Source organism: Trachypithecus francoisi, unplaced genomic scaffold (assembly GCF_009764315.1).
Source record: "Trachypithecus francoisi isolate TF-2019V2 unplaced genomic scaffold, Tfra_2.0 Contig00526, whole genome shotgun sequence".
NCBI lineage: Eukaryota > Metazoa > Chordata > Mammalia > Primates > Cercopithecidae > Trachypithecus > Trachypithecus francoisi.
Window position 1 is genome coordinate 53,266 of NW_022680701.1, and position 71,457 is coordinate 124,722.

Here is a 71,457-nt window from a genome sequence, read left to right on the forward strand (position 1 = left end):
ACAGCTCTTTGCAGACGCATCATACCATATCATATTATATCATATCATATCATATCTGCTATACCATAAATGCCATACCATATCATAACTGGATCTGCTGTTCAATTTCTCCTGGACAGTAAGCTACCTGAGGGCAGGAACCATCCTTTATTTTTCATTGCTCCCTAGTGCCCAGTACAGCAGCTGACATTCACTGACTAGGCAAATATGGTAAGTGAAAAAGCAGAAGGCACAATCGTCATTACGCTGTGATGTCTCTATGGGAACTGCCCAAGACATACACATAAGAAGGCAGAATAAATAGGAAGAAATCAACATGCTAACAGTCATTCAATTGAGATTTCCTATTATTCAAATATGTGTAGTGGAGTTAAGCTATTTTTATAGGGAGGGAATAGTAATTTACACATTTAACTGGCCAAGGAGGAGAAAGGAAGGGGGAGGCTGGGAGGATTCTTCAGGCAGGCCCTTCTGCTACCTCTGCTTCCTCTCTCTGGGCCCAGCCCCTAGACAGACACGGAGGCCTGGACAAGGGCCCCTGTCCCACTCCCTTCATGCCTCACAGGGGACCCCCAGCTAGAAGAAGGCGAGGAGGCAGGGTGGGCACCCATAGGAGCCTCAGCTGGGTCCTGTGGGCCTCACCTGGCCCAGGCAACAGCTCTGGAAGTTCCCTCAACACCAGAATCCTTCTGCAATCTGGAAACAGAGCTTCCCAAATTTTAGCAAGAGCACCTGTGCCCTTGTGCCCCTGTGCCCCAGAGCCCTAGTCCTGGCAGCCCTGTTTCCCCCTCAATATGAACCGACAGCCACTGACCTCTCACTCCCCAGCACAGATCCGGCTCCGAATCTCCCTAACATTCAGGCATGGAGCCCCGACCACATTCCTGGTCATCAGCTACCCCCTGGTCATGATCATGGACCTTCCCATTCCCCAGGGCCTGGCACCGACCACCCATCCAGGCTGGCATTCAGTATGATGCCCACCCCTCCCTGTACTGGACACAGTCAGCTCTAAGAAGGGCAGAGAAAATAGGTCTATGGAGCAAGGCTATGAGGAGGCAAAGGCCTAAGAATGATATAATGGACTTCGGGGACTTGGGGGTGGGGGAAGGATGGGAGGGGGTGAGGGAGAAAAGATTACATATTGGGGATGGTGCACACCACTCGGTGCACCAAAATCTCAGAAGTCGCCGCTAAAGAACGTATTCATGTAACCAAACACCACCTGCTCCCCACAACTATTAAAATAAACATTAAAAAAATAGGTCTAGAGTGAGGTCAACTGCTGAGGCCTGGGAAGGAAGTGAGGGGGCAGGTGGGCTTGTCCTGAAGCCCATCTCAGGCCTCTGGGGCTAAAGGGAGCCAGGGACTAAGTAAGGTGAGAACCAGGCACAGGCTCCAGGCAGATCCTCAGAGACCATGCGGCCTGCAGGGGAGCAAAGGGTGTGGGGGGCGGGCAGGGAGATCTCTGGGGGGACAGCAATGTGGGGTGAGGGTGGGAGGGGGACCCAAGAAGCTGCTGTCTCCTATGTCAGGTCCTAGGCAGGCAGAGGGGCTCTGGGACAGCCCGGGGCTGCAGGTGAGCCACTGGGAGGGAACTGGGGCAGGTGCAAATAAACCGGCAGAGCCACCCCAGGGTGGCTGCCCCAGCTGGGGGGTGTGGGTGGGGGTTGTTGGAGGAGGGAGTACAGGCAAGGGGCTAGCTGGAGTCCCCTCAACTTGGCCTCAGCTTCCAACTGTTACCAACATCCCTTGCCAAAGGCCCCCTAGCCGGCCCCGAGTGGGCCAGTTGCTTTCTCTCAATCACAGCGGCCTCGGGCTGCCCTCGGAGTTTGTTCTAGGAAGTGGGTGCTCAGCCTGGATCCAGAGAGGAGGGGCCCCCACGTGGGTTTTAGGATTCGGGAAAGGGAGGTGAGAGAGTGGGGAAACTGCTATGGCCGCCCTCTAGTCCCCCAGGGGCGAGGGCTTACTCACAGTTCCCAGCAGAGAAGGAGGAATGAGGGCCCCGGGCTCCTTCAAGGCGGGGCTGCCTGCTCAGGTGCTGCTTGTATTAGAAGGTGCAATGGCCCAGCTGGAACTTCCCTCCCAGCGGCCAATGCTCTAGCAGCAGTGGCAAGCTCCAGGCCAGTCCCACCTGCCTGAGCCTTCTCACCTCTGGACCAGGATGGTGACCGCATCCTAAAATCCCAGAGCCAGGACCGCAGCCCCGGGGAAGATTCTCAGAGGCCCCTTTATTGCATCGCCTTTGGCCTGGCTTCCCAGGGCTCCCTGAGTGGCCTCTTTGGGGGAGGGGAGGAGTCATCCCTGCTTACCTCCCCTTCTCCCCTTCTCCCCTCTCAGAAGGGTTTGCTTCTGCCCTCTTCTGGGCAGCAAGAGAACAAGAGACGTCCCTCTCCTGGGACATCATCAACTCTTCCACCACAGGGCTGGGCACACAGGATGCTCAGAAGAAGGAGCGCTTGCTTGCCTTCGGCTTGTACTGTTCTTGCCGAGGGGAACAGGGTGGCCAACCCTAAAGGCCAGCTGGTGGCCAGGGACTTGGGGTCAGGGGGCCTGGAACTGTCCTGGACACAGCCACTTCCTGGCTGTGTGACCTTCATCCTGTCGCTAAACCTCTCTGAACCTGTTTGTACTCAGGGCAAATGGAGGTGTCCAGGCCTGCCTTCCAAGTTGCTGGGAGCTTAACCCTGGGTACAAGCCTTTGAGCAAGAACCCACAGGATTCTTAGCCCCTTTGGGACTGCATCTTACCATACTCTGTCCCCAGTGTCTAGCACGGTGACCAGCCTACACCAAGTGCTCAATATGTGCGACTAGAGTGCGTGGGGAGTGACAAGACTGTAAAACACCATCCATGGCAGGAGCTCCTCTGTTCTGGGGGTCCCTGGCCCTGCCCGGTAGCCTGCCCTAAGCCCTGAGCTGCTGCCTAATAGAGGGGGGTCCCCACATGCTCCCCAGTGCCCCATGCCATGCCATCCCCACATCCTGCCCCCTCTGTTCTGCACCCACTTTCTTCTGAGATTCCTTCTCAGCAATGACCTCCTCCCCATCTTCAGCCTCCCCATCTCCTGCCCACCCACCTGAACCTGGGGACCATGTTTCTATCCATGACCTACACCCCCCTGGCCACACTGTCTCTCTCCTCCTGCCCATTGTCCACACGCTCAATTCGCACCCTCACTTCACTCCTGACCACTGCCCTCTGCCTTCAGCACCCCCCTGACCAGCTGAGCTTCTAGTGGCCACTTCAGGTAAGTGTTATATGGCCTTTCTCTCACGTGACCTTCCTGTGCTCGCAGAGAATCCGCAGTTCCGTAGCACCGCCTCCCTCCGCGAGCCTGCGCCCCGGCCCCTGGGTCGGGGTTGGGATGCGGGCTCTGCAGACGCCCCGGCGAACAGCCCTACCTGGGGGCTGTCCCTGCCCGACTTCCAAGGGCCTTGGTGTGGGGGCCTCCGCTGTCAAGGCGGGGGAACCGGTTCTCTCGGTTTCTCTCTCCTTCCCCAGCGGCTTCAACGCAGACGTGAGCCCGAGCCGGGCCCGCCCCGCCCTCTGCTCTCCGGCTCTCACGCCGCCGCCCCCCGAGAAAGGCTGCCCACTTGCCCTGGGACTCTTACAGTGCCCCCACGAGAGTGGCCCCTGGAGAATGCGCTCTGAGATAGTGACTATCCGTGCGGAGTCCCAGAGCAGGGGCCCCCAGAGCTCTCCAGAGTGGTCACAAGCCCCTCTCCCGCCCCGGCTCCCGTGTGTCAGGGATGGGGGAGAGCCTAACTAAATCTGCCTGCGCCCCTCCACCAAAGCCACGAGTCGGTGGTCTTCTCCGGAAGTGCATGGCCCCTCCAGACTCCCACACTGACCACACCTCCTCCTGCCTCCTAAGGTGACCCGGACCAGGGGCCAGGAGACCGCCGCTTGCCGAGGCTGAGGAACCGAAGGAGCAGTCCAACCCGGCCCCCTGTAGGGCTCCTTCGCCACTTTCTCAAGCGTTCCTCGACGAGGAAAAAGTGTAAACTGAGTCACTAAGCACACGGGGCCCCGGAGGCGGGGTAATCAAGCTGCCCAGACTGGACCAAGAAACCCCAAGGAGGACACTGTCCCGGCGCCCCTTCCCCCTGCACCCCGCAGCGCACTCACTTCGGCTGGGCGGGCCTCAGGGAGCCCAAGGGTTGGGTGGGCGGAGCCCGCAGGTTAGGCCCCTACCAACACCCTGGGCGGGGCTTCCAGGGGCGAGGCCAGAGAGGCTGCGCGGAACCGGAGCTGGCAACGCGAGCGAAGAGAGACAGAGACACTCAAGAGTATTGTCACCGATACCCAAAGCAGCTGTGTCTGGGCGGGGCGAGGAGGAGCCTGAATGCCTCTGCTGGGGACCTTGCGGGGCATTGGGAAGACGAGGCCCGGAGCCGGCAAGGCTGCGTCTGGTCGCTAGCTGAGCTCAAGGAGGGTGGGGCCGCCTCTGCCCCGCCTCTGCCCCGCCTTCCCCCTGCCCCCTACCCCGCTACCCTGGAGATTTGCTGTCCCGGAGTCCCTGCGTCCCTCCCGCGCGCGGCTCTGGGAATGCTGGGCTGAGGCTGGTTGTCTCGTCCGGGAGAGGTCATTTGCACCGTGAATCATCCACTGCTACCGGACTGCAGACCCGCCCGCTCCGGGCCCACCTCCCACACCAGGGCCTTTCCCCGCAGTGCTCGGCCGGGCCTGGAAAAACTCCGAGGGGGATTCCCAGCGCAGGAACGCCCACCGGGCGCAGTGTCTCGGGCTGGATAAGAAGGGGACCCGGCCACGGCTCCTTCTCCGACATGGGGGAACACAGAGAAGGGAAGGGATTGGGGACGGGGGTGCCAGGAGGATCCCTGGAGCGCGAGAGCGCACCCGTAGCCAGCAGGTCTCCTGCGTCCACCGCCCACGTGACGCAAGATACGGCGGCGTCAACGCCTGAGTCGGCGCTGGGGGCCTCGGCCTGCTCCCCTCCCACCCCCTAGTGGAGGGTAGCCCTTCGCCTACCTTCTCCTTCCCGTGGGATACAGCCAGTGCAGCTCCCGCCCCAGTGTGGAGTCCAGGGGAGCAGGCGCGCAGAGCTCCCAGGTGCGGACCAGTCACCTGCCGCACCCTTTCCTCCTCCACCCTGCCCCTTTCCCCACCCCCACCCTACTTCCCACCTCAACCCCGGCTCGGCGCCCCACTCCCGACCCTGCCTGCCCGGGCACCTCGGGGCGACCGCTCGCCGGCCTCGCCTCCACTTGCTCCGGCAGGCGCGCATGGGCTCGGCATCCCGCGCTCCCTCCTCGACCGCGCGGCTCCCGCGCTGCCAGGTTTCCTGTATAACAGTATAACCAGGGAGGCACCGGCGGAGAGCGCCCGGCAGAACTTCCTCCCGAACTGGGGCTGGGCTGCCGTTGCGAGAGACAATCCCCGGCGTCCTGGCTTTCTGTCCCCTCTGGGCCAGGCCAGTGCATGAAGAGCGAAGACGCCACCCCCTCCTCTGCACTTCCCGGGACCCTGGGCCACACCTGGCTGTCTCCAGGGAGGAAGAGGCCGCGGGGCTCAGATGGTGGGACTGGGGATGGAGGGAGCCTCCCCCTAGCAGCTTCTCCTGGCCAGGTTACCTTCCCGTCAATCCCCACTCCCTCTTGATCCTTGCGGGGAAGGAGGGCCACCTTCCAATCCGTCCACAGGGTAAGCTCCGAACAACCTCCTGGAGGCCAGGAGGCCAGCCCCAGGGCCCTCTGCCTTGCGGATCTTCTGTTTGGGAATTATCTGCCTCTCTGGACAAGCCGCCTCGCCCTGATCTGACCCTGTGCTCACACCAGACATCACAAGCCAGAGCCCCAGCAGACCCCCTGCCCTCAGGGACCCCAAGGAACAGTTGTGCCTGTGGACCTGGCTGTGTGTGCCGGGAGCTGGCTGATTCAGGCCAGTGTTCTGGGAGGAAGAGGGGCCCGCACCCCAGGCCATGGCCCCTCTTGACACCACCCCCGGGGGGTCAGGTTGGGTGGGAAGCTGAATCTGGCCACGCTAGTTCTGGAACTAGCCCCTGCTAGGCGACATCATGGATTTGCAATAATGAAAATCCAGACCATGGGTAATATCTGCAGGATGCATGATGTGGCTTATTCAAGAATAAAGAGAGGCCAGGTGCAGTGGCTCATGCCTGTAATTCTAGCACTTTGGGAGGTTGAGGCGGGCGGATCACCTGAGGTCAGGAATTTGAGACTAGCCTGGCCAACATGGTAAAACCCCATCTCTGCTAAAAATACAAAACATTAGCCAGGCGTGGTGGTGTGTGCCTGTAATCCCAACTACTTAGGAGGCTGAGGCAGGAGAATCGCTTGAACCCAGAAGGCAGAGGTGGCGGCGAGCCGAGATTGCCCCATTGCACTCCAGCCTGGGCAACAAGAGTGAAACTCCGTCTGAAAACATAAAAATAAAAAATAAAGGGAAAAAGAGAAAGAGAAATCAATGGATTAAAAGAGATTTAAGAGACATAAAGTAATCATATTGTATGCATCTTGTTTGGATCTTGATTTAATAAAAATGTTAGAAATGCTTAACACTTACTGAATATATAAAGATATTAAAGAACAATTGTTTTAAGAAAGACAGAGAGAGATAACGTGCAACCAGCACTTGATAAAGAAGAACCCAGCAGCCTATCTATTATTAGAGAAGGCTACAGGGTATGCTGGGAGTCCTAACCCCGGCTCGGCCATCAGTGTGCTGTGTATGCAGCCTTGGCTGAGTCCCTTTCCCTGCCCAGACCTTGATTTTCCCACCTGCCCTTCCGATACTGTCATCATGAAAGTATCATCCTTAGCATGGAAACTCACACACTATAAATGCTCCATGTAAAGTGGTGAAGGGGTGGAGAGGGGAACCTCCCTCATGGCCCATCACAGATGCTTAACATTCTCTTGAAACCTGACAAGCTTTCTCCAGAAAGCTGAAATACAATGCTGATCATCTGCTACCAACACCAACGAGTTCAACACATGAACTAAATAATGGAGAAGGACACTTCCGTTTAAGTGGGTACTATAGAGCCGTAGTGTGGCCCACATGTTAGTGGCAAAGCTGGATGCAAATCCTTGCACTGCCTCCTACCAGCTCTGTGACTTTGGTCATTTCTTAACCTCTCTGTAGCTTATTTAGTAAGAATGCCGTGACGATGAGATGACTCCCTTCATACATTGTTTGGCATCATGCCTCACCCACCGGGAGGGCTCAATATGTGTCCCCAATTGTTTTTTCTTTTCCTTTGAGACTGGGTGTCACTCTCACACCCAGGTTGTGGTGCAATCATAGCTCACGGCAGCCTCGAACTCCAGGCTCAAGGGATCCTCCTCCCTCAAGCTCCTGAATAGCTGGGACTACAGGCACATGCTACCACACCTGGCTAATTTTTGTAACTTTTTTGTAGAGAAGGGATATCTTGACATGTTGCCCAGGCTGGTCTTGAACTCCTGGGCTCAAGTGATCCACCCACCTTGGCTTCCCAAAGTGTTGGGATTACAGGCGTGAGCCTCCACACCAGGCTCTTTAGGCGTTTCTTAACCTCTCTGCAGTTAATTTAGTAAGAGCGTTGTCAGCTGGGCACGGTGGCGCACGCCTGTAATCCCAGCACTTTGGGAGGCTGAGACAGGCAGATCGCTTGAGGTCAGGAGTTTGAAACCAGCCTGGCCAACTTGGTGAAACCCCATCTCTACTAAAAATACAAAAATTAGCCGAGCGTGGTGGCACACTCCTGTAATCCCAGCTACTCGGGAAGCTGAGGCAGGAGAATGACTTGAACCTGGGAGGCCTCGGAGGTTGCGGTGAGCTGAGATCACACCACTGCACTCCAGCCTGGGCGACAGAGCAAGACTCTGTATAAAATAAAATAAGATGAATAGAATAGAATAGAATAGAGCTGTGAAGATGAGATGACTCCCTGCATAGAGTGTTCAGCATCATTTCACACACTGGGGTGGCTCAATGTATGTTCACAATTGCTTGCTTTTTGATTTTATGTTTATTGAGACAGAGTCCCGCTCTGTTACCCAGGCGGGAGTGCAGTGGTGGGATCTAGGGTCACTGCAGCCTCTGCCCTCTGGGTTTCAGCAATTCTCCTGCCTCAGCCTCCTGAGTAGCTGGGGTTACAGGTGTGCACCACCACCCCAGCTAATTTTTGTATTTTTAATAGACATGGGGTTTCGCCATGTTGGTCAGGCTAGTCTTGAACTCCTGAGCCCAAGTGATCTGCCCACCTTGGCCTCCCAAAGTGCTGGATTACAGGCCTGAGCCACCGTGCCCAGCCCACTATTACTTTTTCAGGGGAAGCTTCCATTGCAGCACCCCATGGGCGCTCCACCATCATGTCCCCCTACCCCTCAGCTGAACCTTCTCTCCTTTCCCTCTCACCTATAAAAATGACCTTTCATTATGTCATTTTCTCACTGACATGCTAACCCATAACTTGCAGTGCCTGATGATGCAACTTTGACCTGCTTTATAATTGCGGGTTTCAGGCAAGGTGGGAGGCCTTCCACAGTCACCTTGAGAACCACAACTCTTTGGTGCCATCTGCAATCCTCCATATCAGCCCTGCAGATAACAGACAGGGAACTATGGCTGCTGCCTCATTGGAGTAGGACATTCTTTTAAAAAGATCTGGGAGCAGCTCTTTGGAAGGTTGAGGAGGGTGGATCACCTGAGGTCAAGAGTTCAAGATCAGCCTGAGCAATATGGTGAAACCCCATCTCTACTAAAAATACACAAATTAGTTGGGTGTGGTGGTGGGCACATGTAGTCCCAGTAGTCCCAGCTACTCAGGAGACTGAGACAGGAGAACTGCTCAAACCTGGGAGGCAGATGTTGCAGTGAGCTGAGATTGCACCAACTGCACTACAGCCTGGACAACCTCCCTGTGCTTCCGGTGTTGGGAGACCAACAAGATGGAATCAGGAGCCAGAAACCAAAGCCCAAGTCTCAGCTCTGAGTATTATGGGGGTATTAACGCCGACCTCCCAAGACAGGAAGCACAGACCAGGGAATTCTAAGTATTGAAGCCCTGAAACGTCCACTTACTGTACATGAGTCGCTGCTGTCCTCTAGTGGCCACTGAATAAATTGCACAGCACGCTGGCCTGAAGAAGGGGAAGTGGGAGATGCTTTTCCCCACTTCTGAATCTACCTGATGCTGGGGTTCTTAACCATGCTCCACTCATGACTTCCTTTTCATAAAATATATTTTGTGTAATTACAGTAATTTTTAAGCATTTTAGGCAGATTTACGGAAGTATTGACATATAATAAACTGTGCGTGTACAGAGACTACAATTTGGAACCTGACCCTTGGTATACAGCTCAAATCATCACATTCAAGATAGTGAAGATATCCATCCTCTCAAAAAGTTTCCTTGTTGCCCCTGGTGATCCTGCTTTCTGCCCTTTCTACTTCTGCATCACCCCCAAGCAACTACTGATCTACTTTCTTTTTGTTTTCTTTCCTTTTTTTTTTTTTTTTTGAGACAGAGTCTCGCTCTGTCACCCAGGCTGGAGTGCAGTGGCATGATCTTGGCTCACTGCAAACTCTGCCCCCCAGGTTCAAACGATTCTCCTGCATCAGCCTCCCAAATAGCTGGGACTACAGGAACGCAACACCATGCCCGGTTAATTTTTGTATTTTTAATAGAGACTGGGTTTCACCATTTTGGCCAGGCTGGTCTCGAACTCCTGACCTCAGGTGATCCGCCCACCTCGGCCTCCCAAAATGCTGAGATTACAGGCGTGAGCCACCACACCTGACCCCGATCTGCTTTCTATCATCATAGGTTAGTTGATATTTTCTAGTGCTTTCTAGACATGGAATCATACAGTATGTACTTTTTTTGTGAGGCTTCTTTCACTCACCATAATTATTTTGAGATTTATTCATGTTGTTTTGTGTGCCAATAGTTCATTACTTTTTACATTTTTAATTGTAGTTTTTGTGGGTACATAGTAAGCGTATGTATTTGTGGGATACCTGAGATGTTTTGATACAGGAATGCCATGCATAATAACCACATCATGGAAAATGGAGTCTCCAGACCCTCAAGCATTTATCCTTTGTGTTACAGATAATCCAATTCTACACTCTTATCTTTATTTTCATTTATTTATTTAATTTATTTTTGAGATGGAGGTTCACTCTTGTTGCCCAGGCTGGAGTGCAATGGTGCTATCTTGGCTCACTGCAACCACCGCCTCCTGGGTTCTAGCGTTTCTCCTGCCTCAGCCTCCCAAATAGCTGAGATTACAGGCATGTGCCACTAGGCCCAGCTAATTTTGTATCTTTGGTACAGACGGGGTTTCATCATGTTGTTCAGACTGGTCTCGAACTCCTGACATCAGGTGATCCACCTGTATCCGCATCCCAAAGTGCTGGGATTACAGGCGAGAGCCACCGTGCCCAGCCATTAGTTATTTTTAAATATACAAGTAAATTATTATTGATTATAGCGGCCCTATTGTGCTTTCAAATACTAGGTCTTATTCATTCGGGGTTTTTTTTTTGTACCCATTAACCATCCCCACCTCCCCTCATTACTTTTTATTGCTGAGTTCTATTCCATTGTAGGAATGTACCAAAATGTATTAATTCAGAATGATAGTAATTTTAAAAATCAATATAATGCCCTAACTAGAATATACAACAGAAATTAACTCAAAGGCGAGTTCTGTATAAAGCCTCAGGGAAGCTGGGTGTGATGGCTCACACTTGTAATCTCAGCACCGAAGCAGGTGGATCACTTGAGGCCAGGAGTTCGAGACCAGCCTGGGCAATAGAGCCCCTCCCTCCCTCCCTAACCTCTACAAAAATTTTTAAAAATTAGCCAGGTTTGGTGGTGCAGGTCTGTAGTCCCAGCTACTCAGGAGGCTGAGGCAGGTAGACCACTTAAGTGAGCCGTGATCGTGCCACTGCACTCCAGCCTGGGCAATAGAGTGAGACTCCCCCGCCAAAAAAAAAACACAAACAAACTCAGGCATGACCACCTGGGAACATACAATGATACAGCCAGGTACCTATATATTATACATGTACTAGCTACAAGTACAGCCAGGCAGAGGTGGGGCAGATGGGCACATCAACTTCTAGCACCATTATGCCGGACATCACACAACAGGGGGGCAGGGCTGGCCTTTGGGCCCAGGTTTGTTTGGCTCTGAAGCCCAGTGGCTGGTCATTCCATGCAGGAGGGCACAGTGCTCTGTGGCCCAAAGCATTGGGACTGGTGCTGAGCAGACAAGATGGACACAGGCAGATTTCAGCTAGATGGAAGGATGCGTTTCTCACGGGGCTGACCATTGCGGTGGCAGGTTCCTTTTTTTATTACATGGATGGTGTGTTTGGGCTGGCTCACCCTGGGACGTCTCCAGTCCAGCCATGACCCAGATTCATTCACCAAGGTCCATATTTGTCTTTCGAAGGTATGTTTGTATTTCACTTACTTTGCATTTCACGGTGACCCAATCCAGGGGCTTTTCCCAGCACTTCCCACAGCAGAGACATGCTCCTTCCTTGCCCACCGCCCTCAGGGACCAGCAGCAGCGGGTGGCACTTCACAGTCCCGCCGGGGGCCTCCCTCAGGGCAGAATATAATTTTATGGAAGAAAGTGTTGAGCAATGCTTTCTTGAGATAGGATCTCGTTCTATCACCCTGGGTGGGGAGTGCAGTGGTGCAACCATAGCTCACGGTACGTAAGGAACATTGCACAGGGCCTGATGATGCTCACGGGATACCTGTCTCACCTGTCTCCTGATCACTTCCCACCCTGCACATTTACAATGCCCGCCTAGTCAATAAAACAAACAAAACCCCATAGTTTTTTTTTTTTTTCTTTTGTGTCGTTTATATTAGTACTTCTTGCTGTAATGTCACAATGCATGGGCTGAGAGGTGAGTTGCCAGCAATAAGACGGGAACATAGCATAGAATAGCTATTAAAATAGGGGATTCTGGAGTCCAGCTGCTTCTTTCTGTCCCAGGCTTCTCCACAGACCAGCTGGATTAAGCAAATAGCATCAAAGCCTAAGAATCCTGCTCTCTATTTTGTTTTATTGGAACAAAAGCAGTTAAGACGGGGTTTCACCACGTTGGCCAGGCTGGCCTCTGTGGGATTTTAATTGTAGTCAGAATATGGACCCTTTATAATTTCTCCCTGGAAAGCTTGAGGTATTATTTGTAACCCAGTTTATATCAATTTGTATACTTATTCCTCAAATATTTGAGAAGGTGTACATTTTATGGAGTAAAGACAAGAGTGATAATGAAGCCAACAATTCAGTCTTATTAATCATACGATTTGAAATACATCTAAGTGGTGATGGTGTGTGTGTGTGTGTGTGTGTGTGTGTGTGTGTTTTGGAACAGAGTACACCTGTCAGGTCTGCAGACCCACCTTTTGTCATCTCTGGGGTGTTGGTCCACAATATCTGTCATTCAACTTCAGAGCTCCAATCTTTGTTGTCCCTGGTCATCCTTCTCTCGTTCACTGTTTTCACACCTTTCTCCTCTGCCTTCTCGAGGAATGTCTCAGGTGTGCGACTACAGCCTTGATCGATTTCATTTCTGTCACTGGATTTTAGTTCCTTGAAAATTCTTTTTTTTTTTTTTTTTTTTTTTTGAGACGGAGTCTCACTCAGTCACCTAGGCTAGAGTGCAGTGGCTGGATCTCAGCTCACCGCAAGCTCCGCCTCCCGGGTTCACACCATTCTCCTGCCTCAGCCTCCCAAGTAGCTGGGACTACAGGCGCCCGCCACCTCGCCCAGCTAGTTTTTTGTATTTTTTAGTAGAGACGGGGTTTTATCGTGTTAGCCAGGATAGTCTTGATCTCCCGATCTCGTGATCCACCAGCCTCAGCCTCCCAAAGTGCTGGGATTACAGGCTTGAGCCACCGAGCCCGGCCCCTTGAAAATTCTTTTATCATTGCTGTGAGAATTTCAGCAGACTGTATCATTTTTGGTTTTTTCTTATATTTTATTGAGTATTCAAAGCAGACATTTCCTTAAAATTTCCCCTGTAGGCTGGGCGCTGTGGCTCACACCTGTAATCCCAGCACTTTGAGACGCCGAGGCAGGCAGATCACAAGGTCAGGAGTTTGAGACCAGCCTGGCCAATGTGGTAAAACCCCATCTGTACTAAAAATACAAAAATTAGCCAGGTGTGGTGGCAGGCACCTGTAATCCCAGCTATGCGGGAGACTGAGACAGGAGAATTGCTTGAACCCGGGAGGAGGAGGTTGCAGTGAGCCGAGATTGCGCCATTGCACTCCAGCTCTGGGCAACAGAGCAAGACTCCATCTTGGGGGGAAAAAAAATCCTCTGTTTTCTACAGCAATTTATTTCCAGAAGCATATTTTCCCAGTCCTGTCCTTAGAGCTGACAAGAGGAGCCCCTAACTGGGCCCTGCAATTTAGAGAACTCTACATACAAAAAAATTAATTAAGGACTACAAGGCCGAGTGTGGCGACTCATGTCTGTAATCCCAAAGTCTGCACTTTGGGAGACCAAGGTGGGCAGATCACCTGAGGCCAGGAGTTCGAGACCAGCCTGGCCAACATGACAAAACCCGTCTCTAGTAAAAATACATAAATAGCTGGGTGCGGTGGTGCCTGCCTGTAATCCCAGCTACTCAGGAGGCTGAGGCATAAGAATCATTTGAACCTGGGAGGCAGAGGTGGTAGTGAGCGGAGATCACACCACTGCACTTCAGCCTGGGTGACACAGCAAGACTCTGTCTCAAAAACAAACAAACAAACAAAAAGCAAAAATAAAAAAAATTAAGGCCCACAGGATGCCTCTGCTAGTCCAGATCTGGTGTCTGGCGTTGGTGCAGCACCACCTAACCCTATGCATCCTCTCTTAACTGACAATGTCCAGGCCCCAGAGAGATGCTTCTCTACATCTTATCCTCTGTCTGTGGGAAAAATTATAACTACATCTAAAGGTTGAATGGGGCCTGTGCTAGGCACTATTTTGATGTACAGAGAAGCTGTGGGCAGAAAAGGACTTAGATAAGAGAGAGACAAGTTAACATATCATGGTTCCAGAGGTTCTCATGAGTTAGCACAGTATTTGCCTCACCTGCATAGAAGCTGAGGAAAAGTTTGCAATATTAACCCTTATCCCGTTTAGGAATAAAAGGGCAGCTCACTGCCAGTGCTCATTTAATTTTACAGAAATACGCTCTTTGAGGCTGAAGCTAATCTCACGGCCTGCCTTCCTTCCTTCCCTCCCTCCCTCCCTCCTCCTTCCTTCCTTCCTTCCTTCTTTCCTTCCTTCCTTCTTTCCTTCCTTCCTTCCTTTTCCAAAAACATGCTCTTTGAGGCTGAAACAAATCTGACTGACTGACTTCCTTCCTTCCTCCCTCCCTCCCTCCATCTCTCTCTTTCTTTCTTGTCTTTCTTTCAACAGAGTCTTGCTCTGTCCCCCAGGCTGGAGTGCAGTGGTGTGATCTCAGCTCACCACAACCTCTGCCTCCCAGGTTCAAGAAATTCTCCTGCCTCAGCCTCCCGAGTAACTGGGATTACAGGTGCCTGGCTAATTTTTGTATTTTTTAGTAGAGACGGGGTTTCACCATGTTGGCCAGGCTGGCCTGGAACTCCTCACCTCAGGTGATCCACCTGCCTCTGCCTCCCAAAGTGCTGGGATTGCAGGCGTGAGCCACCGTGCCTGGCTGCAAATTTGAATGATTTTCAGTTTGAAAATAAAATATAAAAACTGTTCTTGGAATTATTTCTAAACAGAACTAACTTCAGAATCATCTGAATCATCAGAATAGTCTATTCTGGAAAAATCAGATTCATCAATGAATCTTTGGCCAACAACTGTTTGAGAATGATGTTAGTATCATGCATAGGAATGCTACATTTTCTAGGATTTTATATTTTCAGCCATGGACAATTTTTGTACTTTGTAAATGGGGAAACCCTGCTACTAAAAACACAATGCTATAAATAGAATGACATCTTTTGTTTCCAAAGTGGATATACTAGAGTAATGCAAAAATAATAATAAAGTGAGATATTTCGTGGCAAAGTTATCTTGGGGAAGATGCTGCAGCTGCAGGTGCCACCAGTGAGTCTTCTCTGGGCAAATAAGGAAAGGATTAAGCAAATCAAATTACACATTACTCTTAAATTCGTATCTATGTCTAGCCCTCAGACAAACCGTGATGTTTATTCTTTTTTTTTTTTTTTGAAATGGAGTCTCACTCTTGTCACCCAGGCTGGAGTGCAGTGGCACAATCTCGGCTCACTGCAACCCCTGCTTCCCAGGTTCACGCCATTCTTCTGCCTCAGCCTCCCCAGTAGCTGGGACTACAGGCGCTTGCCACCACACCCAGCTAATTTTTTTTTTCTGCATTTTTAGTAGAGTTGGGGTTTCACCGTGTTAGCCAGGATGCTCTCGATCTCCTGACCTCGTGATCTGCCCGCCTCAGCCTCCCAAAGTGCTGGGATTACAGGCGAGAGCCAACACGCCTGGCCGCTTATTCTTTACATTGGCAACGAGGTGGTCACTGAATGCTAGAATTATGAATTTTAATATAATTAAGTTTTCAAAAATCAAAATAAAGTGGATTTATTTCAATCATTTTGATTTACAAATTTGATTTATTCTAATTTGTATGTTGCCTTTGGTTTAATAGGTACTTTTCTTTTTTTTTTTTTTTTTGAGATAGAGTCTTGCTCTGTCGCTCAGGCTGGAGTGCAGTGGTGCGATCTCGGCTCACTGCAACCTCCGCCTTCTGGGTTCAAGCGATTCTTCTGCCTCAGCCTCCCAAGTAGCTGGGACTACAGGCACGCCATCACACCTGGCTAATTTTTTTTCTGTATTTCTACTAGAGATGGGGTTTCACCATATTGGCCAGGCTGGCCTCGAACTCCTGACCTCATGATCCGCCTGCCTCGGCCTACAAAGTGCTGGGATTATAGGCATGAGCCACTGGGCCCAGCAATAGATACTTTTCAATATTGAAGGAGACTAAAGAATCAAGAACTCGAGGCAGCACTGGGGCAGGCGCAGAGCTGGCAAGCGCATGGTGGAGGCGGTGCCAATGGGGGCCACTGAGGCGCACAGAGGTTTGGCGGCGCCCGGGAGACTGTTGCTGGCACGGTCAGGGCAGGAGGTTAGGCGGCAGGAGGCAGCATGTCGGTTGCGGGGCTGAAGAAGCAGTTCTACAGTGTGAGCCATCTGGTCAGTGAGAAGGTCGGAGGGGCTGAGGGGACCAAGCTGGACGATGACTTCAAAGAGATGGAGAGGAAGGTGGATGTCATCAGCAAGGCGGTGACAGAAGTGCTGGCCAGGACCATCCAGTACCTTCAGCCCAACCCAGCCTCGCAGGCTAAGCTGACCATGCTCAACACGGCGTGCAAGATACGGGGCCAGGTGAAGAACCCTGGCTACCTGCAGTCGGAGGGGCTCCTGGGTGAGGGGGCCTGATCCACCACGGGAAGGAGCTGGGTGACGAGTGCAACTTCAGCAATGCACTGCTGGATGCCAGCGAGTCCAAGGAAGCATCTGGTGGAGGTGAAGGACTCCCTGGAAATAGAGGTCAAGTAGAACTTCACTGACCCCGTCCAGAACCTATGCAAGAAAGACCTGAAGGAGATTCAGCACCACCTGCAGAAGCTGGAGGGTCGCCGCCTGGACTTTGACTAAAAAAAGCGGCAGGGCAAGATCTCTGATGAAGAGCCGCGCCAGGCGCTGGAGAAGTTTGAGGAGTCCAAGGAGGAAACCAGCATGCACAACCTCCTGGATACCGACATTGAGCAGATGAGTCAACTCCTGGCTTCTGGTGGAGGCGCAGCTGGACTACCACCAGCAGGCGATGCAGATCCTGGATGAGCTGGCCAAGAAGCTCAAGCACAGGATGCAGGAAGCTTCCTTAGACTCCAAGCAGAAGTATAAGCCCAAGCCTCGGGAGCCCTTTGACCTCGGAGAGCCTGAGCAGTCCCAAAGGGGTTTCCCTTGCACCACAGTCCTCAGGATTGCAGCTTCATCCTCTTTCCAATCTTCCGACAAGCCCATCCGGACTCCTAGCAGGAGCATGCCGACCCTAGACCAGCCAAGCTGCAAGGCACTGTAGGACTTCGAGCCCGAGAACGATGGGGAGCTGGGCTTCCATGAGGGTGATGTCTTCATGCTGATCGACCAGATCAACGAGAACTGGTAGGAGGGCGTGCTGGATGGCCAGTCAGACTTCTTCCTGCTCAGCTACGTGGACGTGCTCGTACCTCTGCCCAGTGACTTACCGGTGCCCCCGCCCCGCCCTTCCATCCACACTGGGCGGCACCCCCTGCCGGGTCTCCTGCTTTCCATGGGGCCCCTGCTGCCAGGGCGGTGTCCAAGCCTGCCGGTGCCACCCAGGCCCAGGCCCTTGAGGTACTCCCTGAGCAGGGTCCCACACTTGGGCTGCCCAGCTGGCCGAGGTAGAGCAATACTAGGGTGCTCTCAGAAACACTAATGTTCCTCCAGGACAGCCCTCACCTCCGTTCTGACCCCATGGGGGCCCAGCCCACTGCCTACCCTCGAGTTCCACAGCCTTAACAGGCTTGGATCGAGCGTCCCTGTGGGGTGGCTCAGAGACAGGACTCTGGTTTTAAATCTTCCCCCAGCCTGGTGCTGACGATGAGCCCTAGCCCCACTCTAGGGCCACTGTACCCCAGCCTCACACATGCACTCCTCCCCAAGGCCAGGGCAGAGGGCCTCACTGCTTCCCCGGCCTGCTGTCAGCTTGCAGCCCAGGGACAGAGGCCAGATGGAATCTGTCCCACCTTCCCCCACCACCCCCTGCAACTAGGACAGAGATCATGGCCTCCTGCAGAGCCCCGCCTCCCAAGCCTTGCCCTCACAAAGCCAAGTACCTTTTCAGCTTTTTAACTGTCCCCAGCCAGGCCCATGGAAGCCTGTGTCACTCTGGCACAAGCAGTCACTACCGGCCACCTACACACCCCCCAGCACACCTCACACGGGACCACAGCCCCAGCCATGCTGCTGAGGGCCAAGCACAAAGGCTCCAGTGAGCAAATGTTCAAGCCCCTGGTGGCCAGGCCTCCCCTTGCTGAGCCACTGCCACCTGTAGGAAGTGGCCCCAGGCTCCTCCTCTAGACCATGGCAGGCAGCCCCAGGGTCCCCAGACCCCTGCCCAGACCAGCAGGTCCGCAGCCCCGACATCTGCTTCCTCTGTCGCCCAATCCAAAATTGATGAAATGGAGGGTCCTCTGGGCTGGGCCACATTCACATTCCCCTTCCCCTGAGGCCCTGCGAGGCCTCCGGACCCCAGGCTCTGCTCTGCATCCTCATCAGCAGCACATGAGAGGCACAGACACCCTGGCAGAGATGAGCACACAGCCTTGGGCACAGTTCAGGGCAAACTGAAATGTATGCCTGAATTTTGTAAACAGAAGTATTAAAGGTCTTTCTACAAAAAAAAAAAAAAAAAAAAAAAACATGAACGCTAAATACAATGTCTGATGTTTGACTGGATTCTGAATTTTTTAAGCCATGTTATGATTGGGACAATTGTGAAAATGTGTATATGGACTGCACAGTAGACAATGATAATATTAAGTTTCATTGGGTGATAATAGTATTCTGATTAGGTAGGAGAATGTCTTGGTTCTTAGGGAGTGCACACTGAAGTCTTTAATGGTGAAGGGTCATTATGTCTGCAACTGACTCTCAAATGGTTTGTCCGGAAAATGTATAGACATACACACATGGAAAGCAAATGTGGCAAAGTATTAGCAACTGTTGATTCCAGATGAAAGTTATACAGGTGTTCATTATATCATTTGAAAATGCTTCCTAGCCATCCTAAGGCTTAAAGGAAAAAAAGAAAATGTTTAAAATCAAAAGTTGGGGGGCAGGAAAAGAATAACAAAAACTTTGGGCTCATGCCTGTAATCCTAGCACTTTGGAAGGCCAAGGAGAGAGGGGTGCTTGAGCTCAGGAGTTCGAGCCCAGCCTGGAGTACATGGTGATACTCCATCTCTACAAAAAATACAAAAATGAGCCAGGCGTGGTGGCACACACCTGTAGTTCTAGCTACTCAGGAGGCTGAGGTGGGAGGATCACTTGAGCCCTGGAGGCAGAGGCTGCAGTGAGCCAAGATTGCACCACTGCATTCAGCCTGTGTAAGAGTGAGACTCGGCCTCAAAACAAAAGAAACACCTTTGTGTCAAGAGTTAAGGTTGCTATATAAGTAAAATGCTAGGTTATGGTTCTGGGTACATTCAATCTATATGAAGATCAGAGGCTTCTATTGGACCCAAAGGAATACTAGTCACTTGTGATTATTCCTCTATAGGTTTGAAAGATGTGTCAGACCAACTTATTGGATGCAGTTTTAATCTAAAACTCTGTACATTGTATCCCCAACTCATAGACTTCATGTATCCATTGAATACTCTCCTGTTTTCACAATCTTAATGTGGCCCTAATAAAGTTATCCTTATGGAGGACTCAGAAAAGGCCCCCCCACAACCTCTGTAATGTAATAATTATAGTAGTTAACATTTATTGCGCACTCACTGTGTGCCAGGCATTTTTCAGGTACTGATTCATTTAATCCTCAAAACTCATTAGAGGTAGGTACTATTATAATGACAAGGCCAAGGAACAGAGATTAATCAATTTGCCCAAATTCATATTATTCACAGAGCTGGGATTTAAGCATAGTCTGGCTATGGAATCTGTATTCTTAATGACCATGCTATCTATACTGCTTAAGATTAACCTTGAGAATTTATTCCAGTTACAGAGATTGTTTTTATTTCTCTGAAACTGCCCCCAATAAGCCATAACAATACATTAATCAATTATCTTGGTTATCTTTTTTTTTTTTTTTTTTTTTTGAGGTGGAGTCTCGCTCTGTCGCCCAGACTGGAGTGCAGTGGCGCAATCTCGGCTCACTGCAAGCTCCGCCTCCCGGGTTTACGCCATTCTCCTGCCTCAGCCTCCCGAGCAGCTGGGACTACAGGCGCCCGCCACCTCGCCCGGCTAGTTCTTTTTTGTATTTTTAGTAGAGACGGGGTTTCACCATGTTAGCCAGGATGGTCTCGATCTCCTGACCTCGTGATCCGCCCGTCTCGGCCTCCCAAAGTGCTGGGATTACAGGCTTGAGCCACCGCGCCCGGCCTATCTTGGTTATCTCTTTTGCCCAAATTTATATTTTGAAAAAAAAATTCAAACATACCAGAAAGATGAAAGAACAGTACAGAATCCAATGAAAGACTGGGTACTGCATGTCATGTCTTCATTTCCTTTAATCTAAAACATTACTCTACTTTTTTTGATCTTTAATGACAAGTCATTTTTTAAGAGTCAAAGACAGTTTTCTTGTAAATTGTTCCACAACCTGGATTTGTCTGTTTCCACATGATGAGATTCAAGTGAAGCATTTTTGGGAAGAATACTGCATTGGTGATGGATCCTTCCTGCCTCGTGACCGCAGGTGGCTCATAATGCTAAGTTTGATCATTTGTTTAAGGTGATCTTCCAGATCTCTCCATTGTAGTTATTTTGCTGGGTGTGGTGGCTCACACCTGTAATCCCAGCACTTTGGAAGGCCAAGACGGGCAGATTGCTTGAGTCCAGGAGTTTCAGACCACCCTGAGCAACAAGGTGAAACTCTGCCTCTACTAAAAATACAATTAAAAAATAAAATTAGCTTGGCGTGGTGGTGCAAGTCTATAGTCCCATCTACTTGGGGGGCTGAATTTGGAGGGTCACTTGAGCCCAGGGGGTCGAGATTGCAGTGAGCTATGATTTTGCCACTGTACTTCAGCCTGGGTGGCAGAATGAGACCTTGTCTCATAAAAGAATAAAAAATAATTTTTCCCTTTGGTAATTAATAAAAAATCTGTGGGGTAGTACTTTGAGATCAGTGAAGATCCTGTTCTCAAATGTCTTTTATTTTTGTTATTATTATTATTATTTGAGATCGAGTCTCGCTCTGTCGCCTAGGCTGGAGTGCAGTGGTGCGATCTCGGCTCACTGCAAGTGCCACCTCCCAGCTTCACTCCATTCTCCTGCCTCAGCCTCCCAAGTAGCTGGGACTACAGGCGCCGCCACCACGCCCAGCTAATTTTTTTGTATTTTTAGTAGAGACAGGGTTTCAACATGTTAGCCAGGATGGCCTCCATCTCCTGACCTCAGGTGATCCACCCGCCTCGGCCTCCCAAAGTGCTGGGATTACAGGCGTGAGCCCCCGCGCCCGGCTCAGATGTCTTTTCACCCAGCTGTGTCCAGCAATGATAATCCTTGTCTGAATCAATTTTTATTACCTTGGTGGTTGCAAAGTGACACTTTTAAAAATCGTCATTCCTTCTACATTAGCTGGCATTATTTCATTAAAGAACAACTCCCTCTTTTTTTTAATATCATTCTTCATGGATTCTTTTTTATAAATTATGTTGTAGCTTTTTGTTGTTATTCTTTCGAATGCTCAAATTGTCCAGATTTGGCCAATGCAATCTCTGTTATTTTTTTAACCCCACAATCCAGGTTAATCTGAGCTATTTTTAATGCCCAGAGTAATTTCTAATATTTCCCACTCGCAACAGGAATTGAGAAAGGGACTCCAGAAGTTGGGGGCTTATTCAGACTCTTCTTCGAAGTCTACCTTCTTCCTGTGTACTTTCAGCCCAAAGTGAGACTTTTGAGTTGGGAAGAGATACTTCTGAATTAAACTACTAATCAGTGTCACCCAATTCTAATCCCAACCACCTTTATTCTAGGCATACCCTACTCACTGCCATGCTTACCTTTCAGTTGGGCACCTTTGTCCTCCTTCCCATTGGTCTTCTGGTTCCTACCCAACTGTCCCATCCACAGGCCTCAGTAACACCTTTTTGTCCAGCCCTGCGGTAGTGTTGGCCTGCCTCCTTTGCCTACCTTTGCTTTACCACTAATTTATTGTTTTGTGTTTTCCATCTATAGGATCTTAGCCACGTGGCCTGCTGCCTCTGCCAATTTAAAAATAGCACTGAGGCTGTCTGCAAGACAGTCAAGCTGCATTGCAACAGTGCAGGTCTGACAAACACCATACATTGTCGTGAGTCCAAATTGCCTGGTGATAAATTGTTACATTAAGTATTTGTTTTTATATTTTTATTTTTAATTGATGATAAAATTTTAAGCTAATGATATAATTGCTTTATTTACTCATTCAGAGTTAAACTCCCTCAACTTCTGAACTACTCCTTTGCTGGGAGTCAGGTTCTCAGTTATTATCACAAAATTTAATAATGGAACTGTTCCATATGCATAAAGGACCAAGAGAAAGGAATGGGAAGGCTAGGGAATGACATTAACATCCACATCCAGTGTACTGTGCTCTCTGCTTGGTGCTTTGCCCCCAGTGATAATTTCCTCATATAGTGCAATGTAGTTTGTAAGCTAGTTTTGTATGTGTGAGGTCTCAAGTACTCTCTGCCTTTTAGGACAGATGTAGATCCTGTTTTGTTTTTGTTTTTACAATTTTATAAGAGTACAAGTGATGCTATTTTATTTGAAGCCTGAGGGCTTCTGGTTCCATAACCAGAAATTGCTACCTGGCTCTTCTAATGGAATGGAGGGCTTTTCCATTCTTAGACCATCCAACTCTGAACTTGTTCTGAACCTTTCTATTCACAGAACAAATGCTCAAGTGCTTTCAAGAGTTTTTCTGTAGATTAGGTTTATTAGTACCAACTTCATGACTACTAAAATGTGACTGCTTTCCAGTCCAGATAAGTTGAATACAAGTATCCACCAGTGATACGGGGTGGATAATTAATAATGTTTGGCTACTTATATAAAAACAAGTGTTGCTTATTTTTCAAAACTTTTTTTTTTTACCAATTAAATTATTCCCTTCTCCCCAAGAGGTGGACAGAAAACCATTGCTAATCTCCTTTTACAGATGAGGAAAAACAAGATCAGAGATGCTAAATGCTGTAGCCTAGTGCCAGGTCTTCTGTCTCCAATTCTGGGTTCTCTCCAAGCCCATGTTTCTCCTTTCTCACAATCTTTACTTCTTCCTCTGACCCTCACCACCACCCAAAATACTTTTAATTCTGGAAAAGAAACCCAGTTGCACACTGGCACACTTGACCTTCATGCAGTCAGATTTGGATGATTCCCCATCTAAAATATTAGAGACGAAATGAAAGCAAAGTAGGCATCTGACAGAAGTTGCTTTTTCCCTTCTGCATTTTAGGACCTCAAGTAATGTTTATCCAGAAACTGCTATCATACCATAGATTCATTGTATATTTAACAACATAGGCATACCATCTGGCAAATTAAAAATCTCTTAACCTACACCCTGGATCCCTTCCCAAATTTAAGAAAAGAACTAGGGTGGACACAGTGCTTTTTCCATGTCGCCTCTTCTGTGATGCGGCAACGATATGTGGGAGCAGAGAATGGGGTGGGTGAGTGGAGCGCGTGCCAGATGAGGATCTATTAGCAATGGGAGGGGGCCTCCACTTTAGCATCTCCACCCTGCTCCTCTCAGCAGACCGCCTTTCATTGCATTCAGCTGTGATGGTAGCAAGACCACAGGCACACTGAGGATGAGAGAGGGAGCCTTGTGCTCTCTCTGCATCTGAGGCAGGACAGCACAGGGTATGGAGCAGTCTGCAGAGAGGCCAGCTCATCAGCTCATCAGGGAAGCACTTGTCTTCCACCTTGGGCTTTCACTGAGCCCTGGGCAATTGGCCCCTGGGGATCAACAGAATAATCCTAAGCAGAGTTACTATATGTCATACTATGGAATGTTCCAAGTTAGGTGGCCATGTTTTCAAAAAATGTCTTTTCCTCCTTTTGTTGTTGCCATTTCATAGGTTTAGGATTGGGTGTATGTTTCGCCTCTCTGAATGGCACTCGAATGTTTGCTGACTCCTACTCTGTGTGACTGGGGCATACAGCTATGGACTGATGCATGCCGTCCCATCATCTTTCAAGATCAAAGCAATCTCTTCTTTTTTGACAGCTGAAGAAGCATCTGTAGGGAATCCAGAAGGTCCGTTCATGAAGGTGTTACAAGCCCAGAAGAAGCACATGAGCACTGAGCTGACTACTGAGCCGGAGGCAGCCTTAGACAGCAATGGCATCAGCTTGTCAGGCTTTGGGAGTGAGCAGCTAGACACCAATGACAAGAGTGATGTTATCAGTGTGCTAAGTTACATCTTGCCTTATTTCTCAGCAGGAAATCTAGATGTGGAATCCATGTTGTTACCACTCATTAAACTGTGTTTTTCAAATGTGCAAGATGGAGATAGGCTCCTGAGTATTCTGAAAAACAATACAAACAGCCCCTCACTTTAACCTGCATCCAACAACTCAACTTATGAAAATAAACTGAGAAAGGTATATTTCCTATAAAATATATTAGATGCAGAAATACAAGAAAAAAATCGATGAAGTTAAAAGGGAAGAAAAAACTGCCATGCTTATGCAGTCCAGCCTTCTAGGTAACAAATTTAAATGCCAACTATTTGAAATGAACTTAGAAACTGTCCAACCACAGGAAAGCAGCCTGGCAAAGATTCAAAGTGTAGGCAAAAACCTGCAGAGAATGAACAGAGTCCTCATGGGCCCAAGGAGCATCCAGAAAAGGCACTTCAAAGAGGTGGGAAAGCAGAGCACCAGGAGGGAAGAGGGTGCGTAGGCATTTGTGCAGAATGCTGCCATAGAAAAAAAGGCTTGGGAGTCCAGCCCCAGGGGAGCTGGAACAGTCTCACATAGAGCAGGGGCCCAAGACCGTAGCGGGAAACGCCGTCAAGCCTTCATTCACCCAAGAGCATAAGCCAACAGTCTCCTCTGTGCTGAAACCCTTCTCCATGGGCGTGCCTTCTGCCTCCACCCCTACAAAAGCCCTACCTCAGGTCAGAGATAGATAGACTTAGCCTAAGCCATTTTAATTTTAGAAAATGCAAAGGCTAGAGTTAAAAATATGAAGGCTGCTAAACCAATTATACATTTCAGAAAAAAATACCGCTTTCATAAAACTCACTGCTGTGTGGCCCACAGAACACCCAAGGTCAAAAAGATTAAAAAGTTGAGAAAGAAAAGTTATCTCAATAGACTGATGCTCACAAAGAGGCCGCCGTTCTCTGCAGCGAAGAGCCTCATAAATTCCTCTTCACAACAGGCTTTTTCATCCTCAGGAGACCTGAGTCCTCCAGAAAATCCTTTTCTGGAAGTATTTGCTCCTTCAGAACAGTTTATAGAAACCACTAATGTAAAAAACACAGCTGTAAGAAATGCCTCGTGGCCGGGCGCGGTGGCTCAAGTCTGTAATCCCAGCACTTTGGGAGGCCGAGACGGGCAGATCACCAGGTCAGGAGATCGAGACCATCCTGGCTAACATGGTGAAACCCTGTCTCTACTAAAAAATACAAAAAACTAGCCGGGCGAGGTGGCGGGCGCCTGTAGTCCCAGCTACTCAGGAGGCTGAGGCAGGAGAATGGCATAAACCCGGGAGGCAGAGCTTGCAGTGACATGAGATCCGGTCACTGCACTCCAGCCTGGGCGACAGAGCGAGACTCTGTCTCAAAAAAAAAAAAAAAATGCCTCTGAAGAAAACTTTTTTATGGAAAACACTACTATGCCAGAAGGCACCATCTCTGAAAACACAAACTACAATCCTCCTCCTGAGGCAGATTCCGCTGGGACTGCATTCAACTTAAAGCCAACTGTTAAAGAAACTGAGACAAAATGGGAATACAACAATGTGGGCACTGACCTGTCCCCCGAGCCCAAAAGCTTCAATTACCCACTGCTCTCATCCCCAGGTGATCAGTATGAAATTCAGCTAACCCAGCAGCTACGGTCCCTCATTCCCAACAACGATGTGAGAAGGTTCGTTTCTCATGTTATCTGGACCTTGAAGACGGACTGCTCTGAGACCCATGTGCAAGTGACCTGTGCCAAGTTCATCTCCAGGACAGGCCTCCTGATGAAGCTCCTCAGTGAGCAGCAGGACGTAAAGGCGTCCAAGGCAGAATGGGATACGGACCAATGGAAAACTGAGAACTATATCAATGAAAGCACGGAAGCCCAGAGGGAACAGAAAGAGCAGAAGAGCAGAAGACCACACAGAAACATGAGACCCAGAAAGAGTAGAAAGACCCAGAAAAAGCAAACAGAAAGAGCAGAAGACCACACAGAAACATGAGACCCAGACTTTCCCATCATTTAGCATATGCCAGGAAAGTGCCCACACAAGAGAACCTGGGACTCCCAGGCCATAGCTTGTCTTGGCCATAACTGTGATCTCCCACTTTGTAACTTTGGCCATAACAGTGATCTCCCACTTTGTTCACTTAGAGAGTGAAATAGATTAGTGTACAAGATAAACTGTAGGCCGGGAGGGGTGGCTCACGCCTGTAATCCCAGCAGTTTCGGAGGCCGAGGTGGGTGGTTCTCTTGAGGTCAGGAGTTTCAGACCAGCTTGGCCAACATAGTGAAACCCTGTCTTCACAAAAAAATACAAAAATTAGCTGGGTGTGGTGACACGTGCCTGTAGTCCCAGCTACTCGGGAGGCTGAGGTGGGAGGATCACCTCAGCCCAGGGAGGTAGAGTCTGTAGTGAACTGTGATCGCACCACTGTATTCCAGCCTGGGTGACAGAGTGAAACCCTGTCTCAAAAAAAATAAAAAAGAACCTGTAAGCTACTCAACTGGAATACTGGGGTTTTGAAAAGTTAGCTTTGATTCTTTTTTTTTTTTTTAATTGTTCTTTCCTTTTTTTTTTTTTTTATAGCTCACAAAAGAAGTTCCAGGATATGGCTATAACAACAGACTCATCTTGGCAATATCTGTGACTGTAATGCTAATAATTTTGATTATAATTTTTTGTCTTATTGAGGTAAGGACAATAATTAATTCAGGTTTTCAAAATGCAGTCCTGTCTGTGTGGATTCAGATCCCACAAACTCAAAACCAAAGCCACTTTCCCACTTGACATTCTTCTTCAGTAGTTTAAGGCTGAGGTATGCTTTTACTGCAGTGTATATTCCAGGATTTTTAAAGGATCCTTGCTTCCAGGAGATCTCTGTGAATCAAAACCAAGTTAATCCCATTAGACCATTTTAAGAAGTTAAGGTGATATAATAGCAAAATTTCTCCTACCCAAAACTATGTCAACAATTGGATGTACTCACCAAGTCACCCTTACTCTGCCACTAATTTATTTCCTTGTTGCTGAAATGATGAGAGACATATAATCTCCACCCTCACGGAGTTGTCATCACCCTGGAGAGGAAGGAGACAGCCAAAAGAGAGAAGCATTGTCTTGTAGATTTATTAGATTCCCATAGTATCATCCTTCTCCAGTGTGTAAGCCATTGCCTAAATAGGTCCAGTTAAAGCACTACAGAGTAGCCATCTTTTAAAAAAATTGTTGGCCACATTTTTAAGTTCACAGGGGAGGGGGAATGATGTCTCATACTCTACCCCTTCTGAGTCCAGGCCCTCTGTGAGATGTGTCTGTTTCTTGGACACCATATGAGACATTCCCCCTTCGATTAGAGATGCTCAGCCTGCATTAACATGTCTAAAGCCTACATCTGGCTACTCTGGGACAAGTCTTGTTCACAGTGCCCATTCCTGGAACTTGCCTCTGTTTGCCTTTTGTTTGATTACATGATGCATTACTTTTCCCAACAGGCCAGTGCTAGCATATTGGAAGAGTGATTTAATAAGCTGGCAACCTTGACGCTATGCTACCAATCCAACCTTATTTGCCTCATTCACCATTTCATTATTGTGGCAGCCCTCCATTCCAGCCAGAGCAGCCCCTCACCATACCCCAGTCACACCATCCGCATTTCTGCTTTTGTCTATGCGTTGTCCACCTAAAATTCCCTTATTTCACTCTGCCTGTGGGAATCCTAAGAATCTCTCAAAAGCCAACTCAAGTTCATCTTTCTGCTTGAAACCTTCCCTGAATATTCCAGCCCTCCTGAGCCTAGTTCCTTGGTGAGATTTGTCCCCATTTCTTGGACACAATATGAGAGACTTCAGAAGCTGAAGTGGGAGGATTGCTTGAGGCCTGGGAGGTCGAGGATGCAGTGAGCTGTGGTCATACTACTGCACTCTAGCCTGGGCAACAGAGCGAGACCCTGTCTCAAAAACAGCCACCACCCAAAACGATCTTGGGGTTTGAACAGGATTATGTTAAATTTGTAGATTAATTTGAGAATTGACATCTATACAACATTATAGGAACATGCTATCTCATGGCATGTGTTCATTTCTTTTTAATGTCTTTCAGAAGAGTTTTAGGGTTTCCATCATATAGATCTTACATATTTTTTGTTAAAGATCTTTGTATTTTTATTCCTAAATACTTCATACATTTGTATTGTCATTGTAAATGGGATCTTTCTTCCATTTTCTAATTAGTTATTGGTGGTGCATGGGAAAAGTAGTTGAGGTTTTTGTGCTAATCTCTTGATTTTGTATATAGCCACTGTACTGAATTCTCATATTACTTCCAGTAAAATCTCAGTTGAATCTCTCAGACTTCTTTGGCTAACATTTATCATTTCATATGCAAATAATCATAGTTTTGTCTCTTCCTTTTCAATACTTATATTCTTTCCTTCCTTTCCTTTTTTTTTTTTTTCCCTCAGGGCCTTGTTGTCACCCAGGATGGAGAGCAATGTTGTGATCTAGCTCACTGTAACCTCAAATTCCTGGGCTTAAGGGATCCTCCTGCCTCAGCTTCCTGAGTGGCTGGGACTACAGGCAGGCAGCTAATTTTAAAAACTTTTTTGTAGAGACAAGGTCTCACTATGTTACCCAGGCTGGTTTTCTGGCCACTTTAGAGGAAGGACTAAGGTTTCCTTTTTTACCTACTTTTAAGAGGTTTTTATTTGGAATTGTCTGTTGAATGTTAGCTAAAACAGTCAATAAAATGTATTAAGTGCCAGGTGCATGCAAGACCCTAAGTTAGATACAGTCAGCCCTCTTCATCAGCAGGTCCACATCTTCAGATTCAACTAGACGAGGCTGAATATTTGAAAAAAGAAACAATAAAAATACAAATAGAAAGTACAGTATAACAACTGTCACCATTGCACAATATCTATACATTTTATTACTGATGACTTAAAGTACATGGGGCCAGGCACTGTGGCTCACACTTGTAATCCCAAAACTTTGGGAGGCCAACCTGGGCAGCATAGTGAGACCTTGTCTTTACTAAAAATAAAAATAAAAAAAAATTAACCAGGTGTGGTAGTATACACCTGTAGTCCCAGCTACTCAAGAGGCTGAGGTGGGCAGATCACTGGAGCCCAGGAGGTTGAGGCTGCAGTGAGCTGTGATTGTGACACTGCACTCCAGCCTAAGCAACAGAGGGTGATCCTGTCTCTAAGTAAATAAATAAAGTATATGGGGGATGTGTGTTGGTTATATGCAGATATGCACCATTATATGTAAGGGATTGAGCATCTACAGATTCTGGTATGGTGTGGCAGCGGTATCCTAGAACCAATCCCCTGCAAGAGATCAAGGATGACTGAACTGTGGAAGAATCAAAGCACTATTAAACAGCATACAATTCCTGTCTTCAAAAAAGTTATCTCATCAGGTAGATGAGACTTATAATGAATAGAATGAATGAATACAGATTTGGAGATAGTGGTTGTTGTGATGGATAATCTTAATTTCATTTTCTTCCAAAACAGATTCATTCTCATAGAAGGGCATCAGAGAAAGATAAAGAAGGATCCTCGGCCGGGCGCAGTGGCTCAAGCCTGTAATCCCAGCACTTTGGGAGGCCGAGACGGGCGGATCACGAGGTCAGGAGATCGAGACCATCCTGGCTAACACAGTGAAACCCCGTCTCTACTAAAAATACAAAAACTAGCTGGGCGAGGTGGCGGGCGCCTGTAGTCCCAGCTGCTCGGGAGGCTGAGGCAGGAGAATGGCGTAAACCCGGGAGGCGGAGCTTGCAGTGAGCTGAGATCTGGCCACTGCACTCCAGTCCGGGCGACAGAGCGAGACTCCACCTCAAAAAAAACAAAAAACAAAACAAAAAAAAAAAGAAGGATCCTCAATGTCAGGCCCCTGAGCCCAAGCTAAGCCATCATAACCCCTGTGACCTTCAGGTACACATTCAGATGGTCTGGAGCAACTGAAGAACCACCAAAAAAATGAAACAGGCAGTTCTTTCCTTAACTGATGACATTCCACCTTGGTGATTTGTTCCTGTCCCACCCCCAACTAATCAATCGACCTTGTGACATTCCTCCCCTGGACAATGAGTCTCATGATCTCTCCACCCTGCACCTTGTGACCCCTCCCCTGCCAGCAAGAGATAACCACCTTTAACTGTAATTTTCCACTACCTATCCAAATCTTACAAAACTGCCCCACTCCTATCTCGCTTTGCTGGTTCTCTTTGTGGACTCAGCCCACTTGCACCCAAGTGAAATAAACAACCTTGTTGCTCACACACAGCCTGTTGGTGGACTTTCCTCACACGGACAGACCTAACAGTTGGGAGTTTGAGACCAGCCTGACCAACATGGTGAAACCCCATCTCTACTAAAAATACAAAAATTAGCTGGACATGGTGGAGGGTGCCTGTAATCCCAGCTACATGGGAGGCTGAGGCAGAAGAATGGCGAGAACCCAGGAGGTGGAGCTTGCAGTGAGCCGAGAGCATGCCACATTCAGCCTACCTTTGCCATTCTTAAAATTATGTTGTTTTGTTTTTATTGTTGGATTATAATAGTACTTTTCTTTCTTCTCTTTTTTATTTTTATTTATTTTTGAGACAGGCCCTTGCTCTGTCACCTAGGCTGGAGTACAGTGGCATGATCTCAGCTCAATGCTGCCTCAACTTCCCAGGCTCAGGTGCTCCTCCTGCCTTAGCCTCCTGAGTAGCTGAGACTACAGGCTCACACCACCATGACCGGCTAATTTTTTGTATTTTGTATAGAGATGAGGTTTCACCATGTTGCCCAGGCTAGTTCTTTAAATTGTATATATTCTGAATACTAGACCCTTACCAGATACATGATTTACAAATATTTTCTCCCATTCTGCTCACTTTTAATGGTATTGTTGGCAGCATAAAACCTTTTAATTCTGATGTAGTTCAATTTATCTAGTTTTTCTTTTGTCACTTGTGCTTTTGGTGTGGTATCTAAGTACCCATTACCTAATCCAAGGTCACAAAGATTTACTTCCATTATTTCTTCTAAGAATGTTATCATTTTAGCTCTTACATGAGACTCTGTGGTCCACCTTGAGTTAACTTCTGCGTATTGAGGATGTAAATACCCAGTAGAACCAGCACCATTTGTAAAAAAAGGCCATCCTTTCCCCATTGAATTGCCCCACTTTCTCCTTTAAAAATTTTTTGAGGAATGATGTATCTAAAGTACCAGATATTCAGTGTCCACCTTGGTGAGTATTTACATATGACATGCACCCTGTGACCACCATCTAGATCAAGATCTAGAACGTGTCTAGCCCACCAGAGGCTCCTGTGTACCTTCTCCCAGTCATTGTGCCCCTTGAAAACCACCATTCTGACTTATGGCGCCATGCGTTAGTTTTTCCTGTTGTTGAACCTCATGCCTATAAAATGGAATCATGCAGTATATATTCTTTTGTGTCTGGCTTATTTCGCTGAACACTACGTCTGTGAGCTTCAGCTGTACATATAGCATGAGACTGTAGTTCATTCTTTTCCATTGTTCTGTAGTACTCCATTGTAAAAATATATCACAACCTATTATCCATTATCCTATTAATAGATATTTGGGTTGTTTCCAGGTTTGTTTGTTTGTTTGAAACGGAATCTCTCTGTGTCGCCCAGGCTGGAGTGCAGTGGCATGATCTTGGCTCACCACAACCTCCGCCTCTCAGGTTCAGGTGATTCTCCTGCCTCACCCTCCCGAGTAGCTGAGACTACAGGCATGTGCCAACATGCCCAGCTAATTTTTTGTATTTTTAGTAGAGATGGGGTTTCACTGTGTTAGCCAGGACAGTCTTGACTTCCTGACCTCATGATCCACCCGCCTCAGCCTCCCAAAGTGCTAGGTTTACAGGCATGAGCCACCATGCCTGGCATGTTTAGCTTTAATAGATACCACCACCAAACAGTTTTCTAAAGTGTTTGTGCAATTTATATTCATATTGGCAACAAATGAGCATTCTAGTTGCTCTTTATCCTGACCAATGGTGTTACCAATCTTTTTCATTTTAGCCACTCTGGTAGACGTGTAGTGGTTTTAATTTTCATTTCCTTGATGACTAAAGATGATACCTTTTCATTTGCTTATTGGCCAGTCAATCCTCTTTTATAAAATGTCTGTCCAAGTTGTCATCCCAGTCTTAAATTGAGTTGTATGTGTATGTATTGATTTGAAGGAGCTCTTTGCATATTATAGATATGTCTTTCATTGGACAAAAACAGTATATATATAAAGTATCTTTTTCTAGTCTATAGGACTTGACTTTTAAATCTCCTAATGGTATTTTTATTGAACAGATTCTTTTAATGATGTGCAGTTTATCAGTCTTTTGCTTATGGTTTGCTTGGTTTTTGTCCCATTTAAGAGATATTCATCTCCCCCAAAGATCTGAAGATATTTGCCTATATTATCTTCTAAAAGCTTTAGTGATTTATCTTTCACAATTAGGTTTATGATCTTCCTGGGATTAATTTTTGTGTGTGGTGTGAGTTAGAAGTCAAAGCTCATATTTTTCCATATGGATATCTGATTGGCCTCGCTGTTTCTTGAATATGATCATGTGAATCACAGAACTGTCAGCGTGAGTCAGCCTCTTTGTATTTGCTATTCTGAAGATGCTTCAGTACGTCCTGAAGATTTACTTCCTGAAAATGAATGCTCTAGGACCCTAACGGTTGTGACTGTGCACCTGCCAACTCAAGCTGAAAGTTGAAGAGGAAAGCTCTGCAGCCCCTGCCTCAAGCTGGAGGCAGAGTGACGTCTGAGGTTGGGAGTTCGAGACCAGCCTGGTCAACATGGAGAAACCCCGTCTCTACGAAAAATACAAAAAAATGAGACGGGCATGGTGGCGCTTGCCTGTAATCTCAGCTACTCAGGAGGTTGAGGCCGAAGAATCGCTTGAACCCGGGAGGCAGAGGTTGCAGTGAGCCGAGATGGCACCACTGCACTCCAACCTGGGCGACAAGAGTGAAACTCCGTCTCAAAAAACAATAAATAAATAAAGAGATGAGGTCTCACTATGTTGCCCAGGCTGGTCTCAAACTCCTGGACTCAAGTGATCCTCCCACCTTGGCCTCCCAAAGTGCTAGGACAACAGGCGTGAGCCACCATGCCCAGCCAAAATTGTTCTGATCCAGCAAAAATACATATAACTGCATTCCTAAATACAAGCAATAACTAGGATTAGAAAACACAATGTAAATCACACAAATAAAAATAATTATCTGAAATTAAATTCAAACATAGGAAGAAAATTATAAAGCTATCCTGAGCAATATGGGCCAAAGCTTAAATAAACATAAAAACATAGCATGCTCCTGGGTGAGAAAACTAAATAAACGTAGATATCTCTTTTTCCAAAGTCATGCAATTCTAATAATAATCCCAACGAAATGTCTTTTTTTTTTTTTTTTTTTTTGAGACACAGTTTCACTCTGTCGCCCAGGCTGGACTACAGTGGCATGATCTTGGCTCACTGCAACCTCCGCCTCCCGGGTTCAAGCGATTCTCGTGACTCAGCCTCTCCAGTAGCTGGGATTACAGGTATGTGCCACCACGCTGAACTAATTTTTGTATTATTAGTAGAGACAAGGTTTCACCAGGTTGGTCAGGCTGGTCTCAAACTCCTGACCTCAGATGATCCACCCTCCTCAGCCTGCCCAAAGTCCTGGGATTACAGACATGAGCCACCACACCCAGCCCTTATTAAATTTAACAAGTTTAATATTTATGTGGCAGAAAAAAATAAGAATAATAACAACAAAAAATTGGGAGGCCAAGGCGGGCAGATCACTTGAGGTCAGGAGTTCGAGACCAACCTGACCAACGTAACCCCATCTCCACCCCAAAAAAAATTAGCTGGGAGTGGTGGCATGCACCTGTAATCCCAGCTACTAGCAAGGTTGAGGCAGGAGAATCACTTGAACCCAGGGGTCAGAGGCTGTAGTGAGCCAAGATCACGCCACTGTACTCCAGCCTGGGTGACAGAGCGAGACTCCATCTCTTAAAAAAACTGGCCTAATGAGAATATTGAACTAAATTATAAAGCTATAATAATGAAAACAGTATAGCACTGAACAAGAGATATATCTGACTCTATTATAATTAACATAACTGAAAAGATACTACATCACTGTGGAAAGGAAGAATTGGTTAATAAACAATGACGAGATGGCCAAATAGCAGTTGAAGGGGGAATAGTTTATTAAAGCATTTTTTAAAAACACTAAATATAATGTACTTATTTATCAAACTTCTTGAAGAAAAAGGCTTTCCAAGTATAGAATACGAAAACAAAACAAAAGTTAGACAGATTTTGACTCCTAAGATAACACATTTCTACACGTCCAAACAATGACCAATATTAAAAGACAAATAATTCACCATGGAAATGTTTCTAGCAAATATGACAACAGATTAATATTATTGTAAGTCTCAGGTAGATCAATAAGAAAAACATTAAGGCTCTGACATAACTAGGACAAGGCCAAACAAGTCAATGAAAATAAATATGATTAGTAAACAGACAGGAAAATATCCTGCTTCACGAATGTTTAAATGGCACATGCCATGAAATTAGCAAAAAATTTAAAACGCAATTAGCTAATGCTTATAACAGAATAGCGAAAAGGGACATCTTTATTTACTGCTGCGTTAAATAGGCCCAACTCCTTTAAGCAGCAGCCTAAAGGAAAAATTAATCATGAAACCTTAAAAATATCCATACACTTAAACTCAGTAAAACTATTTTTGTGGAAGCATCCTAAAAAAAAAAATCCTTTAAAAAAAAATCAGGCCGGGCGCGGTGGCTCAAGCCTGTAATCCCAGCACTTTGGGAGGCCGAGACGGGCGGATCACGAGGTCAGGAGATCGAGACCATCCTGGCTAACACGGTGAAACCCCGTCTCTACTAAAAAAATACAAAAAATTAGCCGGGCGAGATGGCGGGCGCCTGTAGTCCCAGCTACTCGGGAGGCTGAGGCGAGAGAATGGCGTAAACCCGGGAGGCGGAGCTTGCAGTGAGCTGAGATCCGGCCACTGCACTCCAGCCTGGGCGACAGAGCGAGACTCCGTCTCAAAAAAAAAAAAAAAAAAAAAAATACAAAAAAAATTAGCCGGGCGAGGTGGCGGGCGCCTGTAGTCCCAGCTACTCGGGAGGCTGAGGCAGGAGAATGGCGTGAACCCGGAGGCGGAGCTTGCAGTGAGCTGAGATCTGGCCACTGCACTCCAGTCTGGGCGACAGAGCAAGACTCCGCCTCAAAAAAAATAAAAAATAAAAAATAAATAAATAAAAAATCAAAGTTATCTACACTAAGATGTTTACAGCAATTATTTGTAATAAAAATTTTTGAAATAAACATTCAAACAAGAAAAAAATCCGAATGATGGTTGCTGTTGAATCTTCTTAACCAGTTACCCTAAAACCAGTCTTCATGGCTCCCATTCCAGTCCATCCTCCATACTGCTCCCAAATTGTGTCTAAACAGCAAATATATCAACGCTTAAAATCCTGCAATGGTTCCTACCACCTTTAAAAAAATGAACATCTTGGCAAACTACAACAAGGTCCTAACTAGGCTGGTCACTGTCTACAGCCTCACCTCTTGCCACTCATACCCAATGCATTAGCCATAAAGAACATATGCAGAACTATTCGGAACTCTTTATAGCTCTCCAGCATTCATTAAATAAAATGCCAAAAACATCTTAATCCATGCTCACACAAGGATCCTGACTTCATGGCACTTAAAGCATAGGAACAATAAACGCCTATCAGTGGGTTAGGTCTGATACTAGAAGAAGAGTTTCGTAGAGTCACAGAGGACAGTTCAACTCAGGTCAGGGAAAGTTCTAGGGATAACAGTAATCTTTGAGTTGAGCCTTAAAAGATGCGCAAGTATTGCTAGGGGCGAGGGCGATTCCGAGTGAACAGAATACGTCAATTTTATTTTTCCACACAAATTCTAATAAACTTGTAATAAGCTTTCTAGACAACTTCGGTTGTGACATGTACTTCTCCAACTTTCAATTTCTCCTACCACTTAGAGCTACTATGAAAATTAAAAGTGGTAATAGATATGAACTTAACACAGCATCTGGCACTTAAACTTTCCATACATGTCAATCATACAGAAACATGTACAATGCTGATTACGATGGCGTATTTCAAGGGTTCAGCATTCTCAGACAAAGAAAGTATCAGTAAACAAAAATGAACGCAAAAAGAAAAACTAGTAAGAACAAAGTTAAACGACCTATCACCATTTAGCCAGGATGAAATCCTCTCTACAGGTCCCAATGAGATCCTCAGTTACATATTACAACAAAACAATAATTTATATTCATTTTATATTGAATCATGAATAAAACGTTAAGTTCTACTAAGTGTGATCTATTTGAAAAGAGGAGGATGTGTTACATCTTTAAGACTCTCATTAAAAAAGGCTAAAACAGGCCAGGCATGGTGGCTAATACCTGTAATGCCAGCACTTTGGAAGACTGAAGAAGGAGGATCTCCTTGAGTGCAGAAATTCCAGACCAGCCTGGGCAACCTGGAGAAACCCCATCTCTACGGGGGGTGGGGGAGGAGTAAAAAAACTCAGCCAGTCATGGTGGCATGTACCTGGAGTCCCAGCTACTTGGGAAGCCAACATGGGAAAATCACTTGAGCCAGGAGGTCAAAGCTGCAGTGAGCTGGGATGGCTCACTGCACACTGTTGCCAGTGAACTCCAGCGTAGGCAACAGAATAACACTCTGCCAAAAAAAAAAAAAAAAGGCTAAAATAAAAATCTTGTATGCCTAAGTATGACCCTTCATTTATCTTGAAAACTGAATTATGCTAAATGAGATGTTAGTATGCTGTGATAATAACAGCTCAACCAACAAGAAAAAAGTAAAAGTGATGACTAAAATACACAGACTTTACTATGAATACCAAACTACATCAAGGACGTTGGCATGTTCTACTGCCTGCCTGAAGAGCATTAGACTAGAAGACAGAATTTAAGAGAAAAAGAAGGAGCTCAGCTACACTGGCTTCCTCCTCAGAGACAAAGAAAATAAAATGAATGGGGACATTCAAATCACTAACACCTCTAGTATATAAAAGTCATTATGGGCTGGGTGCAGTGGCTCACGCCTATAATCCCATCACTTTGGGAGGCCAAGGCAGGGAGATTACCTGAGGTCAGAAGTTCGAGACCAGCCTAGTCAACATGGCAAAACTTCATCTCTACTGAAAATACAAAAAAAAATTAGCCAGGCATGGTGGTGGTGCCTGTAATCCCAGCTACTCAGGAGGCTGAGGCAGGAGAATTGCTTGAATCTGGGAGGCAGAGGTTGCAGTGGGCCAAGATTGAGCCATTACACTTCAGCCAAGAGCGAAACTCCATCTCAAAAAATAAAGTCACTATGGTGTATAGGCATACTTAAAAACCTGTGAAACAGAATGAAGCTATAATTTTTAAAGCCTTGAATAGATAAAATATGTAGTGAACCAAGACTAAGATGCTAGCATATCTAAAGGGAAATTTTTAAAGTTAAATTTCCTTACATTATAGACAAGTTTAACCTCCTTATTGCCAAGGGCTTTGAAATTAATAACATGAGCAGCAGCATACAAAAGCATTAAATGTACAAAAAGATCTGAAATAAATGTTCTGGAGGAGTGATCTTATTTTACTTCTCCATAACCAAGAATTTAAAATATTACAAATTACGACACTAAGCTGCTTTTTCCAGCCTTTGGTTTTCAGAAACAATAATGGTCTAAAAAATTATCCCGAAGTTTTTACTGTAAAGAATATTTCTCTATCCAAACGATTGTAAGAAAAACCTGTATCAAATAGTCATATAAGTATGATATATAAATGATACATTTTGTAATCAATTTGTTATAGAAATATTAGTTGAAGTTGATAGTGTTACCATACAGCCCATTTTAATGATCATATGTTAAGGTGTCATAAAGAACAGAAGTAGCTTGATGGATGAAATCAGATTCTAACCCCCAATTGCCTGAGGAATCTAAAATTTGGGATCAAATTATTAAATTAGCCCCACCTTCTTAGCATTGACAAATACCAAACAGTTCACTGACTGTGGTTTTAAGAATAATATGTGGAAAGGTCTAATATCAATTGTGGGCAGAGATCTCATGGTTCAAATATTTCCTCTTGTTCAGAAAGAGTGTGTATGAGTGAGTGTGTGAGTGTGTGTATGTGTGAGTGTATGTGTGTGTGTGTGTGCGCGCGTCACCATGTAAGAAATGTTTATACCTTTCAGTAAAGGGGCAATTCCACAATAAGGTTATTATCAACTAACTAAAGTTTATACAACATCTTGAAATCAAAGGTACTCTATAAATTTAAAATACTAATATGGTATTAACTTAAAGCAAAGAATAATAATTTTAAAACACCTTACAACCCAAGTGTATTGTAAACCAAATATAAATTCACTGTGAGATCTTTTTTAAAGTGATTTTTTTCCTCTATTAGGGAACCCAGATCTAAATGAACTGTTAAACACTTAGTCTAAAGGTACGCCAAACATTTCTTAAGGTCTTAACAAAGAATCAACTTTTTTTTAAAACAAAATGAGGCCTAGGTTAAATATTTTATTTGGCTTCTCAAGATGGACTGAGAAGTTGGGCACCAGCTCCAGACCAATTCCTGGACGCACATCAAACACAGCCCCGTCATTTATCCAGTCAGTCAAAACAATCTTTTCCATCTAACCCTTTAATGTTTATGTCCTAAAAAGCTGCTAATTGAATCCAGCTCTTGAGATCTATTTGCTAAAATCTATACCATCTAATTTGTAAATGATGAACAAAAATGAAAAAAAAATATGTTAACTTTCCTGGCAAAACAGAAGAGACTACACTGTAACCAAAGAAGGAAGGACAATGTTTTTAATATTTGTCAAATTTTAAGAGAAAACTATTCAGAGACAAGTAGTTGTAAGAAACTCAGAGTACCTCAAACTGTTTTTACTATTAAGAGGACACAGGGTATTTAAAATTCCTCAGAAAAACCTGAAACAAAAATCACTCTATAAATGTAGTTAAATATGCCCTCTTGCCCTAAAATATAAGCATAATCTTTCCTCTTAACAAGCTTTACATACAAATTTTTATAATGTATCATAGGCAGTACAGAAACCACAGATAAACACTTTAAGATCTATTGAGTCATACTAAAAACCTCAACTCACTTTATCTGAAGAAAATCAAAATCCCTATTTTTTCCCTCATCTATATAGCCCAGAAATGGAAAGTAAATGGAAACAGCCTATTTCTGATACCTGAGATCACATGTTCTTTCCACGATCACTGACTCCAGATAGCAACAGCAACAGATAAACTCTAAAGCAACAAAGATCCCCTATAAAGGTTTCCATTGACTCCTCCCAATATAAGGACACTGAATGGGGGTTGGAAATATAAGTATCCCCCAATCCAGGTTTTCCATTAAGATCCACTCAGTTAATGATTCCCTGCAATTTTCCCTAGGGAAAGCATTAAGGTAACATATTATTTAAATTGCAGCCAGCATACATTCAAGCTAAATTCTCAAATACCAAATTCACGGCAACTTTCACCCAGCAAGTTCAGCCAGTGGACTGAGATGTGACACACAGGCATTCAACTACAAAATTAGTCCAAATAAATCTCAAAGTCTAGTGTGGGCAAACATAATTACAGCTTATTCGTCCACGTGCACGCACACACAAATCCTCTACGGAAAATTATCTTTCTCACCACTCACCCGAATATAAACGTGGACAATTTATCAGGGGTAAATAGTGAAGATAGGATAACGCCGTGATTTCAATTCCTTTTCAAACCAAATACAAGTTCTCCTAAAATGGGGGTGGCATGTCCATGTAAGAATACCAAAAATGGCACTGTAAGTAAAACGTACCTGTAATATTAAAGATTTCATGCACCTGGAATCATAAGCACTTTGTAAGTGTAGTCTTCTATCTGGCAACCCCTCCGGACATTCTTTTCCATTTAGAAAAAGGAAGGGGGAGGGTGGGGAGAGTCACAGAAAGTTTGCTCCGAAGTTTGTATGAGGACATACTTAGAAATGTACCCCCTCCCTCCCCCCCAAAAAAGTGTGTTTTTAAAGCAGGTCTGGAGTTAGAAGTGAGACGCAAGTTCTGCGGCCTACAAGGAACAACCCCAAACACGCCACCGTACAATCAGACACTTCCAAAACACAGGGTACAATGAGCCCGAGCCGTCGGATCAGACAGGCACACCGGAAAAGTCAACCTGTCTCCTCTCCTCAGAGAGACGTGAGTTCAAGGTGTGTGGGCCCGGCAGCGGTGGCCGGCGGCGGGGAGTAAAGGTTTTTCATGCGGGCCTAAGTGGGTGTGCAAGGTAACAACCCGAGAACACACACGCACACCCTCCCGTTAAGCGCTCCATCTTTAAGGAGTGTTTACTGCGCGCAGTCAGCAACCGGATTCAATAAGCCTCGCCACGGGAGCTCTTCATCCCCTTCACGATCCCACCTGGGCGGTAGCCCGGGGGCTGCTCCCCGAGACCCGGGAGGCAGCGTCGGGCTCCTTGACCAAGACTTTCCTACCTGAAATCTGCCTGCGATGCGAACCGGTGTATCCTCCCCTCCACAAAAGACCATCCCCCCCACCCCGCCCCGAGTCATCCTCGGCTTTTTTTTTTTTTTTTTTTTGAGACAGAGTCTCGCTCTGCTGCCCAGGCTGGAGTGCAGTGGCCGGATCTCGGCTCACTGCAAGCTCCGCCTCCCGGGTTCACGCCATTCTCCTGCCTCAGCCTCCCGAGTAGCTGGGACTACAGGCGCCCGCCACCGCGCCCGGCTAGTTTTTTGGTATTTTTTAGTAGAGACGGGGTTTCACCGTGTTAGCCAGGATGGTCTCGATCCCCTGACCTCGTGATCCGCCCGTCTCGGCCTCCCAAAGTGCTGGGTTTACAGGCTTGAGCCACCGCGCCCGGCCATCCTCGGCTTTTTCAAGAATGTCCAAACCGGAGCAAGTGGTTTTCCAATTACTCTCCCTGAACTAGGCCTTCCCACTCCTCCGACCCCCAACTCACCATTGATCGCGACCTTGGCCCTTCCTAAGGCCACAGGCACCCCCCGCCAGCTCCCCACCCCGCGGCTGCCCGGCCCGGCCCCCCTCACCTGTCAGGCGCAGTTGGACGAGCCCGTTCCTCTGTCTCCGGCGGCGGGAGGGACAGGGACGGGGGCGACGGCGAGGCGCGGTGGAGTCACCACAGCGGCCGGGGCTGGGGCCTGAGCAGCCGGCGCCGCGACCGCCACGGCCTGAGGGTCCCGGATGTGCCGAGCGTCGTTGCCAAGAGCCGCGGAGGGAGCAGGACGCCGCGGCCTTTCCCTCCTCTGGTCTTGGTGAGGCCCAGTAGCCGACTGGGCTGGTCGGCTGAGGCGGGCGGTGCTCGGCGGCGCCGGAGCAGGACTGTGGACTCGGCCGCTTCCTCCTCCATCCGCCCTCCTGTCTGAGGGACCCCGGACCTGGGGCCGCCGCCACCACCACTTGTCGGCTCCGGGGTGCGGGGAGGAGACGGTTGGCGGGGCCGGAGGGGCGGGGCCGGCGGGTAACGGCTGTCAGGTAGGGTGTGAGCTGCGGACGAGGCTCCCACGCGGAACGCGGGGAGGGAGCAGGCAGGTAGCAAAGTGGAGGCGGGAGCAGCAGCTGTGTGGCACCTGGAGGGGTTGAGTGTCCGGTCCACTAAAGGGAGAGCTTTCGTCCAAGCAGGGCCGACTTCAGGGCGCTCCGAGAGGCTGGGACGAGGAAGATTAGAACCGAGTCTGCTGCCCGCCGGGAACTTGACGTCTTTGAGGCGAGGGAAGAGACAGCATTCCCACGCCGATGGTTCCAGCAAAGCCCCAGGAGTGCTCTGCTCCTGGTCTTGTAGCTGACACCCCCATCTGGGACTCACCTGGTGGAGGAGATCGGGTTACCTGCCCGCTCCAGTTCTTTTCAGGTGCAGCCAAGGATAGGGAGATGATACGTCTTAAAGGATTAACAAGATAAACCTTGGAGAGTAATGTGTGAAGAGTTGTTCATACACTATTGTATTTCGTTGTCTCAGGAGGAGAAAGATAATAAAACAATTTTTTAATGTGTACCTTATCCTTTGACCTTGTAACTGTATTGGATCAGGTGATCCTCCCCCCTGAGCCTCTGGAGTAGCTGGGACCACAAGTGTGCACCACCACGCCCCACTAATTTTTGTTTTTTGTTTTTTGTTTTTTTGAGACGGAGTCTCGCTCTGTCGCCCAGGCTGGAGTGCAGTGGCGCAATCTCGGCTCACTGCAACCTCCACCTCCCAGGCTCACGCCATTCTCCTACTTCAGCCTCCCGAGTAGCTGCGACTACAGGTGCCCACCACCATGCCTGGCTAATTTTTTTTTTTTTTTTTTTTTTTTGTATTTTTAGTAGAGATGGGATTTCACCGTGTTCGCCATGATGATCTCAATCTCCTGACCTCGTGATCCCCCCGCCTCGGCCTCCCAAAGTGCTAGGATTACAGGCGTGAGCCACCACAGATGCTATAATTTTTATATCTTTTATCTTGTTTATCAGCTGTCCCTCCCAGCAGAACGTAATTGCTTTGAGGACATTGATTTATATGTTTTGTTTACAACCATAGCCCAGTATCCACAATGGGGCTTGGCACATAGTAGGCACTTAATAAATATTTACTGAGCGAATGAATAGATGGATCCTTGCCCTAGATCTTCTCCTGATTACCTGTGCTTGAGAAGCTGGTGAGAAATCAGCAGTAGTTTCTAAGCACCTCCAATAAGTTGGAGTTGCCAATAGAAAGATGTTCCTTCCCTACTCTCCCTCCCTGGCGTGCAGGGACCTGGGAAAAGCGGAGATGCTGATCCATATCTCTGACTGGGAAGGAAGATGGGATTAGGTACTAGAAATAAGAGGATGTCTCTGCCCGTCTGCTCAGAGGCTACAATTTGCTTGGCATGCCGCCTGCTCCCAGAAACAGGATGTGTCCAGAGAGGAAGTGACTGCAGACGTGGAGTGGGGGAAAATGCCCCGTGCCTGAGACAGAACACTTGAGGCTAGTCATTCTGGAGCCTTCCAAGGGTCCATTCCTGGGGGATGAGTAAAATCCACTCTGCAGTCCCACAGTGACTCTTCCTGAATGGCGGAGAATCCAAGGCCCTTCCCTAAGTTAGGGCAAAAACAGGTGCTTCCTCCTCTGGGGCTCCCAGCTTGGGTGACTGGATGCTGAAGGAGAGAGGATGCCCACGCACCTTGTTGGAGGCTCTGTAGGAACTGACAAAGGAAGTAGCATGGTAGAAAGTCATTTTAACCAATCTTCTCTTCCTTGATTTGAGGTCAGAAGTAGACAAGGCTAGAAGGCCATGGCCCAGGAGTTTCTTAGGAAACCCACTTTCTGCACCTTCTCCAGTAGTGGGTAAAGAGGCAAGCTTGGCCTGACCAAGCCCTGGGACCTCAAGCTCAGGCATCCTGGCAGAGGAGACCCCCCAATTCATTGAGCTGGTCCAGCCCCAAGGCCACAGAGGCTTTTTTTTTTTTTTTAAGACGGAGTCTTGCTCTGTCGCCCAGGCTGAAGTGCAGTAACATGATCTCAGCTCACTGCAACCTCCACTTCCTGGGTTCAAGCAATTCTCCTGCCTCAGTCTCCTGAGTAGTTGGCACTACAGGCGCCCACCACCACGCCCAGCTAATTTTTGTATTTTTAGTAGAGTCAGGGTTTCACCACGTTGGTCAGGCTGGTCTCAAACTCCCGATCTTAGGTGATCCACCTGCCTCAGCCTCCCAAAGTGCTGGGATTACAGGCGTGAGCCACTCTGTCGCCCAGGCGGGAATGCAGTGGCACCCTTCGCCTCCTGGGTTCAAGCGATTCTCCTGCCTCAGCCTTCTGAGTAGCTGGGATTACAGGTGCGTGCCACCATGCCCGGCTAATTTTTGTATTCTTAGTAGAGATGGGGTTTCGCTATGTTGGCCAGGCTGGTCTCAAACTCCCGACCTCAGGTGATCCATCCACCTCAGCCTCCCAAAGTACTGGGATTACAGGCGTGAGCCGCTGCACCTGGCCTGGCCCAGCCATAAGTCTTATTTTGCAGCCCAAAGAGAGGAAAACAGTCCCTACAGACACTCCCTGGGAGCTCTGCCTTGGTGGGCTCTCAAATCTGGACTCTACTTGTAGGCCAAAGGGCATTAATGTCATAAAACCCATACCAGGAAGCTTGCGAAGAAAAACAACTTGGCAGTTTAAGAAAAGACCCACAAACACGTTACCGAACATGGAAATGGACAGAGGCATCGACGCAAGTTTCCAGAAGGTCAGAAAAGGCTAGAAAACTCTCCCAACACTCTGAGTAACTGCAGCAATCTCTAGACAGGCTCTGGGCCTTATGTTTATCATGAAATGCAGGAGCAGCTCGAAGCCTAGAATGTTATGGTGAGCATTAATATTATGTTCATAAAAGCTGTAGTATTTTTTTTCTTCTTCTCCGAAAGCCAAAGCAAGCATCTCTAAACTTGTCCTTGATAAGAGGTTAAGTTTGTAGCAGGAGATATCATGCCAGTATGCTGCTTCTAACTTATTAATTTACAGAAAAGAGCTCCTATGGTGCAAGACATTCTGCAAGGTGCTTTTTTGTTTGTTTGTTTAAACAGTTGATCATGAGCATCTTTTCATGTTGGTATGTATACATCTACACAGTTCTATGTGCTTTCTGTAAACTAAGAAACTAAGGGGTCTTCCTCAGTGAAAAAGGCAGAGCTTTTGTAGGAAATTGCCTGGAAGTGCGTATGGCCATTGAGGCCCCTGGGCCCCAGCCAGGCATCCATTCTTCCTCCTGGCTGCGGTGAACATTCTTGTGACCAGGAGCTCACACTTCAACCCTTTCTCATATTCAGCAGAAACTGATGCATCGCAAGTCTGAGCCCCGCTTCTGTTACAGCCAGAAAGTTGGGGAAGCACCACCCCTTGGCTGTCTTGAGCTCCCCAATCCCTGCAATTTCTCCTCACTTTGCCCCAAGCTCACGTCTTCCTTTCTAGAAGCTGGAGATGAAGGCAAAGCAACCATTCTTCCTGGGAGAGTCACCAACCATCCCTGTTTGCCTGGGACCAGAGGGTCTCCTGAGATGTGAGACTATGGGTTTTAAAACCAGGACAGCCCCAAGAAAACCAAGAGAGTTGGTCAACCCACTCTCAGAACTGGAGGCATGGCCAGTCCTGACAGAGCTGCTGCAGGTCCCCTTTCCACAGTTCCAGCAAGGGTCAGGTTGGAATTTTCCAGAAGGCATACCTACAGAGATTCTCCAGCTGGGCCTGCTTGAGTCCCATGCCCACCCCAGAGATAATTGCCAGGACAGAGAGTGGATGCAGAGGAGGCAGATGAGAACTGCCCACCAGGAAACAGGCATGTTCCATTCTACAAAGCCTTCACATGTCTGAAGCCAGCCTGACCTCTCCCGAGTTTCTCCATTTGTCCTCAAATGCAGGGCTTCCCAGGCCCTTCCCCATCTGTGGGATTAGGGAGGAGACCACTCTGGAAGGAGACCCGAGGCTTTCCCTCCTACCTGAGTGTCAGTATCCTCAGAGGAGCCCATCTGGAAACGAGATCTCAGGAGGTCTGAGGGGAGCTGTGGCCAATGGGCAGGCCTGCTAGGGCAGAAGACACCGACTCTACTGCTTGCCTGTGGGAGACCCTCGGGACCAGCAAAGTCAGGCAACGAGGCTAGACTCATGTTTAAGCAGAATGTCAGGAACATTTTCAAATAATCGACTCCATTTGCTCCAATTCAGCCTTCCAACACTGCTTCAGGTGAAATGCCTCTTTCTACATTTCAACCAATGGATCTTATTATCAATCTGGAAAATGCACAATAAATGCATTATTTTCCCTGTATTTCTAGGCTTTCTAGACACTCTGGCACACGTGTAGTACTTTTTTAGTTTAACAATTGGACCCACTAATTTCAATGTAAAGGTACTTTGCAGGCAGATGCCTGTAATCCCAGTACTTTGGGAGGTTGAGGCGGGCAGATCACCTGAGATCAGGAGTTCAAGACCAACCTGGCCAACATGGTGAAACTCTATCTCTGCTAAAAATACAAAAATTAGCCGGGCATGGTGGTGGGTGCCTGTAATCCCAGCTATTTGGGAGGCTGAGGCAGGAGAATAGCTTGAACCTGGGAGGTGGAGGTTGCAGTGAGCTGAGATCATGCCATTGCACTCTAGCCTGGGTGACAGAGCAAAACTCCATCTAAAAAAAAAAATACAAGTCTGGGCAAGGTGGCTCACATCTGTAATCTCAGCACTTTGGGAGGCCAAGGCGGTTGGATCACCTGAGGTCGGGAGTTTGAGACCAGTCTAGCCAACATGGTGAAACCCCGGCTCTACTAAAAATACAAAATTAGCTGGGTGTAGTGGTGCATGCTTGTAATCCCACCTACTTGGGAGGCTGAGGCAGGAGAATTGCTTGAACCCGGGAGACAGAGGTTGCAGTGAGCCAGGACTGCATCATTGCACTCCAGCCTGGGCAACAAGAGTGAAACTCTGTCTCAAAACTAAAACTAAAACAAAACAAAACAAAAACCTCAATGTAAAGGTACTTTGCCCACTAGGCACCATGGCTCATGCCTGTAATCCCAGCACTTTAGGAGGCTGAGGCAAGCAGATCGCCTGAGGTCAGGAGTTCAAGACCAGCTTGACCAACATGGTGAAATCCCTGTCTTTACTAAACACAAAACAATTAGTCAGGCATGGTGATGGGCGCCTGTAATCTCAGCTCCTCAGGAGGCTGAGGCAGGAGGTTGCGGTGAGCTGGGATTGTGCCACTGCACTCCAGCCTGGGAGACAGTGAAACTCCATCTCAAAAAAACAAAAAACAAAAAAAAAACATACTTTGCCTGAAAACATAATAAGCACATTATTTGAAAATGTCAGTAGCATATACTTTAAAAAATAAATGTAAATAAATAAGTAAATAGAGACAAAAGACAAATCTCCCATGTAGTGTTCCAGATAATTTCGGTAGATACTCCACCTCCTAACTCCCACTCTTTAAACGTGGGTTGTACATGGTGAATGACCAAAGAGGATGGTATGGAAAACAGGAAGAAAAGACTAACTTTACAGTGGAGAAACTGACAAACACTACTTCATCCAGGTAATTAATAGCGGAGAGAGAGAAAGCGTGTATGTCCTGTGTTTCTCAACTTTGCTGACACCCTATAGTCCTGTGGGGAGCAATCTGGTGAAGCATAAAGATCTTGGATCTGGAGTCAGCCAGCTCTGAGCTCCAATGCTACCTCTGTGTGCTGTTGGAGCAGTCACTCAATCTCATTGAGCCTCAGTTTCCCCATCTGTGAGAAGAGGATTAGAATGCAGTGATGAGGCCAGATGCAATGGTTCATACCTGTGATCCCAGTACTTTGGGAGATCAAGGCAGGAGAATCACTTGAGCCCAGGAGTTCAAGATCAGCCTGGACAACATAGAGAGACTTCCGTCTCTACAAAAATTAAAAAATTAGCTGGGTATGGTGGTGCATACCTGTAATCTCAGTTATTGGGAGGCTGAGACGGGAGGATCACTTGAGCCTGGGAGGTTGAGGCTACAGTGAGCCATGATGGTGCCACTGCACTGCAGCCTGGGTGACAGAGTGAGACCCTGTCTCAAAAAAACAATTAGATTAAAAAACGAAAAGAATGCAGCGACGTCTGTCTTGCCTTACTGTGAGTGCTGGAGGAATCATGTTACATTTGAAGGCAGCTCCGAGGTACTGGAGTGAAGTCAGTGGCTTCGCAGAAGGGTCCTGCTGTTACCACACTTTCCCTTGAGCAGATCCCCTCGTACTGCCCAGACCTACCAGTCCTTCACTCATTCTCACTAAAGGCTGCAAGGGGCCAGGGCGCGGTGGCTCACGTGCCCAGCATTTTGGGAGGCCGAGGTGGGTGGATTGCTTGAGATCAGCAGTTCAAAACCAGCCTGGCCAACATGGTAAAATCCTGTCTCTACCAAAAAAAAAAAAAAAAATTAGCCGGGCATGGTGGCGTGCGCCTTTAATCCCAGCTACTCCAGACGCTGAGGCACGAGAATCGCTTGAACCCGGGAGGCAGAGGTTGCAGTGAACCGAGATTGCGCCACTGCACTCCAGCCTGGGCAACAGGGCAAGACGGTCTCAAAAAAATTTAAAAAAACGCTCCAAGGTCAAGGGCTTTTCAGACCCTCTTGGTCCGTTTGGTTAGGGGGTGTTTTCACAAAGCTTTGCCTGTTAACTTTATGGGAACTGGAGGGCATACTTCATAGAACAAAATCTTCATACCAGTGTCTCTAACCACAAACCCCAAGAGTCTGAACGTTGAGACACTCAGGAAGTCGAAAGGGACCTCTCCTCTTCAGAGGCCTGGCCCAGCTCACGGGAAGGGCATGCATCAAAAGGCAGGAAGTCCCTGACAAGTCTGTCCTATCAAGCCACCAGACACTGGTTACCTTTATGTGGCTGCGCAAGAGGCTGAATTCTCAGGGAGGGGCGAGGTGGTCTGGGGCCTTCAAGCCGTGATGGAACCCACGCCTGAGAAGCGAAGCCTGCCACTCCCACGACAGGAAGCCTGGCCCCGGCAGCAACAGAGAGACTCAGAGCCCAGGCCTCAGTGCCCTCATGGGATAAGTGGCATTTTGGTTCCCGTTTCCTTCCCTCTCTGTTTTTCTTTTTCTTTTCATAGATTCTCCAAGCAAATATTAAACATGTCCTGCAAATCTCAGGAACCAGCCCACAGGGAAACACAGACAAGAGTGAGTGGCCTTCTTCCAAGACCTGGTTTATCAAAGGTCTGAGACAGTCCTGATCCGCTGCTCTCCTCCTGCTGGCTGAGCCTCGCCCCTGGCTCAGTGGCCCAGGGTGCCAGCTCCCTTTCCTGGGCCTCCAGGGAAGGGGAGGGAGAAGGTAGAGGGAATGAGAGGGTCCCAGGGCTGCCTCCCAGGGCTGGCCTGGCAAGTTGCAGATCTGCCCCTGGGGATTTCCCTGCAGCCAATGGCCGTGGAAGAGGAAAGGAGAGGACCTTTTGGTGTGGTGGAGAAGCATCTTTGTAGAAGGAGAGGAATAAGTAAAAGGTTGGCCAGGGAGCCACGGCCAGGCATGGTGGCTCCTGCCTGTATTCCCAGCACTTTGGGAAGCCACGGTGGGCAGATCACTTGAGGCCAGGAGTTCAAGACCAGCCTGGCCAACATGGTGAAATCCCTTCTCTACTAAAAATACAAAATTTAGCCGGGTGTGGCGGGGAGCACCTGTAGTCCCAGCTACTTGGGAGGCTGAGGAGGAGAATCACTTGAACTTGGGAAGCAGAGGTTGCAGTGAGCCGAGATCATACCACTGCACTCCAGCCTGGGCGACAGAGTAAGACTCCGTCTCAAAAAAAAAAAAAAAAAAAAGGTAAAAGGTTGGCCAGGGAGCTTTGCTAGCCTTCTCAAGGCAACCAAACATTAAGCACACCTGTGGTCACAGAGTCCAGGTTAAGGCAGAGGCAGACCAGAAAGTGAAGAAAGTATGGGAGAAGAGACATGGGTGGGGGTATAGATCAAGGCAGAAATGGGAGGCAAAAGGCAACGCTCCTAGGGACAGAGAGTGGTGACATGCTAGCTTCTGTTCGTTAAAACCCTGCTCTGGACCATGAACACTGCTAGGCAATTTTGCTATGACAGCTCCTTGCGTCCTCCCAGCATTTTACAGCTAAGGAAACTGAAGACTGTGAGGTTAAATTCTTCACCCGAGGTCCACAGCTAGGGATTAGCAGAATCAGGGTTTGAACCCAAGGCTGCCTGACTCCAATGTCACACCCAAACTGTTCCTATCTCTCTGTTAGCAGTTCTTAGTTGCTGGGGATTCAGACTCTATTTTGTTGCTTGTGTAGTTCAACACAGTTCCCCCCACCGTGGCCACATTGCAGCCTGCAGATGTAATAAAAAGGAGGGGAAGGCATGCATTTCCTTTAAGGGCACACCTGAGGTCAGGAGTTCAAGACCAGCCTGACCAACATGGAGAAACCCAACTCTCCTAAAAATACAAAATTAGCCGGGCATTGTGGTGCATGCCTGTAATCCCAGCTAACCGGGAGGCCAAGGCAGGAGAAACGCTTGAACCCAGGAGGCGGAGGCTGTGGTGAGCCGAGATCACACCATTATACTCCAGCCTGGGCAACAAGAGCAAAACTCCAACTCAAAAAAAAAAGCTGTGTATGTTGAACTGAGAATGCAATAGACAGCAAGAAAGGTTCGGTGGCATCTTTGAAGGAGCCTTCATCTCCTATACTTTCAGGGTAGACATGATGGAAGACTCAGCCCAGGGCCTCATTGTGCATGTAGGAGCTCCAAGTAAATGCTTAGGAGTGGGGACGTAGTGGGACCCTGAGACTTAGAATAGGAGCATCTAAGTGGTCACAGACAAGGCTGAGACTTCGGCACTTTTGAATTCTCAGATCCTGTCTGTTCAGGCAGGTCCTCCTGTGTAGAGGTAACTGTTATCCCTGCCTAAGGGACCTTCTGTGACTGCACCTAGGACAGTTGCTTCACTAAAAAGGGACACCAGATCTTCTCTTCATTCCTCCAGCATCAAAAGGAGAATTAGATCCCAACATAGTCCACTTGGGCAGTACAAGGCCTGCTCCAGAAAGAGAATGTCTATACACTAAAGAAGTTGCAGGACCTTGCGAATTCAAATCCAGAAGGGTCTTGGGAGCACGTGTGGGAGTGGATTCTAAGCATCGTGTTAGCCCAAAGATGGTAAATTCAAGGCTTGACTGGGCACAGAGGCTCGCGCTTGTAATCCCAGCACTTTGGGAGGCTGAGGCAGGCGGATCACCTGAGGTCAGGAGTTTGAGACCAGCCTGGCCAACATGGTGAAACCCTGTTTCTACTAAAAATACAAAAAATTAGCTGGGCATGATAGTGGGTACATGCCTGTAGTCCCAGCTACTCGGGAAGCTGAGGCAGGAGAATCGCTTGAATCCAGGAGGTGGAGGTTGCAGTGAGCCGAGATCACACCACTGCACTCCAGCCTAGATGAAAGAATGAGACTCTGTCTCAAAAAATAAATTAATTAATAAAATAAAATAAAAATATAAATAAATAAATAAAAGGCTTGATTGGGCTGAATTCACTGATATATTTACCCAGGTTTGGGTTTTGGAGTTGGCATGAATAGTCTACAACGACTAACTCAGACTTGACTTAATAGAGACGTAAAGATAAAGTTCCACCACCCAGTAGCAGCTGGCTTAGAGGGCAGTGAAATGGCTGCTGAAAGTTCATTTACAGGGTTAGCCTGGAGACGACACCCTGTCGGCTTCAAGTGTTGGCCTGCAGGATGCACTTATGCCTTTTAAAAGCTGCTAACATTTGGAGTTGTCTCCTTCAAAACTAGAAAGTGTACATCTAGATGCTGGGCGCGGTGGCTCACAACTGTAATCCCTGCACTTTGGGAGGCTGAGGCGGGTGCATCAGGAGGTCAGGAGTTTGAGACTAGCCTGGCCGAGATGGTGAAACCCCGTCTTTACTAAAAATACAAAAATTAGCTGGGCATGGTGGCGGGTGCCTGTAATCCCAGCTACTTGGGAGGCTGAGGCAGGAGAATCATGTGAACCTGGGAGGCAGAGGTTGTGGTACACCGAGATCACACCACTGCACTCTAGCCTGTGCAAGAAAGCAAGACTCCATCTCAAAAAAAAAAAAAAAGAAAGAAAAAAGAAAGTGTACATCTTGGAAACAGAGGGTGAAGTAGTAGCTACTCTCACTCTTACATCTAAGAACACACTTGAAGAACTCTTGCTGCCAATCCCCATGACCTTGAATTTGGGAGTCTGAATATTCTAGTGCCTAAGGTGGGGACTGTTTCTACCAGGGGATTGTACTACCCTGGTCATGGTTCTGATAAATTGGAAGCTAAGGCTTCCCTTAGGCCATCTGAGGATCCTCATGTCACTGATCCAGCAGGCAGGGAAGGAAAGACGTGTGTCTTTCCTTTTGGCCACCCAACACCTGAACCTTCTTCCTATATATCTAGGGTATAAGCAGATGACCTGGGCTCGGTCATATAAAAACACTCAGCCCCTTGTCAGGCATGGTGGCTCATGCCTGTAAGTCCAGCACTTTGGGAGGCTGAGGCAGGAGAATCGCTTGAACCTGTGAGGCGGAGGTTGCAATGAGCCGAGACAGCACCAGTGCCTTCCAGCCTGGGCAATAGAGCAGGACTCAGTCTCAGAAATAAAAATAAAAAAGTTAAAAATAAAAACACTCAGCCGTAAGTCAAATGGAACATGAGTAGCCCCACCTCCAGTGGCATAGGATAGAGTTCCTAGAGCAGGTGCAGCAGTGCTTACTGGCAGTCTCTAGGATTCAGCACTGGAAAGGTGGGAGGAGCAAGCAGCAGCATCTACAGTTCAGAGAACCAGTCTTCCCTGTAATTCAGAGAGATGCCAGTCTCCTCCTCATGAATCATTTTACCACCTAAACCACTAGAGTTGACTCCTATGGTCTGCGACTGACAACTCTTAGTGAAGCTGTTGTACTATTCTCTATTTCTCTGCTTTTGAAGTATTTCATGATAAAGAAAATGAATAACTAAGGAGGAAAGATGTAGGATCATCTTAATAAAAGCAGAAAAAGCATACAATAACATTCAACATTCATAAATAACAGTAATAGGCTGTACGCAGTGGCTCACACCTGTAGTCCCAGCACTTTGGGAGGCCAAGGTGGGCAGATCACAAGGTCAGGAGTTTGAGACCAGCCTGGCCAATATGGTGAAACCCCATCTCTACTAAAAATACCAAAGTGTGGCCGGGCACGGTGGCTCACACCTGAAATCCCAGCACTTCGGGAGGCCGAGGAGGGCGGATCATGAGGTCAGGAGTTCGAGACCATCCTGGCCAATATGGTGAAACCCCATCTCTACTCCTACAAAAATTAGTTGGGCATGGTGGCAGGCACCTGTAATCCCAGCTACTCAGGAGCCTGAGGCAAGAGTTGCTTGAACCCGGGAGGCAGAGGTTGCAGTGAGGTGAGATCGCGCCACTGCACTCCAGCCTGGGCAACAGAGTGAGACTCCATCTTAAAAATAAACAAATAAATAACAGTAATAACAAATCCATAGAAAACTAGACTAGCTGCCAACTTCCTTAACATGATGAACATTTTCTATCAAAACACACAGGAGAAATAATAATGGAAATGTGGAAGCCTTATCTTTAAGATGAGAAACAAATAATGAAAGCCCATTGTCATCATTTCTATTTAACATTGGAGGGCCAGGCTGGGCATGGTGGCTCATGCCTGTAATCCTGGCACTTTGAGAGGCCAAGGTGGGTGGATCACTTGAGATCAAGAGTTCGAGACCAGCCTGGCCAACATGGTGAAACCCTGTCTCTACTAAAAATACAAAAATTAGCCAGGCATGGTGGCAGGCGCCTGTAATCCCAGCTTCTCAGGAGGCTGAGGCAGGAGAATCGCTTGAACCCAGGAGGCAGAGATTGTAATGAGCCGAGATCGCACCACTGAACTCCAGCCTGGGAGACAGAGCAAGACTCTGTCTCAAAAAAAGCAAAAACAAAAAATCCCATTTACAATACCAACAATAGTTATAAAATGCTTAAGAATAAATCCAGCTGGGTGCAGTGGCTCACGCCTGTAATCCTAGCACTTTGGGAGGCCAAAGTGGGCAAATCACTTGAGGCCAGGAGTTTGAGACCAGCCTAGCCAACATGATGAAACCCTGTCTCTACTAAAAATACAAAAATTAGCCAGGTGTGGTGGTGTGCACCTGTAATCCTAGCTACTTGGGAGGCTGAGGCTGAGGCTGAGGTGGAAGGACTGCTTAAGCCAGGAGGTCTGCAGAGGCTGCAGTGAGTCATGATGGTGCCATTGTACTCCAGCCTGAACAACAGAGCCAGACCCCGTGTCAAAAAAAGAAAAAAAAAAAGTGTAGTATTTGTGCAGGGAGAACCAAAGAACCCAGTGGAACAAAATATAACCAGCAAATGACCCATGCCATATGAAAACAATATGTGGCAGAGAAGACATTACAGATAGTGAAAAGAAGACACTGGTGCTGGCCTAATTAGTTACCCAAATGGGAGAAAATAGTTTGATCCTTACTTCACAGCATACACAAAAATAAATTATAGGTGCATTGAAGACATAATTGTGGAGGCAAAACTCCAAAATGGTTAGAAAAAATATATAGGGATTTGCTTTATAGCAGAGTAGAAAAGAGTTTCTCAAATAAGACAGAAAAAGAATATACTATAAAATTATTTTAGAAACTTCTTACCAAAAGAAAGAAAGGAAACAAGAAGGAAAATTTAAAAACCATAACAACAGTGAAACTAAAGCCACAGACTTTAAGATTCATTTTCAGAAAATATTTTTTTAAACTCCCATAAAATCAAGAAGAAAATAACAAACAACCCAAGTGGAAAATGGGCAAAAGGATATTAACAGGAAACTCACAGAATGGTCAAGGGCATGTGAAAAGAGCCTCCAAACTCATTAACAGGGAAATGAAACTTAAAACGACCCGGAAAGACCACTTTACATCCTTCAGCTTGGCAAGAGCTTGAAGGACTGACAATGGCAAGTGTTGGCAAGGACACTGGAAATGGGAACTCACACACACTGCTGGACAGAGTGTAAATTACTACAGTCACTTTGAAGAACAATTTGGCCATAGCTAGTAAAATCTGTAGTGAATAAATCCTTCAGTCCACCAGTTCTGCTTCCGGATATACACCACAAGCTCATACACTTGCCCGAAACAGAGTAAACAGCAATGCCCATTGTAATGCTGTCTGTAATAGCAAAAAACTGCAAACAACTCAAATATTCATCAACAGAAGGTTAGAGAAACAAATTGCACACAGTTGAAAAAAAGAAAAAGAACAAGAGCCACATATATCACTATGGATAAATTTCAAAAACAAATTTGAAAGCATGCTGAAGTGGTTTTTTGTTTGTTTGTTTTTGTTTTGTTTTTGACTGAGTCTCACTCTGTTGCCCAGGCTGGAGTGCAGTGGTGTGGTCTCGGCTGACTGCAATCGCTGCCTCTCCGGCACAAGCAATCCTCCCACCTCAGCCTCCTGAAGAGCTGGGACTACAGGCATGCACCACCACACCTTGCTACTTTTTTAGGTGTTTGCTTGTTTGTTTGTTTTGAGACAGAATTTCGCTCTTGTTGCCCAGGCTGGAGAGCAATGGCGCAATCTAGGCTCACCACAACCTCTGCCTTCAGGATTCAAGCGATTCTCCTGCCTCAGCCTCCCGAGTAGCTGGGATTACAGGTACCTGCCACCACACCCAGATAAGTTTTGTATTTTTAGTAGAGATGAGGTTTCTCCAGTTTGGTCAGGCTGGTCTTGAACTCCCAACCTCAGGTGATCTGCCTGCCTCGGCCTCCCAGAGTACTAGGATTACAGGCGTGAGCCCCACGCCCAGCTGAGTTGGTTTTTTTTTTGTGGTGGAGACTGGGTTTCACCATGTTGATGTCTTTCTCAAAATCTTAAACACAGAGTCGCACTGTATCTCCTTATGACCCAGCAATTCCACTTCTGGCTATACATCTAAGAATTGCAAACATACGTTTACACAAAAATTTGTACACAAATGTTCATGGCAGCATTATTCATAAAAGTCAAAAAGTGGATATAACCCAAATGCTCTTCAATTGACAAACGGATAAACAAAATGTGGTATCTCTATACACTGGAATGTTGCTTGGCAGTAAAAAAGGAATGAAGTACTGATCCACGCCACAACAGGGATAAACCTTGAAAACACGCTAAGTGAAATAAGCCAGACACAAACGACGACAGAGTGTATGATTCCATGTATATAAATTGTGCAGCGTAGGCAAGTCCATAGACACAGAGAGTAGATGAGTGGTTGCCTAGGGTGGGGAGGAAGGGATCAATGGGGAGTAACTGCTAATGGATACACAGTTTTTTTAGGGAGGGAAGAAATCTTCTGAAATTAGTGGTGATAGCTGCATAACTCCGGGAATACAGTAAAAGTACTGAATTGTACACTTTACAAGGGTCAGTTTCATGGCACATCAATTATACCTCAATTAAAACACACACACACACATTGAGAATCTTATGTTAAAGTTTGGGGCCTGCTCTGCCCATTTCTATATCACTTCCACCATTTGCCCCTAGGAGGAGGTTCAGGACAGCATAACGGGAGTGTGAGCTGGACACTGTTCGAATGCTTGCCCTCCTACAAAGACCCTGAGGAAATGAAGCTGGAGTTCAGTGTCAGAAATCCAGTTTTATAGGCTGCAGGGTGGTCATCAAGAATGTTTGCCACTTTCTCCTATAGCCAAGCAAATGTTTAATTGTAGGAAACAGGTCAGCTTCAGAGTGGCATGTGATGGTTTAAAATGTTACTCCATATTTTATTTTATTTTATTTTATTTTTTGAGACAGAGTCTTGCTCTGTCATCCAGGCTGGAGTGCAGTGGCATGATCTCGGCTCACTGCAGGCTCTGCCTCCCAGGTTCAAGCGATTCTCATGACTCAGCCTCCTGTGTAGTTGGGTCTACAGGCATGCACCACCACACCTGGCTAATTTTTTTTTTTTTTTTTTTTTTTTTTTTTGTATTTTTAGTAGAGACAGGGTTTCACCACGTTGGCCAGCCTGGTCTTGAACTCCTAGCCTCAAGTGATCCACCCACCTTGGCCTCTTCAAGTGCTAGCGATTACAGTCGTGAGCCACCATGCCTAGCCTAAATGTTACTCCGTATTTTAGATCTGCTTAACTACTCTGAATTTACTTATAAGACTGCTATAGTCATGTCACAAAATCATGGCAGTCTCTTGATAAGCAGTCATTTTCATTCATTTTGTAAGCAGATCTGAATGCTGTGGTATTTCAAATGTCTAAAATATTTGTAAATAAAAATATGAAGCTGGGTGCAGTGGCTCATACCTGTAATTCCTACACTTTGAGAGGCTGAGGTGGGGGGATCACTTGAGCCTGGGAAATCAAAGCTGCAGTGAGCCCTTATCATGCCAGTGCCCTCCAACCTGGGCAACAGAGTAAGACCCTGAGAGGGAAAGAGAGAAAAAGAGAGAGAGAAACAGAGGGAGGGGAGGAAGGAAGGAAGGAAGGAAGGAAGGCAGGCAGGCAGGCAGGCAGGCAGATGGAGGGCTGGGCGAGGTGGCTCACACCTGTAATCCCAGCACTTTGGGAGGCCAAGGCGGGTGGATCACCTGAGGTCAAGAGTTCAAGACCAGCCTGGCCAACATGGTGAAACCCCATCTCTACTAAAAATACAAAAATTATCCGGGCGTGGTGGCAGTGCCTGTAATCCCAGCTACTCAGGAGGTTGAGGCAGGAGAATCGCTTGAACCTAGGAGGCAGAGGTTGCAGTGAGCTGAGATCAAGCCATTACACTCCAGCCTGGGCAACAAGAGCGAAACTCCAAATTAAAAAAGAAAAAAAAAAAGACAGATGGGATTATTCATTTTTATAAAATATTTAACCCAACAAATCCAAAATATCATTTCAGCATGTAAACAATACAGATGGTCCCCAATTTAACCATAGTTCCATTAAAGGATTTTTGACTTTAATAATGGATTTATCGGAACATAACCTCATCATAAGTTGAGGAACATCTGTATAAAAATATATTAATGAGATACCCTACATTCATTATCCTTTGCATGCCAAATCTTCAACATACCATGTGGATTTTGCACTTCCCACACACCTCAGTATGGACCAGCCACATCACGTGCCCCCTGCCAGATGCAGCTAGTGGCTTCCACATTGGACAGCTCCATGCTAGAATGACAGTAAGCCACAGAACCAGACTCAGTCCCCTGGCTTCCAGCTCCCAATCAGCCACTTATAGCCATGGGAGCTTTGGAGAGTGCCTTAATAGTCATGAATCTAGGTTAGGCGTCGTGGCTCACGCCTGTAATCCCAACTCTTTGGGAGGCCAAGATGGGTGGATAGCTTGAGGCTTTTTTTTTTTTCTTAGACAGAGTCTTGCTCTGTTGCCAGGCTGGAGTGCAATGGCATGATCTCGGCTCACTGCAACCTCTGCCTCCCAGGTTCAAGCAATTCTCCTGCCTCGGCCTCCTGAGTAGCTGGGACTACATGTGCGCACCACCATGCCCAGCTAATTTTTGTATTTTTAGTAGAGATGGGGTTTCACCATGTTGGCCAGGATGGTCTCGATCTCTTGACCTCGTGATCCACCCACCTCGGCCTCCCAAAGTGCTGGGATCACAGGCGTGAGCCAACGCGCCCGGCCAGCTTGATGATTGAGTCCAGGAATTCAAGACCAGCCTGGACAACATGGTCGAAACCCTGTCTCTACTGAAAAAAATTAGCCGGGCATGGCGACACACGCCTGCAGTCCCAGCTACCCCAGAGGCTGAGGTGGGGAGGATCACTGAACTCTCGAAAGTTAAGGCTGAAGTGATCCAAAATTGTATCACTGCACTCCAGTCTGGGCGACCAGAGTGAGACCCTGTCTCAAAAAACAAACAAAAAAGCTCTGAATCTATGGGTTCTAGCCCTGGGAAATTCTGGATAAAATGGAGTTAACAGTTCACCTGCCTCAGGTGAGATAATGGAAAACTAGAAATGTCCATACCATTGTGATGTCTAATTGAATCTATTTATCAAAACAGTACCCAAATGCTGTATGTTCAAATAAACTCACAGTGTTAGGTAATAACCATGGACAAGATAAAAACTATGGGCTGGATGTGGTGGCTCGCACCTGTTATCCCAGCATTTTGGGAGGCCAAGGTAGGAGGATCACTTGAGGCTGGGAGTTTGAGAGGCCTGGGTAACATAGCAAGACCCTATCTCTATAAAAAAAAATAAAGATATATATAATATATATACATATATTTGTACATGTTTACTTGGGGTGAGGGGTACAGGGAGGGTGGAAAGGAGAAAGTCATAATATTAAGCATCAATAAACAACTCTAGAGCCGGGCACCATGTATCACTCCTGTGATCCCATTTTTTCAAGAGGCTGAGGCAGGAGGATCACTGGAGGCCAGGAGTTCAAGACCAGCCTTGGCAACATAGTGAAACTCTCCCATCTCTAAAACAACAACAACAAAAAAAATTAATTAAAAATTAAAAGAAGACCGGGCGCAGTGGCTCAAGCCTGTAATCCCAGCACTTTGGGAGGCCGAGACGGGCGGATCACGAGGTCAGGAGATCGAGACCATTCTGGCTAACATGGTGAAACCCCGTCTCTACTAAAAATACAAAAAACTAGCCGAGCGAGGTGGCGGGTGCCTGTAGTCCCAGCTACTCGGGAGGCTGAGGCAGGAGAATGGCGTGAACCCGGGAGGCGGAGCTTGCAGTGAGCTGAGATCTGGCCACTGCACTCCAGCCTGGGCGACAGAGTGAGACTCCGTTTAAAAAAAAAAAGAAAAAAGAAAAATTAAAAGAAAAGAAAACTCCATAGCCGTCTTCTCCAGGAAAACAAGTCCCAAAGCCACTTGTCACTGACACAGAGGTGTGCAGAGCCCAAGGAACACAGAGTCATAGTACCTCTGCAAATTGATTGTATTCCAGGCTAAAAGATGCTATTTCTCAAAGAAAGGAGCTTGGAGTGTCTCTGTTTATGAATTCATTTTTGAGGGGTGGAGTGATTTCAAGAGCCCAGGCCATTTCCTGACTGTGCACACTGAGCCGGCCTGGAAGCCTCAGGCCCCAGCCAGGCTGACCATGAGCTAGACCTGGAGTAAGCTTCGTCCCACACTCCCTATCGGTCCAGGCAGCCTGAGTTTCCTGGTGACCCTTGCCTGCACCCAGCTGATTCAAAGGCCTGGCAAGGCCTGGTGCCAGCCAAGAAAATCTGAGGTGGCCAGGTTTGTTATCTGAAATCTCTAAACCTTCAGACCTCTGTGCTTGGCTTATATATGTGAAAGTTAAAACAAGGATGTGTGTCACGGTGGTGATTATAATTCAAGAAGGCAAAGATCCCTGCATGACCAGCCTTCAAATGTCAGCCCATGCTGAAGTTAACACATTTAACTCGTAGAACAAAATAATTAAAATGAGGAGTGGATGCAAAATGGTACTGCCATTCTAGAAAACAGTTTGGCAGTCTCTTATAAAGTTAAACATACACTTACCTCAAGACCCAACAATCACCCTCCTGGGTATTTATCCCAGAGAAATGAAAATTTATGTTCATATAAAATATTGTGCACAAATTATTACAACAGATTTATTTGTAATAGTCATGTATAAATCAGGATTCTCTAATGAAATAGGACCAATAGAAGAGAGATATATACATAATAAATCATATATATAAATGATATATATAAGAAGCTATACACACACACACACACACACACACACATACACATACATACATATACCTCTCAGGGATCTCCAAAGAAATAGAAACTGTAGGATATATCTATCTATAATAAATCATGGCCAGGCATGGTGGCTCACGCCTATAAACCCAATACTTTGGGAGACCGAGGCAGGAGAATCACTTGAGCCCAGGAGTTTGAGGCCACCTGAGCAACATAGTGAGACCCTGTCTCTACAAAAAAAAAAAAAAATTTAATTAGCCAGGTGTAAGCCAGGCACGGTGGCTCATGCCTACAATCCTAGCACTTTGGGTGGCCGAGGCAGCAGATCGCTTTGAGCTCAGGAGATCAAGACCAGCCAGGGCAACATGGTAAAACTCCATCTCTATAAAAAAACACAAAAATTAGCCAGGCTTGGTGGTACATGCCTGTGGTCCCAGCTACTCAGGAGGCTAAGGGTGGAGAATTTCTTGAACCAGGGAGGTGGAGGTTGCAGTGAGCCAAGATTATGCCACTAAACTCCAACCTGGGTGACAGAGTGAGACCCTATCTCAAAAAAAAAAAAAAAAAAAACTGCCCAGGTGTTCTGGCACACACCTGTGGTCCCAGCTACTCAGGAGACTGAGTGAGGTGAGAGCGTTTCTTGAGCCCAGGAGGTTGAGGCTGCAGTGAGCCATGATCACACCATTGTACTCAAGCCCGGGTGACAGAGCAAGACCCTGCCTCAAAAAAAAAAAAGACATATGGATAAGAAATTATATATAGATCTATATAGATAAATATGTATATAATAATCATATATATTTATAATATATACATTTATCACAAAGAATTGTCTCACATGATTATGGAGGTTGACAAATCCTAAGATGTACAGTCAGCCAAGCTGAAGACCAAGGAGGTTCAATGGTGTTGTTCCAGTGCCAAGGCCAGGAGCTTGCAGTGAGCTGAGATCGCACCACTGCACTCCAACCTGGGCGACAGAGCGAGACTCCGCCTCAAAAAAACAAAACAAAACAAAAACATGGTGTGTGCCTGTAGTCCCAGCTACTCGGGAAGCTGAGGTGGGAGGATTGCTTGAGCCTGGGAGGTCAAGGCTGCAGTGAGCCAACATTGCATCACTGCACTCCAGCCTGGGCAACAGAGTGAGATTCTGTCTCAAAAAATAAAAATAAAAACAAAAACAAACCAGTCACCTTAGGAATAAACACTATATTCCCACTTTATAGTCAAGGAAACACTGAGAGAGTGTAATCACCACCCTGTCACATAGCTGGTAAGTGGCAAAGCCAGGACTTAAACCAAGTGTACCTGACTCCAAGGCTCTGGCCCTTTCTCATGTTGCCTGCTAACATACACACAAACTCCAAGAATGGGGCCTCCATCCTGCCCGTGAGAGGTCTTTCTAGCCCTGATGTTGCCTCACACCACGGCGGAGTGTCCTGCACTGTGTTTTCCGTACTCCCTGGATAAACACAGAAAGTCCTGCTCTGTGAAGAGGCCATCAAAATTAGCACAGAGATGAGGCATTGGAAAGCAAACTCCAGGACAAGTCCAGAGAGACAGATGGCTCAGTCTGAGGTCAGGGTCCTCCTTATACCTCACTTGAATTTAGACAGCAGGCCGGGCATGATGGCTCATGCCTGTAATCCCAGCACTTTGGGAAACTGAGGCAGGTGGATCACCTGAGGTTAGGAATTTGAGACCAGCCTGGTCAATATGGCAAAACCCTGTCTCTACCAAATAACTAGCCAGGTGTGGTGGCATGCATCTGTAGTCCCAGCTACTCAGGAGGCTGAGGCAGGAGAATCCCTTGAACCCGGGAGACGGAGTTTGCAGTGAGCCAAGATTGCTCCATTGCACCCCAGCCTGGGCAACAGAGCAAGTCTCTGTCTCAAGAAAAAAAAAAAGAATTTAGATGGCAACCAACTCCCTAAGGGTGTGTGTCTCTGGGCTGCTTCCCCTGACTCCCTCCAGGCTGAGCTGCAGACCCCTCTTCCATGCTTCCACATCAGCAGGATTTACCTTAATTGAGGGCCTAATGTACGGTTCTAGAATCACCAATGTATAATTGTTGACGTGGGAGCCTCTCACAGAACTTGGCCTAGGTAGAAGCCCAGTAAGCGTTTGCTGAGTGAATGAATGAACTGCAAGAATCTCATGCAAGGGCTGTGGACTCAAACACCTTCAGAGGCCAGGCAGACACCACCAATGAATGAGGTTGGGGATGGTGATTCGTAGGGAGTGGAGAGGACAGGGGTGGAGTGGGGACATGTGCCAGAGCCACGGGGCAGCTGCCACTCCGCTTGCCCTCATGCTGCCAGGCAGGAATGTGGGCCATCTATTACCACATCTGATTTTTCAAAAGAAGCCAAAATCCAGTCTTTTATGATAAGCTCCTGATTTGTTCATGTTTTCATGTTGTGGACTAATTTTAAGTTTGTGTTTTTTTTTTTTTTTGAGACGGAGTCTCGCTCTGTTGCCCAGGCTGGAGTGCAGTGGCCGGATCTCAGCTCACTGCAAGCTCCGCCTCCCGGGTTCCCACCATTCTCCTGCCTCAGCCTCCCCAGTAGCTGGGACTAAGGCGCCCGCCACCTCCCCTGGCTAGTTTTTTGTATTTTTTAGTAGAGACGGGGTTTCACCATGTTAGCCAGGATGGTCTCGATCTCCTGACCTCATGATCCGCCCATCTCAGCCTCCCAAAGTGCTGGGATTACAGGCTTGAGCCACCGCGCCCGGCCTTTTTTTTTTTTTTTTTTGAGATGGTTTTTGCTCCGTGGCCCAAATTGGAGTGCTGTGGTGCCATCTCAGTTCACTGCAACCTCCACCTCCCGGGTTCACGCCATTCTCCTGCCTCAGTCTCCTGAGTAGCTGGGACTACAGGCGCCCACCACCATGCCTGGCTAATTTTTTTTTTTTTTTTTTTTTTGTATTTTTAGAAGAGACAGGGTTTCACCGTTTTAGCTGGGATGGTCTCGATCTCCTAAATTCATGATCCACCCGCCTTGGCCTCCCAAAGTGCTGGGATTACAGGCGTAAGCTACCGCACCCGGCCTAATTTTAGGCTTTTTAAATTAAGTGAGGGCCAAACGAAACACATATGCTAGTTGAATACTGCCCAGAGGACATGGTTTAGAATCTCTGCTTTGAAATTTCAGGATGTTCCAGCGTTTCTGATGCAGTAACAGTGATTTTCCTGATGACTACGAGACAAAGGTGTCCACAGCAGGTAAAGGAAAGCCAGTGTCACCAACAGCCATGAGCCAATTCCATGTGGACAGCCGCCTCTGCTGGCATCCCAGTGGGAGGGGCTCCAAGAGCCGATAAGAGCTCTGAAGGCAGGATTGCAGGGTGGACAGGGTGGAGGGTACAGATGACCCATGACTGCCGGCTGGAGTAGTATAAGACTCTTGTATAACTTGAATTCTCATGAAACATGCATTTTTGATGGATTATTAGATTATTTTCATCCTTGCACTAGTGGCACAAAGACCGGACAATCCCATGTAATGGACAAAAGATACTGCCACTTGCACCAGACAGAGGGAAGCTAAGACAAGGTTGGACAAGGTCCTGGGAAAGAGGCCACAGGTGGCAAATCCACCGCCTCGAAGGACCTCATCTGGGTGCAGACTTCTACCTCCCACCCTTCGCTTCAATACCGGAGGTCTTTCTTGTTTTCCTCACCTAACAGTTCTTTTTCTCAAACTAAGGAAATGAGCGCACATCTCAGAGTGGCCCCAGTTCAAATCCTTCCTCTACCATTTGCTGACTGTGATGAACAGCTCTGGAATCCCCATTTGTCCATCTTTCCAACATGACTCGTAAATGTTGATATCACACCTCCCGGATGTGATAGGATGAGGGCACTTCATCTCTTAGGTGTTCTTCCCAAAATTCTGCAGTCCCAGTATAATCATGAGAAGACCAGAAGGCCGGGCGTGGTGGCTCAAGCCTGTAATCCCAGCACTTTGGGAGGCCGAGACGGGCGGATCACGAGGTCAGGAGATCGAGACCCTCCTGGCTAACACGGTGAAACCCCATCTCTACTAAAAAATACAAAAACTAGCTGGGCGTGGTGGCGGGCGCCTGTAGTCCCAGCTACTCGGGAGGCTGAGGCAGGAGAATGGCGTGAACCCGGGAGGCGGAGCTTGCAGTGAGCTGAGATCCGGCCACTGCACTCCAGCCTGGGTGACAGCGAGACTCTGTCTCAAAAAAAAAAAAAAAAAGAAGAAGACCAGAAACTGTCACCACTCAGAGGATACTAAGGACAGATGAACACTCAACGCAACACAGTGTCCTGATTTAGGTCCAGGAAGGGAAAGAGGCCATTAGTAAGACAACTGCCGTAGTCCAGTTGAAAAACCATGTATCTAGGCCGGGAGCAGTGGCTCATGCCTGTAATCCCAGCACCTTGGGAGGCCTAGACAGGTGGATCATTTTAGATCAGGAGTTTCAGACCAGCCTCGCCAACATGGTAAAACCCCATTTCTACTAAAAATACAAAAGTTAGCCAGGCATAATGGCACGTGCTTGTAATCCCACTACTCAGGAGGCTGAGGCAAGAGAATCACTTGAACCTGGGCAATGGAGGTTGCAGTGAGCTGAGATCCGGCCACTGAAGTCCAACCTGGGTGATAGAGCGAGACTCCGTCTCAAAAAAAAAAAAAAAAAAAAACACAGATAGCCGAGTGCAGTGGCTCACCCCTGTAATTCCAGCACTTTGGGAGGCCAAGGTGGGCAGATAACTGAGGGTTGAGAGTTTGAAACCAGCCTGGCCAACATGGTGAAACCTTGTCTCTACTAAAAATACAAAAAATCAGCCAGGCATGGTGGCGCACGCCTATAATCCCAGCTACTTGGGAGGGTGAGGCAGGAGAACAACTTGAACCAGGGAGGCAGAGGTTGCAGTGAGTGGAGATTGTGCCATTGCACTCCAGCCTGGGCAACAGAGTGAGGCTCCATCTTAAAATAATAATAATAATAATAATAAAATGAAAATTATGGGGCAGGGTGTAGAGGCTCACACCTGTAATCCCAACACTTTAGGAGGCTGAGGCAGGTGGATCACCTGAGGTCAGGAGTTCAAAACCAGCCTGGCCAACACAGTGAAAAAATGCAAAACTAGCCAAGCATGGTGGGGTGCGCCTGTAGTCCCAGCTACTTGGGAGGCTGAGGTGGGAGGATTGCTTGAACCTGGGAGGTGGAGGTTGCCGTGGGCTGAGATCGCACCGCTGCACTTCAGCCTGGGTGACAGTGAAACTCTGTCTCAAAAAATAAAAATAAAAGTTAAATAAAAATAAAAATAGTTAAGATGGCAAATTTTATGTTATATGTATTTTACCACAATTTCTTTTCTCTCTTTTTTTTTTAAAACAGAGTCTCGGCCGGGCGCGGTGGCTCAAGCCTGTAATCCCAGCACTTTGGGAGGCCGAGACGGGCGGATCACGAGGTCAGGAGATCGAGACCATCCTGGCTAACACGGTGAAACCCCGTCTCTACTAAAATATACAAAAAATTAGCCGGGCGAGGTGGCGAGCGCCTGTAGTCCCAGCTACTCGGGAGGCTGAGGCGAGAGAATGGCGTAAACCCGGGAGGCGGAGCTTGCAGTGAGCTGCTGAGATCCGGCCACTGCACTCCAGCCTGGGCGACAGAGCGAGACTCCGTCTCAAAAAAAAAAAAAAAAATAATAATAATAATAATAATAATAATAAAACAGAGTCTCGCTGTGTTGCTCAGGCTGGAGTGTAATGGTGCGATCTCGGCTCACTGCAACCTCCATCTCCCAAGTTCAAGTGATTATCCCGCCTCAGCCTGCCAAGCGGCTGGGATTACAGGCACCCACCACCATGCCTGGCTAATTTTTGTATTTTTAGTAGAGACAGGTTTTCACCATGTTGGCCAGGCTGGTCTCAAACTCCTGACCTCAGGTGATCCGCCCAACTCGTCCTCCAAAGTGCTGGGATTACAGTGTGAGCCACTGTGCCCAACCCACAATTTCTTAAAATAATAAAGAAATCAATACAGATGTGACTGTATATGTGCGTGTGCATGTGTGTGTACACGTCTATATTCCCCAGCTACATCCACTGAGAGGGACAAGGAACAGCCTCCTCCTAGTGGCAATGAGCATATGTAGCATCCAGATCTTGACTTCTAAATACCATTTTCAAAAAGGGGAACCAGGATCTTTGGAGAACAGACTGATTCCAGGGCTGGGACAAAAAAAATACAGATGCTTCTGTAACAGCTTGTACTAAAAAACTCAAAGAATGATGGGTCACCGCCAAAGGACATGGCTGTGAGCTTGAGTGGGCTCCCACTGGCCAAACTGGAAATTATTATTATTATTATTATTATTATTAATTGAGATGGAGTCTCTGTCGCCCAGGCTAGAATGCAGTGGTGCAATCTCAGCTCACTGCAACCTCTGCCAGGTTCAAGCGATTCTCCTGCCTTAGCCTCCCAAATAGCTGGGACTACAGTTGTGTGCCACCACACCTGGCTAATTTTTGGTTTTTTTTTGTTTTTTTTTTTGAGACGGAGTCTTGCTCTGTCGCCCAGGCTGGAGTAGAGTGGCCGGATCTCAGCTCACTGCAAGCTCTGCCTCCCGGGTTTACACCATTCTCCTGCCTCAGCCTCCCAAGTAGCTGGGACTACAGGCGCCCGCCACCTCGCCCGGCTAGTTTTTTGTATTTTTTAGTAGAGATGGAGTTTCACCGTGTTAGCCAGGATGGTCTCAATCTCCTGACCTCGTGATCCGCCCATCTCAGCCTCCCAAAGTGCTGGGATTACAGGCTTGAGCCACCACGCCCGGCCAATGTTTGTATTTTTAGTAGAGATGGGGGTCTCACCATGTTGGCCAGGCTGGTCTCGAACTCCGGACCTCAGGTGATCCACCCGCCTCAGCCTCCCAAAGTGCTGGGATTACATGCATGAGCCACTGTGCCCGGCCTGGGAATAATTTAATTATTACAATGAATAGTGAGAGTCATGGATTATAACCTATTGCATTCACGAGTCCGTGCAGACATAAATAAATCACTTGCCCAAGATCACAGTGGGATAAGGTAGCACTGGGGACAAAGGACACTCACTCTCATTTTCCTTTAGCGCTTCTTTCCCCCCAGATACTGTGAGTGGGAAGGACATGACACACGGAGCAAGCTGGAGGCCCAGAAAATTCCTAGAGAGAGCGTCCAGGACATATGGACTTTTGAGATCTGTCCAGTGTCATTTCCTGTTTCAAATCACGCTGGGGGAAGGGAAGGTGCAGGAGGTGCAGTGAGGGAGGGGGTGTGGGGGTGAGAGAGGCTGGAGAGCAGGGGGGAGGCTGGTCCATCAGCTTCAGCTGCCAATGATGCCGAGGGACTGGTCGGGATGGGTACGGGCGAGGGACCTCCTGGAGAGCGAGGTGCCCACATCTGGTTCACATTGAAGGGTAAAAACAAACAGGTTTGTAAGCTGGAAGGAGCCCAGCAGCCTGAGCCAAGCCGTGCTGCTTGGACACTAGGGCACAGCGTCCCCTCTTCCACGGGTCACTGGGCCTGGCCAGCTCCCAAGGGCTTGCAGAGGGGACGCAGTTGGAATAAGGCCATCTTCTCTGCTTAGAACCACATTAGCTGGGTCCAGCTCCTCCTAATGTACAAACCAGCCTCATCGTGTGTCCAGAGAGGCTGGTTCTTTGATTTGTAGATGACTCATTTCAGGCCCTTGAATGAGACTGAGACTGCACACGTGCCAAACGTCACCATGTCCACCCAGAGGGCTTGTTTGTGCTTCATGTAATGTCTCCCTTGGCTGGGAAAAGACAGCGGCTTGCTGTGGAATCTGGAGCAACTTTCTTAACTTCTATGAGCCTCAGTTTCCCCAGATATAAAATGGAAACAACAAGCATCAGGCCCAGCCAGTGCCGAAAACCTCTCAGTCAACATACACTGTTCCTACTGGTCATGTGGACTCCAGCATTCTCTCTTCTATTGGGTATTTAAAGTTAGCCTGTAGTCCCAGCTCCTTGGGAGGCTGAGGTAGGAGGATCACTTGAACTCGGGAGGCAGAGATTGCAGTGAGTCAAGATCGTGCCGCTGCACCCCAGCCTGGGTGACAGAGTGAGACTCTGTCTCAAAAAAAAAAAAAAAAGTTTTAGGTAAAAAAGACTTTCCTCTAGGCCAGGCATGGTGGTTCACACCTGTAATCCCAGCACTTTGGGAGGCCGAGGCAGGTGGATCACCTGAGGTTAGGAGTTCAAGACCAGCCTGGCCAACATGGTGAAACCTTGTCTCTACTAAAAATACAAAAATTAACTGGGCGTGGTGGCATGTGCCTGTAATCCCAGCCACTTAGGAGGCTGAGGCAGGAGGATCACTTGAACCTGGGAGGCGGAGGTTACAGTGATCCAACATTACGCCACTGTACTCCAGCCTAGGTGACAGAGCAAGACTCTGTCTCAAAGAAACAAAGCAAAAGTTTTAGGAAAAAAAGACTTTCCTCTAGGATTTGTATTCCAGCAATTAGTACCATCCTTGGCAATATGAGGCAAGTGGCAGACAGACCACAGATGACTTTCCAGTTTTGCTATTTGGTGGCTGTGTGACACTAAAAAGCTTTTTTTTGAGACGGTGTCTCACTCTGCTGCCCAGGCTGGAGTGCAGTGGCGCGATCTCGGCTCACTGCAAGCTCTGCCTCCCGGATTTACACCATTCTCCTGCCTCAGCCTCCGAGTAACTGGGACTACAGGCGTCCGCCACATTGCCTGGCTAGTTTTTTTTTTTTTTTTTTTGTATTTTTTTAGTAGAGACGGGGTTTCACCGTGTTAGCCAGGATGGTCTTGATCTCCTGACCTCGTGATCCGTCCATCTCAGCCTCCCAAAGTGCTGGGATTACAGACTTGAGCCACCGCGCCCGGCCTAAAAAGCTTTCTTAACCTCTCTTAGCCTCAGCTCCTTCTTCTGTAAAGGCAGAATTCTTGCCCTGCGTCTCAGGTATTTGTGAGAATTCGGAGTGGTAATGCATATCAGAGAAGGGGATGGTTTGTGGTAAATACTGTTTTCCTTCCCAGACCCATATTAAAGGCTCAAAGAATAGTCGTTGGGTGGAGGGGAAACACATCAGGGAAGCACCTTTCAAAATCGCTGGGTACGGCCCTGTCTCTGCTCAGCGCTAGTTCTTTCCTCTTCAGTAAGTGGCACCATGGCCAGGCACAACAGCTCACGCCTGTTATCCCAGCACTTTGGGAGGCCAAGGTAGGGGGATCGCTTGAGCCCAGGAATTTGAGACCAGCCTGGACAATACAGGGAAACCCAATCTCTACAAAAAAAATTTTAAATTTAGCTGAGCATGGTGGCACATGCCTGTAGTCCCAGCTATATGAGAGGCTGAGGCAGGCGGATCACTTGAGCCCAGGAAGCAGAGGTTGCAGTGAGCTGTGATAGTGCCACTGCACTCCAGCCTGGGTGACAGAGTGAGATCCTGACTCAAAAATAAATAAATAAATAAATAAATAAATAAACAAACAAATAAATAAATCCAGGCTCCGTGGCTCATGCCTGTAATCCCAGCACGTTGGGAGGCCGAGGCAGGCAGATCACTTGATGTCAGGAGTTTGAGACCAGCCTGGTCAACATGGCGAGACCCTATCTGTACTAAAAATACAGCAATTAGCCTGGTGTGGTGGTTCATGCCTGTAATCCCAGCTACTCAGAGGCTGAGGCAGGAGAAATGCTTGAATCCGGGAAGTGAATGTTGCAGTGAGCCAAGATTGTGCCACTGAAGTGAAGGTTGCAGTGAGCCAAGATTGTGCCACTGCACCTCAGGCTGGGCGACAGAGCGAGACTCTGCCTCATAAATAAATAAATCGGCAGCAGACAGCAGGGAGCTGATTCATTCTGGAGAGAGCCCTGAGGCTCGCGTCCGGCCAGCACCTTGTAGAGACCTCAGCTTCCTACCCTGAACTCACCTCTTGCTGTCCCCAAACTTACAGAAAAGGACGTTGCCCTTTTGCCAGATGCAACCAGCTGGCTGTCCTCCAGGATGTTCTTGGGGAGTCCGCTTCTGTGGGCCCACTTGTTCACCGTCAAAAGCCCTTGGCGGGGAGGGCTTGGTGGCTCACGCCTGTAATCCCAGCACTTTGGGAGGCTGAGGTGGGCAGATCACAAGGTCAGGAGTTTGAGACCAGCCTGGCCAATATGGTGAAACCCCGTGTCTACTAAAAATACAAAAATTGGCCCCGTGTGGTAGCGAGCGCCTGTAGTCCCAGCTACTCAAGAGGCTGAGGCAGGAGAATCGCTTGAACCCAGGAGGCTGCAGTGAGCCGAGATCGCACCATTGCAGCACTACTCCAGCCTGGGAGACAGAGGGAGACTCCGTCTCAAAAAAAAAAAAAAAAAAAAAAGCCCTTGTCCGGGAGCCCCTACAAAGCAAAAGTCTGAGACACCATCTGCCTTGATCCTTGGGAGAAGGTAAAATTAGACAAACTGGTTACACCTTGGCAAATCATGTGACCTCATTATGCTTCCGTTTTCTCATCTGTAGAAAGGACTTTTTTGGTTTTTTTTGGTTTTTTTTGAGACACAGTTTTGCTCTTGTTCCCCAGGCTGGAGAGCAGTGGCACGATCTCAGCTCATTGCAACCTCCGCCTCCCGGGTTCAAGCGATTCTCCTGCCGCAGCCTCCCGAGCAGCTGGGACTACAGGCGCCCGCCACCACGCCTGGCTAATTTTTTGTATTTTTAGTAGAGATGGAGTTTCACCGTGTTAGCCAGGATGATCTCGATCTCCTGCCCTCAGGCAATCCACCCCTCTCGGCCTCCCAAAGTGCTGGGATTACAGACGTGAGCCACAACTCCCTGCCCCTTCATGCAGTTTCTCT

The 71,457-nt window shown here is 47.4% G+C and overlaps 1 protein-coding gene, 2 long non-coding RNA genes and 1 pseudogene across 5 annotated transcripts; 3 read left to right on the forward strand and 1 right to left on the reverse strand.

Annotated features, from left to right (window-relative positions):
• The first annotated feature begins 16,017 nt into the window (after positions 1 to 16,017).
• Positions 16,018 to 18,461, forward strand: LOC117085150 (annotated as a pseudogene). Its single transcript, XR_004437819.1, has one exon. The product of XR_004437819.1 is annotated as an endophilin-A2-like (transcript).
• Positions 18,462 to 25,531: 7,070 nt separating this feature from the next.
• On the forward strand, positions 25,532 to 26,475 carry LOC117085156 (leucine-rich repeat-containing protein 37A3-like). The gene has a single exon (XM_033213774.1). It carries the CDS (start codon positions 25,595 to 25,597, stop codon positions 26,177 to 26,179), a length of 585 nt encoding a protein of 194 aa, XP_033069665.1. The 5' UTR covers positions 25,532 to 25,594; the 3' UTR covers positions 26,180 to 26,475.
• Positions 26,476 to 26,721: 246 nt separating this feature from the next.
• Positions 26,722 to 41,523, reverse strand: LOC117085164. The gene is made up of 3 exons (XR_004437831.1): positions 41,394 to 41,523; positions 27,168 to 27,258; positions 26,722 to 27,058 (listed from the first exon to the last, which is right to left on the reverse strand). It is a non-coding gene; the product is annotated as an uncharacterized LOC117085164 (long non-coding RNA).
• Positions 41,483 to 42,360, forward strand: LOC117085168. 2 transcript variants are annotated; one of them, XR_004437833.1, is made up of 2 exons: positions 41,483 to 41,618; positions 41,986 to 42,360. It is a non-coding gene; the product is annotated as an uncharacterized LOC117085168 (long non-coding RNA). The 2 variants fall into 2 exon arrangements; XR_004437834.1 differs by lacking the exon at positions 41,483 to 41,618 and adding an exon at positions 41,681 to 41,777.
• Positions 42,361 to 71,457: the final 29,097 nt, after the last annotated feature.

What these genes read in the sequence shown, in the direction of transcription:
- LOC117085156 (XM_033213774.1), top strand. Translation starts at nt 25,595, where the DNA reads ATGGAAAACACTACTATGCCAGAAGGCACCATCTCTGAAAACACAAAC.